A 72,089-nucleotide genomic window follows, 5' to 3' on the forward strand; every position below is an offset into this window, starting at 1 on the left:
ATCTTTGACACAAATATACAACGCACACTGCTTGGCGCTTCCCACCAGCCCCCGCACATCACCGCAGCTTTTCCCCTGCCTCCGGACCTCCCGAGCCCTGACTGCGCACTGCACTCCTGTGCTCTGTCACACTGCACAGTGAGCACCACTGTGACCACGTCCGGCAGACACCTGAGATACTGCCAGGGTTCGTTTGCATCGCACATTTGTAATGCAAGGTCTGTTTGCATGTGTGAAAGTTCACAACGCCAGTGCTCCTAAGTTAGAGACTTACTGGATGGAAATGTGCCAGCTTCACTTTCCTCTAGCAGCACAGACATCTCCACTTCACTCTACCCTGCCGGCACTGAGGGCACTGAGGCACTTTTTAGAGTGCCTTATAAGCAGTTAGGCAAAAGCCCTCCAGTTTTACAAATAATCTACATATTCACATTTACTCACACTCACACATTAGCCATTTGAACTTTTAATTTTTACTGGGACGTTTACATGGTTACATTCCTGTGGGGACTTGGTCCACATACACATCTTCATCCTTCTCATGTCCCTTTTCTCTCCCCTGCCCCATCTGTTGGTTCTCTTATAATCTCCAAAAGGTTGAGCTCCCAGTGTCCCATCATCTTTTATTTTGCTTTTTATTTATACTTTGAGTTTTCCATAAGACAGAAACCACATAATATTTTAAACTGTGTGTCTGATTTGTTTTATTTAACATTTATTTATTTTTCTTTGTACCAGGGATTGAACTCATGACCTTGTGCTTGCCAGGCAGGTGCCTATGCCACTGAATTAAACCCCCAGTCCATTTTGGGGAATTTTATAGTGAGGACCTTTTGTCCATATTTCCACTGGTACATTAAAATTTTCCTATCTGTAAGTTCTTTTTACAGTTATGTGTTACTTAACAATGGGGATATAACCTGAGAAAAAGATCATTAATCTATTTCATCATATAGAATTATCACAGAGGAGATTTAAATGAACCTAAATGGTATACCCTACTATACATATAGACTATCTTCTATATATATATATATATAATATCCTATACATAACATGTGTGTGCATATGTATATTATATATATAAATGGTCCCTACCTATATATGGTAGAGCCCATTGCTCCTAGGGCCATGATGAACAAAACACAAGCAATTAAATGAAGAACAAGAAATGATATAGTCACAGGAGTCAATAAATACGAGATGTAGAGGCAGCTGCCTACACACTATGGCATACTGTTTAGTAAACATTTTTAGTAAGTAGAAGAATAGTCTAATAATCTATAAGACTATTCTATAGTGACTCCATCAACCAGGGGCACACATTTACTGTCATTACCGAGCATGCACTCTGCATAATCGTGCATGTGCGTGACTGGAGTGCAGGTTCCTTTCAGCAGCAGCATCACAAATGCATGAGTAACGCATTACCTTATTAGCATGGCTACATCTCTAGGTGACAGAAAGTTTTCAGCTCCATTATATCTTATGGGATGAGTACCACATATGTGGCCCATCACTGATAAAAATGTCACTATGTGGTAGCCTTTGTGGATAACTCTGTCTCTGTGAAACATGTTTCAGTTAAGGTTGCCAACCCAATTATGCTCTGCAATTGTTAGTTTGGGTGTGGTGTAACTTTTCCATATTTGGCTCAGCAATTTCCTTCTGGGAAAATAAAAATCCAACTAATAAAGTATAAGACAAGTCCCACTAAATTCTGAGATTAAGATACTAAGTTTTCAAAAGCCTATTTATCCCAACTTATTGAACATCTTTATATTAGACAGTTGTTTTTGTTGTTGTTGGTGGTGGTGTTACCAGGGATTGAACTCACAGCCTCGCGCTCACCAGGCAGGCACTTGTGCCTCTGAGCTAAGCCCCCAGCCCTTCACTATTAGACAATTCTTAGAGCTTTTTTTCCAAAGGTGTTTTCAAAAGATAGCTTTAAAAATGAATTTACATAAGAGACTACTGACGTGTAGCTCAGCCACTAGACAGTTACCATGCCATTATTTAATAAAATCTTCTTTTATCAGTCAATGTCTACTTCTGTGGTAGAATTCCACGTCAGCTTTCGGACACTGTGATAAACATATGAGAAAATCAACTTAAAGGAAGAAGAACTCCTGTTAGCTTAGTGTTTCAGGTTCCAGTCCATAGCCTCTCAGCCCTACTGCCTTCTGGCCTGGGGTGAGGCATGCATCACGGAGGAGAATGCACTGTAAAGACTTCTCATATCACAGGAGCCAGGAAACAAGAGACAAAGGCAGGGGCCAGAGTCCCCATCCCCTCCAGGGCACACCCACAAGGATCTCCATCCTTCCTGTAGGCCTTACCTTGTAAAGGTTCACCACCTTTCCATAGCATCACAAGTCTTTCAGCCTTGGGAGACACTTAAAATCCAAATCATAACCAATACTGGCAACTTTTTCTGTTTTAACAAATTCCTTTATTATAAAACATAATTTAGAATATTTTTATTTTTTTGTATAATTTTAACATTATAGTAATTTTGCTGTGGAAAATAAAATTCTGCCTTGCAGGAAAGAGAAAATTCCTCAAGACCACGGACTGATGTCTTTATTTACATATTAGAGCGAGTGAGCCAGTGAAAATCCTATAGAAAGAAAAGACAATGTTCAGTCAGAAGAAACAACTATCTCACCCTATAATCTCTCTGTCTAGCTTATTCTAAAATTTAAAAGTCCTGTATGCTGAAGGTAAAATGAGGTTTGTCTTTGGTCTAGTGCTTTTCCTTAAAAAGGAGCTACAAAGGAAAGAATGTTGGCTTCCTTGTCCTAAAAATAGCCTAAAATGGTTTTCTGAATCCTCTTCCAGTGTAATCTGTGCACATGCAAATGCACACACACACATGCACACTAGTCTGAAAGAACCAGGGATAGTGTACACTGAATAGGAGAAGAGATAAGACAGGCCTGCAGAAGATTGAGCTCCTAGGTCTGAGAAGAGCATGTGTAAGAAGAACCATGCATTATCTGTGCCTTTTCTAGGACTAACAGCATCCTACACATGTGACCCACACACAGGCTCCTATAGAGAACTAGCATTACCTATATTAAAGCAAGAAGTAGCCAGACCACACTACAAATCAAATGCAAAAGGCTGAGAGAGAAGTGGGAGAGAACCAGGGAGGAAGCTAAGCCCCCATCTGTGAGCCAACTGGAGCAAGGAATAGGGAGAACCAGCAAGGGAGCTAAGCCCCGATCTGTGAGCCAACCAGCACACAGGCTGGAGAGAACACAGCGCCCCCACCTCCTTGCCCCAAAAGCAACCAGCTGATCCAAATGAATCATATTATTTGATTGACTTTGCAAAGTTAAAGCCTATAGTCTAAATGACTACTTAGAGGATAACAATATGCAATAAAGTAACTATTGCAGACTGCCTACTGTTTATCAATGTTTCAATTTGTTTTATTCTGTTTTATTCCCTTTAAAATTAAATTTTTTAAAAAAGCAGCAGACCAATAACCAATGAAAAGTTTGTTATCGGCCAACTGGGAATTGTATGTGGAATTCTACTGGAATGAAGATAAATGCTGAAGTAGTTAAATGCAAGAAATATAAGGATAATCCTCACAGAATTATAAAATAAGAGGGAAAGTCCTTATATTTCTCCACAAATACTCAAACAAAATTCATAGAGAAACTACAAACAAATTATTGGAAGCACATCATTAGAACAGAGAACTCATTAGCAGAGAGGGGGCAATTCATTGAGCTCTTCTGCAGCTAACACAGGTCTCAAGACATTTAATCACAGTATTTGTCAAGGCTCTGGCAGGGTGCTTAGCTTCCTTAGCAGTTTGATACCCTCATGCTAGGAAAAGGGTATCCTGAGCTATAAAACTAATATCCCACTTGCTGGAAAGTTTACACTCAATTGTAGATTAACACAGTGACGTGGGATTTACAAGTCTGTCCACCAGTCATTTGGCAAAAGTCACTTCAACAAGCAGAGCACATTCGTCACATGAGCAGGGTCAATCTTTGACCAAAGAATGAAAAGGCAATCAAAGGCCATGGGTATAAAGCAGCATCCCCAAACTGCTAACCCTACCTTAAATGAGTCTGCCTGTTCACCCCTTGCTAATGCCGCCTGCCGCGCCTTTCCAGCCTACTCCATCTGCCACCACCCTCATCACCACTTTACCTGCCGCTGGGGGGTAAATTCCAAAGTCTATGATGTCTACTTTTATACAAACAGAATTTCAGGAGAATTCTATAATTAGTTAACACTATACTGTATTGATTGCCCCGGTGTCTGTTCATCCCATAGCACATACATGTCTGAGAACCGAGACAGTATGAAAAGACCTCCTGCGCTGGAGCGGCTTAGGGGTGAGGCAGAAGCACGCAGAACAGGAATGTATAGAAGATGCGTGGCGGCAACCAGACAACAAAGTGAAGAGTGAAAAGGAACTTAAGCCAGGTGGGAGGAGGTCACACAGCGCACTCCATCACTCATCTCCCTACTGTGACCCCAGTACAGCTCTGCTTCAGAAAGCAGCGTGACTCACTCGGCTGTCACCACACCACCCGACCTATTACAATCTCATCTGCCACTGTACTCCCTCCACTGTTTTCCAGCCACTCCAGCCTCTTTCAGCTCCTTAGACTTGGCTGGCTCTCTCTCGCCACAGAGCCTTTGCACATCTTCTCTTTCCTCTTTGCCAAGCTGCTCCCATTTAGCCTTCAGGTATCAGTTTAAGCATCACTTCCCGAGAGGCCTTCCCTGCAACCCCAGTATAACTCAGATTCCTTTGTTGTATATTTGCTGATAAGTGGGCCTCGTTGCTCCCAAGAAGTTATCTTACACTGTTATGCAGCACTCAGTTGTGAGGTTACTGTACTGTACTATACTGAGGTTTCTGTACTGAACCCTAAGCAACGTGGAGGTGAGGACAGAGCGCAGTCTGGCTCAGCGGTCTTCTACTTCTAATGCAGCACACGTAACAGTACCTCAGCAAACATTACTGAACAAGAAAATGAAACTGCCAAACTCAGAAATGATTCCGAAGAACTGCTGGTCACAAGAGTTTTCCTTTCGGAGGGAGATGAGGAATGCTAAGGATCTGTACTTACCTGGGCCTTGCGTGTGCTCTGTGGCTCAATCAAGATATTGATCAGAGAAGGGTTAGCTGTGTCTTCCAATGCCTGCTTCAGGGATTTTTGGAGTTCTTCTGGTGTCTGTACAAAATATCCTTTGCCTCCAAATGCGGTCATGACCTGCTCATAATGTGAGTTTGGCAGGAGACACATTGGAGGGGCCCTGAAAAGAAAGTCCTAAGTCAATGAAATTTAAATTTCAAAGCTTTAGTAAAAGGTCATTCTCTGGAATAATTTGTAAAAAAAAAATATGATCCAAGACATAATTTTACCTCTAGCTGAGATGCCAGTACACTAAAGTTTCTGTTTTTGTTGATATAAAAATGTCTAAAAATTTTCCTGTGATGATGCAAATGTTTTATATCAGTACGACAGCCATTGGCCACCTGTTACTTATAAGCACCTAAAGTGTGACTAAACTGAGATTGAACTTTTAATTCAATTCAACTGAAACTAAATTTAATCAGCAATGGATGTCTAACAGCCAATATACACCAACTATTATGAATCTGAAAGCAAAAGGAAAGGTTACTGCAAAACAACAATGAAAAAACACTGAAGTGAGGGAGGCATTACACACACACACAGGTGCCCTAGTCCGCCCAAGGCTAGCTCACAGATCCACATGTCTTACAGCTCCCGGCCAACTATCACACAGGCTTAGTTTGGCTCTCCCGTGAGATAAGCAAGAGCTAGCTAACTGGTAAAATGAGGAGCTCTGGATCATAAAAGACACATAAACATCCATATTGCTTCCTACTGTACTAGGAATAGTAAGATTGGGGCCTTGTGCAAAAAGCCTTGTCATTAATAAGTCTGGACATCCTGTCCAGTGGCTCCCTGATTGTAAACTGTTTAGGAAACACCTAACCATGGACAGCTGTGCAAAGACCCCCAGAGACAGGATCTATACCCTTCAAAAGGACTGACTACAGAAGCAACACCCATGCTGAGCAGGCATATTTCAATACTGTAACTTTTAAAAAATATGATTAAAACATAAATACACATTGTTCTGGATTACTTACACTGTAGCAGCATCTTGAAATTCTACCATTTTTTTCCAAGTATCTGCATCCACACCTTGATAAATTCCATTATTGTTTACCACCAAGACTATGATTGGCAAGTTGTACCTAAAAGAGAAAAACATAAAGAAAATCATTCTTCATTATACAGCAATTTCTTTCTGTGGGCTGAAATTTTAACTGAAAAACAGACAAAATTTTCTGTATGCTTTTTTTGTAACTTTGTAATATTAAAGAAAAACCAAAAATCAAGCATTTATTTTTTAATTAAGAATATCAAATTAGTAACAGAGAAAACAGATTCAGTGGTGAGGTAGAAGCTGGCAGCAAATCAGTTTCTCTGGGACTTAGAACTGGAACACTCAAAAAACAACTTAGTGAAGAGAAAGACTAGAGAAATCTTCTGGAATCAAGAGTTAGTAAGAAAGCTAAAAGTCACAAAGAAACTTATGACAACATAGAGAAAGAATGAAACAGGCTAGAACACTGACTTTGCCTTCCAGGGGGACCTGCATCAGCAAACATAAGGTAGGCTTGGAGAGGACCAGCAGGCAGAGAGAAACAGCAGACCAGCACACCAGCCCCAACAAAAGCTGTAAGTGTAGTGTGTGGTTTTACTCCAGAAGTGACCATCCTGCACGGCAGACTAAAGGTGGAGAGGAGATCCACTGGAGCTCCCGCTATATTAGGCAGTGATATAATCAGCAACCATTTTAACAAGGTGCTTATTGTTTAACACCGAGTTACCTGGGAATCAGAAGTGACAAAAAATCCACACTTCAGGGCTGTGTGTCACCCTACCACACTGGCTGGGTGGGGACAGTCATAAGACTCAGTTGCAGAGAAGGGGGTAAACAGGCAAACACATTTCTCAGAAGTTGAAGCAATGGAGAGTGAGCTCGGGCTGTGGAGGCACAGTGGTCCTGCCCTCTGTGGTAAGGAGCCATGCCAGCTGCCTGGTTTTATGGAAGGGCTGGGTCTGGCTCCAGGGCACCAACTGGCTCCACTTGTTCCCTCCTTACTCACTGCTCTAATTGCTTTCCCCACCTGCCATGATGGGTGGCACTCAGGGATGTGTGCCACATCCTGGGTTAAATAAAGGGGGGTAAAGTTATATGCATGTACAAATCCACCAAAAAGAAACGCATTAATCTGTGTAACCAATATGCATTAAAAAGTGTGGTAGAAAGACAAAAGAAATAGTAAAACACCTAAGAATGAAGAAAGGGCAGAAACCAGCAAGGCTGCAGAAACCTCAGCAGAAAAACATTCCACTTTTGAGAGGGGAAGAATTGGTCTAGATTATCAAGACAGATTCAGATTTCTGTACCACAACTCAGTGATCAACTCTGGCTTACAAATCACATAAATATCATTGTGAAGACCCTATTTTGATTATAGGAATGTTGCCAGAGTAAGACAAATGACTGTGCAGATATCCAAGATAAGTCTATTACCAGCACAACCCCATTTTTGTGATATGTGTGTGTGTTGCATGGTGATGGAATAACAAATGATTTCTCTTAAAAAAATCAGTAACAGACACATCATGGAGTGGTAGAAAGAATACATTATTAGAAGATGGTAGATATAGGACCTTCTACTATTATTTAGCTTTGAACCTGGGCAAATTACTTGGTTTTCATAGATCCAAGTATAGTAAGAAAAAGACTTTCCTTACTTATTACACTCTGAAGCACTACTTCTAAATGGTTCTGAGGAGCATTGTTTGAAAGTATTTTTCTATTTATTGAGCTCCTCACAGATAACCAGCCTGTGCTGAATCTGTCAGAGCCACCTGAGTGAACAGTCCACTTGTCCATGCTCAAACCATGGCACCTGGCACAATCAGTAGAGAGAAAGGGTAGCCAGCAGTGTCCTAAACAGTACAGCAAAGCAACGACAATAAAATGGCTCACTAAACTTTATTCATGAGTAAAGAAGCACGTGGTTTTCATTTTTTAGTTATGATTTCCGACAACAGTCAGTAAAGACAAACTAATTTAATAACTAGGTTTTTTCTTTATTTTTAGAGTAAAGCAAAACAGAAAAAAGGGTAGAAATAAAATAGAATTTCAAAAAAACATTAACACTAACAAATCACTAGTTGATAAATTACACATTGTTATCTTGGAAATAGTTGTTCAAGTTACAAAATCAAAGCTTAAAAAGTAGACAATTAGGCCAGGGGTTTAGCTCAGCAGTATAAGTGTTTGCTTGGCAAACACGAGGTCATGAGTTCGATTCCTGTCACCAAAAAACAAACAAAAAAACCAAAACAAAACAAAAAGTGGACAATCAAACATTGATAGTGCAAACCATTCTGTTCAATGATACAATAAAAAGTAATATGGCCATCTATCTTACACACTTATACAAACAATATACCCTTTAGAGTACTTTTCTTCTAATAACTAGCTTTAACAAACTAATTTAATTATTTAACAACAGAATCTTGCTATTTGTTCTCTATGCTAAAAGAGAATCATTACTCTCTAGAAGGCTGGCTTACCCATAAATCATCTTTCTGGTATGTATCTCTCAGTTGTCAATGGACACATTCCAACATTCTCCTTGAATTTTTTTTTTCCTTTGGTGGGTACCAGGAGTTGAATTCATGATTCATGATCTTGTGCTTGCCAGAAAGGCACTGTGCTGTTGAGCTATATCCCCAGCCCTCCTGAAATTTTGACATAGCTTTAAAAGCCCCAAAACATGATTCACAAAAGCCCTAAAAAGAGCCCTGACCAAAAACACAATGTCTTTTACTATAGTTTAAATTTAGTTGGGAGCGAAATGTCACTATACTTCTACAGTAGGAGCCACAATTCATGAGCTTCCTCATAAACCCTCGTAACTACAAATAAAATATGAATGACGTCTTTCACTGCGTAACACCTCAAATTTTTCCTTGGTTTGTGTGTTCCTCACTACACCTTCTAAGGTAAGAATTGCTGTCCTTGTTGTTTACACTAAGGGTGCTCAGGCTTGCCTAAGCGACTTAAGTATAAGCTCTGGCCTCTAACACAGTTGAACCAGATGGAGGTCACTTGTCCTAGAAGTCTGTCTCCCTATAGAAGACGTGCTCTTCTCAGACCAAAACTTTCTTCCTATTGTCCTCAAAATTACTCCGCGTAGCTCTGCAGGTTTCTAGCATCCAGAGAGACTACAAATACAGTGTCTTAGAGGAGAAAAGCCACGGGTTATAAATGCTGGGCTCCTCAGGACACAGTACAGTTCTCTTCAGAGGACCCCTGACACATGGTATATACCTGGTAACTGTTAGGTGAGAGTTTCACATGTAGGTGAACAATATGCTGTGATTCAGGGTTCTGTTTTACCTGCATATGGTTTCCATTTCCATGCCAGAAAACCCGAATGCACTGTCTCCTTCCACACAGACGACCCGCTGCCCGGGGCTTCTATCTTTAGCCACCAGAGCAGCTGCAATAGCAAATCCCAAACCGACTCCCATTGTTCCAAAAGTACCAGCATCAAGCCTGTTGGGGAACAAGGCTAAAATAAAACTCTCTGGATCATGTCACAGAGGGTAGGGTTGACATAAATCTTCCAGCCATATTCATATTACCATGATTTGTAGAAAAATAAAGACATTCTCTAAATGTTTTAAGACTGTAAAAAACTAACTTGTTAAGGATTAGCGGCGTAAGGGGAAAAAGCCACTCATGATTATTCGGTGGGCTGTACACATATCTTTAGAACCCTGACTATATAACAATACCAAGGACATATCAAGCATAAAAACTACAGAATTTCACCTAAGAATATTTATGAAATATGTCCTTATACACTGAACATGTAGAGTTCTTATTTTCTTACTGCTTTATTATAGTTTCAAATTAAACACATAATGAGCTCTAAATTTTTTTCTTAGAAGTCTTACCTGTGACGAGGAAGGTAATTCTGAAGCACAGTGCGTCCAATGTCCATGGTGTTTGCTCCTTCACTTACCACAAAACAGTCTTTGGGCAATTGTTCTTGAACATGGTAGAATACTGTGTAATAATTCATAGGCAGAGACGTTTTGGAAGCTAATTCCTGCAACAGCAGGGGGAAACAGAAAATAACCAATGACAGTAAGCTACCATCAAGCTGATTTGCAAACAGCTAGGCAACAACTATGCGCTACAAGATTCCCAGGTGGCTGTCCAACAGCTCCCCTGGGATACGAACTGATGATGGACAAACCTGGGGGACATGCTAATAAAAACATGTCCCACTTTGGGACATTTTGAAATAAGCCTGAGGGTATCTCCCTTCCTGGAGACCCATGCCTCACATCAGCATATTAAAGACTGGGGGCTGGGGATTTAGCTCAGTTGCATTAGTGCCTGCCTGGCAAGTGCAAGGTCATGAGTTCAATCCCCGATGCAAAAAAAAAAAAAAAAAAAAAAAAGCCACTGGAAAGTTCTATAGTAAAAGGAAGCTGGGAAACACTGGGTTAAATAAAATGAAATAATCTTGAGTACTCTTAGAAAAATAATGCCTCAGAAAATACGGAATTTTTAATCCAGAACTTTTCATTTGAAATATGGCCTTAAGTTTAAAATTCAAATGTCAGGATTACAGAAGACAGCTTGGAAATCCGGTTCTTTCCCAGCACACTCAAGAGTAAAGAAGGTTTTGCTACACACATTACTCTGAAGAGCACCTGAATGGAGGGGAAATGGCAAGGCACATGCTTTTCTATAGCCATGTGCTGGGCTTAGCAGGTGCAAGTCTCGTGTAGCCCCAGCACCACCCCCTCTCCTGTGCTACTCTGCTCTACAGAGCTTGTTTCCAAGGTGGGTGAAGGACCCTCCTACACTCTTGTACCAAAGAAGACGAGTAAACTCCTTCCACCTTAAACTAAGGCGACTCCCAGGAAAAAGAAAAGGTTAGTCATGGTACTATTCAGAAAACAAAACCAAGGCCTAGAAAGATGGTGCACACCTATTTTTCCAGTTACTCAAGAGGCTGAGCAGGATCAAAAATTCAAGGCCAACCTGGGCAAAACTTAGTAAGACCCTGTCTCAAAATAAAAAATAAAAAGGATTGGGGGTGTAGCTCAGTGAAAAGCATGCATAGGTTCAAGTCCTTGTACCTCAGAGAAAGAACTGAAGCTAGCTCCTTTTTTCCTTTGCAGTACTGCAACTGAGCATAGTACCATGAGCAAGCTAGGCAAGCTCTGCACCACCGAGTTATCTTCTCACCCATACTTGCCTTTATTTTTCTGCAACACTGCAGACCGGGTCCAGGGCTTGTCCACTGAGCAACATTCCCAGTCCTTTTTCTTGTTTCTTTTGAGAGTTTGGCTAAATCACTAGATTGCCCAGGTTGAGCTTGAACTCAAAATCCTCCTGCTTCTCAGTGTGCTGGGATTTTAGGTCTGTACCACCAAAACTGGCTTACTCTAGTCCTTTTCAAAAACTTTTATTTTGAGACAGGGTCTAAGTAGCCCAGGATTGCTTCAAACTTGTGATCTTCTTTCCTTAGTTTTTCAAGTAGCTGGGGTTCAAGCCAGGTGTGGTGGCGCACATCTGTAATTGCAGCACTCAAGAGGCTGAGGCAAAAGGATCACTGTAGGTTCAAGACCAGCCTGGGCTACAAAGTGAGCTTAAGGCCAGCCCAAACTGCACAGTGAGACCCTGTCTCAATTAAAAAAAAAAAAAAAAAAAAAAAAAAAAGGCGAGTAGCTGGGTTATAAGCAAGTGTCACCATACATGGCTCCTCAAACTTACTCCTGATAGGAGAAACAGTCACTGATTAAAGTTCTAATGTAAAACATAATCAGGTATAATTAATTCTCCTATTATGCTTGATTTAAAAAGCAAATTTATTTCAAGCTTATTAATATATTAGGGAACAAAATGAGCATAATAAATTTCATTTTGCTAATGTACGATTCCATCAGCAAACACTAGGTTAACACAGAAAACTGCACACAGCTGACTCAAGGTACACAGGAATATACAAAATAAGAAAAACTCAACTTGTATCACAATCAAAGAGAAAGCAAGATCAATCTATCTATCCATCCTGACTTTAAACAAAATTCACCAAACCCTGCCGAAATGACTCGTTTTAGTGATAATAATGAATAGTTTGATGGTTTCAAAACCCATCAAATTTCCAAAACCTTATCAGGCAAAGCCACAGTTTAGCTGAGAGAATTACAAAATACTCTTCAGCAGTGACACCAAAATGAAAGAGAAGACCATCTAGTGGGTCAAATTTTCAATTTTGATGAAACTGAAGGATCTGTAAAGGCAAAAAAACCATGCTCCAACATGTCCCAGGATTTAAGTTCGAAAGATTAACTCTGATGTTCTCTGACACAAACTTGAGGACAATAAGCCAAACTCACCACACTGCAGTAACCCACAAGCTGTTAACTCCTCCGACACCCAATCAAAAATTTTCAAGGTAAAGTATTATATTTATTGTATTTATCTTTCCTAATCATTTGACATCATTAAACTTTTTTTTACCACTTTTATTAGGTTCCTATCTTACTTATTTTTTAATCAAGTTTTTGAGTTCTGTACTGAAGCTCTTTTACTAGCCCTGTAGTTTTTAATCACACAGTTCTGCACAGCACGGAGCATCACAGCAGGACTAAGTGAATCACGAACCTCAAGTGTTCTTGAATTTCAGTGGTTGCTACAGTACCTTGGATGCTGCTTCATTGTTCTTCATTTTTTCTCTCAAAATTTTCCACCACTTGCTTTCTGGAGGATACTGCCATGGTGTTTTATCAAATTGTTCTAAAAGCTAACATAATAATAATAATAATAATAATAAGCGTTTTATTTTCTTTTGAAAATAAACATATTACTATAAAAATCTCTTCCTAGTAAACTTGACATTACTCATACTCTTTGCTTTTCCTCTAGGAAGTAATAGCAGAGAGGTTAAGTGGGTAATCTGGGGAGCCTTTGTTTGGATCAGAATAGGTTTCTGCCAGATGTTGGGGTTCCTGTAACAGACTGAAGTGTCACTCCTCCACATTGTACAGGCAGGAGTGCTTAAGTCCCTCCACTAAGGAAGGAAAACAACACCCCCACCACAGAACCTTTACAGAAGCCTAACAAATTAGTTACAGTGTCTGTAATGCAGACTCAATGCTCCTAAGTGAGTTCATGTATGATTGGAAATTGCCTTTTAACTTTCTGTACTTATTTTTTTTTTAATTTTGTGTAGTTATAACAACAAAACTCAAGTGATATGACTATATTCTTATCTGTCATCGCAAATACATAAATTATGTATAAAGAATAAGAATAACTCACAAATTACAGTTTGAAGAGTAAAGAACTCTTTAAAAAAACTGGCCAGATCTTTCTAGTGTGTAAACCATTTCTTGCTATAAATTCAATGCCTCTGGAAGTTGTAATGTAATTTTTGATAGCTGGATTCTACCTAGTAAATCCATTATTTTCTTATTAAATAATTTTAAATTTTCAAGTGCCTTTCAAAAATGCTTGATTTGGGGCTAGGGATTTAGCTCAGCAGCATAAGCACTTGCCTGGCAAGTGCAAGGCCATGAGTTCAATCACCAGTGCTGCCCCTCCAAAAAAAGCCTAATTTACATAAGTATGAGCTATGTATAAGAACTTAAGATTTATCAAGTTTCAAAGTTACATTTAAGAGTTTTCCAAAATGATCAAGATGCAATATGTATCTGTACTAATACACCAAGAGGATTACAATTATTATCAGAAATATATACTAAAAATAAAGAGTAGTTTTCCATCATAAACTATGTTTAAAATCGATATTACCAGAAAAACCTTTTTTTTGGTACCAAGGATTAAACTCACAACCACGTGCTTGCCAGGCAGGCACTTAGGGTGCTTGAGCTACATCCCCAGCCCCAGACAAACATTTCCAAGAACTGTTTTTTAAGGATCAATCCATGTAAACTAAAAGGGCAAGTTGTTACCTGTTTAGTAACAGCATTTATGTCTCCTAGCAAAGTCACAGCAGGCTTTACATTATTTCCCAATTCTTCTGCACAAATATCAATCTAAAAAAAGAGAAAAGGCTGAAAAACAAGCCATGTTTTCTATTAAAAATCTTTTTAAGTAGTCAATTAGAGTTGAATAAATGAATGCATATATATAATATAGTAAAAACACTTCATAGTCAAGCAGTTCTTTACTAAAAGTAAAAATCTATAGAACTGTGAATACTAAGACTAGTGTAGAGAATCAGACCATCATCCCTATTATGGTTTGTTCATGCCCCCCCCGCACCCCCCCCCCCAGCTTCCAAGCCTCGTGCAATCACGGACACAGCTGAATCTAACATTTGTGATTGGCTCATTGTTTAGCACTAGCATTGGTGGTGTGAATGCTACACACACCCAAGGGTGGAGCCAACATACAGTATAAGGACAGGAAGGGACATGCTTTGCTCTCGTTTGCTCTGTTGCTCATGCAGCTTGCAGTGGCCATGAACGGCTACCCTGCCATGCCACCTTGCTGCTTGGAGCCAGCTGAGTATGGACTGAAACTCCCAAAACTGTAAGAAATAAACCTTCCCTTGCTTCATTTTTGAGTGTCAGGTATTTTGTCTCAATAACAAGAAAGAAGTAACTAAGACAGTCTCTTACTTAGAATTTACTCTACAGGATTTTGCTATTGTATCACTACACTCTCAGGAATGCATGTGATCTGATAAATCATAGTACTGAATCTAACCAATAATAAGGTCCTACTAAATTACATTTGTAATTCCTATGGAGGACAGAGGTTCTCAAATTTGAATGTGCATCAGAGCCACCAAGTGTACTTGTTAAATTCTCACAGTGGAGGTGTCTCACTCAGGAATAGCATTTCCAAAGGTTCTTAGGTGACATTGATAAAGGTAGCCCAGAGACCTTACTTTAAGGGCCACTCCAAGAGCATGGCATGGTTAACTCCCCAGGTACCCAGAAGCTTCGCACAAGGCTTCTGCAAGAAGGAATAATTTATCCACCCTAAGGGAGATACACTTTAGTCAGTAATCAAGAAGCACAATCAGAGATGATGGCATCTTCCAGGTACAACCCACAGTTTTACTCATGTTTTTTAGTTTTCAATGGCCCCATATGGGAAAGGAGCTGTTAAAAGTTGACTCCTTAGGAAACAAGTGGTAGACTGGGAGTAGACAGCAATGGAATGGCCAATCTGCATAGGGTACCAGGGTTGCAGTAGGTATGCACTTCCCTGCACAGCATGGAAAATAGAAAGGGACTCATAATGACACAAGAGTCATCAAAACAAGTCAGAATATTTTCCAGTTACTATGTTTTATGATGCAGGTCAAAGGAGACTTACAAGTTTAGAGATTTCCACCTAATTGTAAAGGAAGTTGTAGCATTAAAAGAAAAACCCATAACAATGCTGAACTATTTCACTTTAATCTATCTCCTAACTTAAACCTCTTTTCTGTACTTTTAAATATACATGAACTGTGAAAAGGAAACAAATTATGTTTTCAAATCTTGATTCTGAAAGGTTTTCTGGTTTGAAATAATGTGATACATTTTATTGTGCAGGCTTGAAAAGTCAATGTACTTTGTGGTTCCTAAAATTGTATTAGACAAGTTATAAAACCTCCTGTAAAGAAAGAGAAAAGGTTCTTTACAAAAGCCAAGAAGAAAACAGCGCTGATAACAGCTCAGAAGGAAAACAATAAGCCCGAGGCAGTTGTGATTTGAAATCTCTCCTGAGTACCTGGATAAACTTCACATCTGGCTGATATCTTGGAGGCAGTCCAAAATGTAAAATCCAATTTAGTCTGGCACCAAATAAGACAATTACATCTGCAAGCTGCAAAGCTCTATTAAAAAAGAAAACTGAGGTAAATTAAAAGTTATGTAAAATAGTCAAATATTTTACTATTTCAAATTGTCCTCAAATTGATTTTCCAAGTATTTAATCTAATTTGGAGCTTATCTTATAGTTACGAATTGGCTTCTGGGTAAATCTGATCTTTAAAAACTAAAATACTTTATAAAACCATTCTATTTAAATAATAAACTAAAAGATGAAGTAGAATAAATATTATCATAAATTGTATATATACTTTACTCATTTATTACTTTTTAACCATTAGAAAAATTTAATGTAAGTTTACTGTAGATAATTTTAAAAAGTATAAACGAAAAAGTTAAAACAACTTCAAAGACTATCAATTTGTTAACTAATATCTTGGCATAGTTCCACCTAGTCTTTTTCTCAAATATATTTACATTACTGAGCTTATTTATATAGTATAATACTACCTCATGTGATTTGGCTATCATAAACTATTTCTGTTATCATTTAAATTCTTAAAACCAATATTGAAAATTAAAATTTTGCTGACTATATATGCCAGAATTTATTTAATGTTTTTCAATTGCTAGATATTTTATTGGCTTATACTTCTTTATGCTTGAATGTTTTCTTTTTTCTTGCAGTAACTGCACATGAACCCAGGACCTTGTTCGTGCTAGGCAAGCACTCTACCACTGAGCCTCACCCATGCCCCCTGCCTGAATCTTAATGTACTCTTCACACTGATTCCTAGGTTTTTTTCTTTAGCATATTATTAATTCATATAACTGAACTGCTTTCTAAATTATTATACCAAGTTAATTCCAGCCCTCCCTCTTGCCTTTCTTTTGTAGTACTAGGGACTGAATTAGAGTACTGAGGTGCTCTACTACTGAGCTACACACCCACATTTTAAAAATTTCTTTTGAGATAGGATATCACTAAGTTGTGCAAGCTAGCCTTGGACTTGGGATCCTTCTGCCTTAGCCTTCAAGTAGCTGGAGTTACCACTGTGCCTGGCCCAAATGTATTTCTAATGGTTTTTAAAATATATATTAATACTTCCAATATAATTTTTAATCTTTTAATAATTTTTACTATGATACACACACTCTTGCTTTCTTTTTGCTTACCTCATGTATCTTTGCCCAGTCTTGTTTTTAAGTTACATGATTTTGTTTCAGATGTAACTGTTGTAACATGCAGTTATGAATTTTTGCTTTTTTCCAGGAGAGTTTTTAATTGCTGCATGGTTTGGGTTTTTACTTTTCACTGTTTTGCATCTTTGCATTCCTATTTTTTTTTTGGTACCAGGGATCAAACTCATGATTTCGCACTTGCCAGGCAGGCACTTATGCCTGCTGAGCTAAATCCCCAGCCCTGTTTTGCATTTTTGACCGACTCCCTTTTTTCCTATCTTTTGCCATAAAGGATTTGTTTTTATTACTTTTGTCTTCTTGAATGATAAATACAATTCTTCACAAAAACTTAGTCATGATTTCAAGTACATATACCAAAAAGTATCTCTAATATATACTGCATCAATCCTGGGGGACTCAATTTTACTAACAGATAAAAACTGCAAATGGAATGACTGATTAGCTTTTCTGATATTCTAAAGCCCTTTAAATTACTGATTAAATTATTTAGTGTGCTGCAATCTTTATTACCCGACTGATGTCATTAATATAACCTTCTTAAGTTTGGCTAGGATGAAGATAAATTAGAGCTCTAGCTGCAAAACTGCATGTGACAAAAACTCTTAAGACAAAACCTGTCTTCAGAAGATGAGGAAAAGAGCCTCTACTCAAGTTGGATAGTATAGAATAAGAAGTTGAGATATTGTTTCTTTTTCTCTAACTCCTAGCCCTGCTCTGAAGGTAGCCCTGCTTCAGAGCTGCATTGCAATGACTCCCAAGCAGCTAATATTAGAGGAAAAATGTCCTTTTTCAGGAAAAAAGAACTAGAAAAAGAGGCCTCAGTGGCCTAAAACATATGGAGGTATCTGCTTTTTCCTCTTCAGCTTGCCTGGCGGTGGCAGCCTCAGTTGTAGGATACTATACAGCAATAAGAGCCAGGAAAAGGGGCTCCCAGAATCAAAGAGTGAAGCTGGAGAGCCATAGAGGCCCTAAAAAGGAAAGACAAGACATCTGCATTCCAGATATGAACCAGCACGGGTCTGGGCCTATGCAAACAGACCCAAAGCAGCAAAACAATGTCTCTGAAACTGATCAGACCCTAGAATGACCACCTGTGATGATAGACAACTTGTGGTCTGAACTCAACCAAACCAAACCTAACTAAATGCTTATAAAACAAATAAATGACACTGAATCTTACAACATAATAGTAAAATATTCAGGATGTAATCCAAAATTACACCGGGTGCAATAATAGTGGCATATGCCTATAATCCCACTACTCAAGAAACTGAGACAGGAGGATCACAACTTCAAGGCCAGTCTGGATAACTTAGCAAAATCCTATCTTAAAGAATAAATGGGATTAGGTAGCTCAGTGGTAAAGCAGCCCTAGGTACTAGGGAGGAAAAAATTCTGTACAATTACTTAGTACAGAAAAATTTGACTAAATCTCAAAGAAAAAAAAAATAGGTGCTAATCTGAGATGTTCCCAGTGTTAAGACTGTCAAAATGAAGACTTTAAAGCAGCTATCATAACTATGCTTCATAAGGGAAAGAAAAATATTCTTGAAATAAAAGTAAAGCTAGAAGTTCTCAACAAACAGAAAATGTAAGAGACAAAAGGATTAAAAAGAAATGAACAGATATTCAGGGACCTATGGACAATGTCAAAATATATAATATTTTTATCATTAAGAATTCCAGGAGAAGGAGAAAGAGATTGACATAGAAAAAATTTTTGAAGAAACAATGGTAAAACCTTTCCAAATTTAGAGAAAGAAATTTACAGACTCAAAAAACTCTGAGAATCCCAAAAGAATAAACCAAAAGAAAGCTACATCCAAATACATCATAATTAACTGCTAAAAGCCAAAGATAAAGAAAAATATTAATATTAAAAGTAATCAGGAAAAAAACAACATATTAAATATAAGAGAGCAATGATTCAAATGATTGCTTTTTTTTTTTTTTTTTTTGTCTTTTTCATTTTTATCGGTACCAGGGATCAAACTCACAACCGCCTGCTTGCAAGGCAGGTATTTATGCCGCTGAGCTAAATCCCCAGCCCCCAAATTATTGCTCTCTTTATGGTTTTTTATTTAAACCATGGTTTTTAAAATCTAAAACCATGAAGGCCAAAAGGAAGTTTGTAACATCTCTAAATTGCTAAGAAGAAAAATACTCTAAACAGATGTGCTTAGAATTACACCATTCTTTTGGATTTTCTCTCTGGATGCAGTCAGTAATCACAATATAAATGTAGCCTAAAATCTTCCAGGCAAGTACATTTAAAACCCTGAATGCTACATACCTGGATCTGGCTGCACCTACACAGTTTAGATGGTTGTCAGGGACAACGCCCTTGCCCATAGGAGTGGGCAAAAATGGCAATTTACACTGCTCCACCAATTTCCTGATACTTCCCTCTGCATGGGCATAAGCAGCACCTACAAGAAATGCAAATGTATTGAATAAGTCAGTTGAACTCAGTGCCAGGCCCTAAAAATAAGTTCATGTGAAACTGCTTTTTAATCTCACATACTCTCCTTTTGCTTATATATGGGCTTAAACACAAAACAAATTGTGACCATGCATTTTATCGTTGATATTTAATGTGCTTAAGAAAGCAATAATTCTAATTTGCTCTCAATAATATTCTCATTATTGTGAACAAAATCTAGCCCTAAACCACATTTACACTTTGCATCTCTGTCGTCTCTTACCTAGTGCACTATGTCCTTGCTGAGGTACTACCCACAATCCCCTGAATGCACTGTCTTTTCTGGGAGGCCTAACTAGGAACTTTACCTTAAGAGAGAAAGTTTCTCTCTGCCTTCATACTTTGCTATCCATCACCAGCAAGCCTGATCTGATGGAGTTCATTAGTCTAGGGAACATACACTTCTAACCCTCTGTACAGGTTCTACAGCTCTGTGAGATGCCCATGTATATCTTCCACCAGCGTTTTCTGTAATCGCTGTCTCATCGTAAGCCTCATCAAATGTTCGCTGAAGAACGAAAACTACCATCCACCAAGTGATTTCCACAGTTTGCTATTTAACACACCCTCCTGAAGCAGTTAATATTCTTGGCATTCCAATGAGATCCTGAGACTCAAAGCAGTTGTTTGCCACAGTCATAAAGTTAATGCACCATACATGCAGTCAAATCAGCTCTGACCTAAATTTTTTCTGTTGTTGACCATTTTTTAAAAAACCATTCTTCACAGCATGTAGTTAGTTCCTAAGCAATTGATAATGTGATTAGTATGGTCCGGGGTGATCCCAACAGCCTCAGTTCTAAAACACAAAATGGGTACAATCATACACTGCTGACAGGATATAAACTGATTAGTACACCAACTCCGGAGAAAGGAATCTGAAGTTATATCTTAACTTAGTTAATACAATTTCTGGGGTTCTATTTTAAATCCTAAATACAGTTAAAGGTTGGGACACAAATATGTTTGTCATAGATACTATAATAAGCAAAAAAAGTAGTAAATATTTGCTAGTAAAGTGTTAATGTATACCTAAATAGACATTAAAATTCCATGTAAGAAGCAATTTTAAAATGATGAAAAAATAATATTAAATGACTAAGGTAGAATATTAAACTCTACAAAGTATGATCACAATAGAAAATATGCACGAGGAAAGAATAGAAAAATCTTAAATGTTAAAATATTTTCCTGATATGAAGAGATTTCTTCTTTCTACTTTTCCACTTTTCTAATTTAGGGTGGTACTGGAGAGGAGGCCCAGAGCCTTAGCACAGAGACGGATTTCCAGCCCTTTCTTCTTTATCTTTCAGACAGAGTCTTGCTAAGTCACTAAGTTGCCCCAGCTGGGCTTTAACTTGTGATTTTCCTGCCTCATCCTTCAAAATTTAAATCTCAAAAGTAGGAGATATTTCCTTAAAAGAATAAGAACGCTGGGCCTCTGAGAATTCCTTTCTTTCTTTTTTCTTTCTTTTTTTTTTTTTTTCCGGTACCAAGGATTGAACTCATGATCTTATGCTTGCACTGATCTAAATCCCTGGTTCTTAGGATAATTCTATAATCCGAAAACAAAATAAAAGGGATGAAGAATACTCTTGCTCCAATTTCGAACATCAGAGCACATAATAATGAAAACAATTTCTAAAAAGTATCAACATTCTTTCAAAAGTCAATAAAGACCTAAGAGCTGTGCTCAATCCTACCTTTCCCAATGACAAGAAGAGGCTGTTTGGCACTCCTAATGACAGACACTGCCAGACAAACAGCAGAGGATTCCGCCATGCTAACAGGAGGCGGCAGGCAGCACTCTTTGTAGCTAGAAACAAAGATCTCTGTTAATTAAAAAGGATCAACTCTAAAAATTTTTACTGTGAAAATTTCAAATATATAAGCAGGTAGGAAAAAATAGCACAATAAACTCCATCATGTAGATTCAACAACTAGTACCAGTTTACATGTGTTTTACACACACATACTTTTCTCTTACATCACATTTTGGTAACCAGGGGGTAACCAGGGATCGAACTCAGGACCTCATGCTTGTGAGACAGGCACTGTGCCACTGACCTAAATTCCTGGCCCTCCTAGGTCATTTTAAGTCAATTAGAGACATCAAGCATTTCATCCTTATAAACTCCCTGGCACAGAACTTCTCCTATATAACACTCACACATACACTTACCACACGCAGTAAATTAACAGCTCTCACCTAATACTATCTAATAGTCGGTCAAATGTGTCATTCATGAAGAGGAAATTTTTTTTTTTAAATTGGTACCAGAGATTGCACTCACAACCGCCTGCTTGCAAGGCAGGTGCTTATGCCGCTGAGCTAAATCCCCAACCCCATGAAGAGGAAATTTGAGTGAATCATTTTCTTTAAAGTAGTAGTGTACTTGCTGTAACAGTAAAAAACCATACTAAAGGCTAACAGTTAATATCCTGTGCCACTTATTTAACCTTGAAAACAATGAGGTTAGGTATTAATACTCCCTTAATTTCAGCACTGAGAAAAAAGACTCAGAAGAAATGAACTTGCCGAAGGTCCCCCGACGGCATGTGGCAGAGACTGTGCTGAACAGTCATTTCGTCTCCGAAGCATGCCCGTGCCTACCTCATTACTTCACTCACTAGTCATTATGTCAGCTTTCTGTGTGACTTAATACTGTAGGATCGCAATATGCATTGTAAAGGAACTAATAAAACTTACAGTTAAGTATTTCTGGACAGTAATTCCTCACTGTGGTACTTTATTATTTTAATAAATAAATTTGCAAAGTTTGGACATACACTATTATCCAAATAGTGAACATATGATAAGACATTCGATCTTTGCAAAAAACATAAAGGAGATCTTATAAAATTAACCTACTCACCTCACTCTTCAGTACCATCTGGATTATATATGTTCAGGTATTAAAAAGAACAAATGTCCTTTTTGTCTGACTCTCCCAAACAGAAATCACCCCCTGTATTCATTATAGAACCAGTTCCCGGAAAACAAAACCCACAAAATTACGTTTAGGAAATAATTTTAAAACAATGAAAAATGCTATGACAATGTTAAATGAATAAAGTATGAGAAAACAGTGAGCACATACAGAAAACGTGTGAAAAACAGAGACAGTGTTTAAGAAATAAAGGAACATGAAAAATCACGTGTTAGAACACTTTTAAGGACATAACCAGACCAATATTTTATGCTGAGTCCTAGCAATTTTTCAACAATTACTTCATCTTTGCTTGTACTATCACTGTCAATGACCCACAGCTGCATTCATGGGATGTGTATTTGCAGTTACTGGAGGAATAATTTCAAGTGAGGAATTCACTAAGTTCTAACCATTTGATAGAGTCCAAAGTAGTTACTACACAATACCATTTTAATTAACAGAATTAAGTCCTTTGGTTAGGATTCAGTAATTACTGAATGATCAAGTTAAGACAAGTGAAGATTAATTTATAAACTGCTAGGTAAGTTCTTTTTCGCCAGTGGTGACAACACACTCCTGTAACCCTAGCACTCTGCAGGGCTGAGGCAAGTGGAGCAAAGGTCTGAGCCCAACCTGTGCACTGTAACGGCTCAGCCAGCCCTGTCTTACGCATGACTTCATTGAAAAGGCTCTGAGTTCAACCCCTAGTACTGTGGAAAAAAATAATGCAGGCACTATGATGACACCATTAAGATTGAAAATATCTCTTACTTTATAGAATTCCCATTCACCTGGAAGGTCACAAATTCTGCAGGTACATCAACATAACAAGCACCTGGACGACCGTAGATACTGATTCTCACAGCCTGTTTATTACAGATAGAAACTATTTTTAAAATCTCAATCCTTAGTATCATATTCCATTTAAAGATACGATTCATTACATGTAATGAACACTTTTTAATTTTTCTAGACATCCTTAGCTGGAGAAAAAACAGTGTTAAATAACATTGAAATGTCCTCCAGTAAATCTATATATTTTAAAAGGTACAGTGCTGTAAGTTTGTTTTAAGTGGGAGAGATAAGAAGGTATTCACTTAGAACATTAAAATTCCTGTTCTAAACTGGGCAGGTGGTGCACGCCTGTAATCCCAGCATTGTGGGGGTCTGAGGCAGAGAGAGTAAGTGCATGTCTCGGCCCAGAGATGTGATGTTATGTGTCCAATCATTTTACTGCAGCTTTGAAACAGCTCAAATATAATTTCACATACAGATGCTAGAAGCTAAAATTAATTTGCATTGTACTGTTTAGATAAAAAATGGCCCTATATGCATTAATCTCCACTTTCAAAATGAATTTTTTTACACAAGCATATGAGAAAGAGTACCCAGGAATTTATAACTGCATTTTAACTGAAAGATAATTTTAAAAACTTCAGCACAAGACATACTTCTTTCCAAAAATAACTATTTTTCCTTTGTGTTTATATAACTAAATGTAGCAGGTCTGAGTATTAAAATAGCTCTATAACAATGTTATTTTAACAGTCTGGTTAAATTCCTAGTTGTCACTTATTCTAGTAAAAACAGCAATAACAGTGTCAGATGTACAGCTCATTTAGAGAGTATGTGGTTACCTTTGTAAGGATCTGAGTTCAATCCCCAGGACAGCTTGTTAAATACCATACCTTTTCAATGACAGAGGGAATAGCTTCTATGCTGCTTGGTCGGGCAGAGAACTTGCTATATAATCTACAGGCTTCAACCTATATAGAAAATGAAAATCATCTAAAACTCAGCTCAGTCATTTTTCTCCTCTGAAGTAAGACAAAATGCTAAGTCATCACTTTCTAATACATTTAGAGGCAAGGTGGGGAAATTATTTTGAATGTCTCCTGAAAGCCAGCTGAAAGCCTGGCATGATGGCAAATGCCTGTAAGTCCAGCACTCAGGAGGCTGAGGCAGTAGGACTTCCGTGAATTCCAAGCCAGCTTGAGCTAAACTGTTGGGTCAGTACTGCTTGAACTACAGAGTGAGACCCTGTCTACTGCGAAAACAAACTTCTACATCAGTATGATTCAGGAAGCAAATCAAACAGGTACCATTTTCAGTTCTCAGATTAACAAAGATGGGAAGGAGTTGTTTCCCGCCACACAGGAAAACAGGCCTCTCACAAACTACTAGCGAGAGTTTAAATGGACAGAGGAACTGGCAAAAATATCTCCAAGAAATCTTGAGAAGAAAGAATACTACTGAGCCTGACAACTCCACAGCTTCAGTGATTTTCACTTCAATTTTTACTTTAATCCTATAAACTGCTGTTATTTTCCTTTTCAGGAAAAAAAACCTTGTAATTTCATTTTCATTAATACAGTTTTTATAGCAATTATAAATTTCCTTTAGTTAATTTACCTGGTCCACTTCTTTTTCAGTGGCGTTAGTATTTTTTAAATAACTATTGTTACTATCTACTGTCAACTAGGTAAAACTTCAGTTCCCTTTCAAGAGCATAAAACTGTAGCACCTGCATTAACTTATACTAGAGTCTGCTACTGTAGTTTATCACAGGTAAAACTCGAGCTGTGGTTGCAGCTCACCGTGGTGTACATGCCTAGCCTGCATAAGACTCTGGGCATGAAACACATGAAGAAAATCTGTTATATTTTTGAAGTTCTCATAGTAATTTCTGATTTAACAGATTTTGTCAATAGTTTTAACTCTTTTCTTAACTTTGTCCTGCAAACACTGAAAGAAACTGGGTGCGGTCATGCATGCCTGTGCTCCCAGATCACAGCCTCCAGAACTCAGGAGGCTGAGTCAGGGAGATCACAAGTTTACCACCAGCCTCAGCTACACAGTGAGTTCAAGACCAGCCTGCACTATGTGGCAAGACTCTGCCTCAAAAAACCAAAAACAAAACAAAATGCTCAAGTATATTTACTTTGTATAATTTATTCTCACTTTCTAGAGCTATTCTTAAAACTATTTTTTTTTATTTTTGTGTATCTTTTATGTACTGGGGATTGAACCCAGAGCCCTCACAACAAACTACATTCCCAGCCTTTTGGTTTTCCATTTTTTATTTTGAGACAGGGTCCCGCTAAGTTGCTAAATTATTCAGTCTGCACCTCTCAAACCTCCTGCCTCAGTCTTCCAGTTTAGGAAGCATAGGCATATGCCACATGCCCAGCAAAGCTGTAATATTTCCCTGACACATTTTGTCAAGTTTCTTTTACTTCTGAAACACTTTCCTTCTCCCTTCTTCTATAATAAAAATAAACTCACCCAGAATCTACTGATAATCATTTAGAGTAGGATTCTTCTTCTCGGCTTTTTATTTCCATCACATCTGGAAGGCATGGCCCAAAGTCATCTTCCTACTCACCTAACCCTCACATGTCGCTATTTTGGCAGTGTGCCTGATGTGTACCTTCTGTCTGCTGTCTTTTGAAACATGGCCTTGCTGTGTAATCCAGCCTGGTCTTGAATTTACTGTGCAGCCCAGGCTGGCCTCAAACTTGTGATCTTCCTGCCTCGGCCTCCCATGCTGGGATTCCACACATGCACTGACTTTTAACCTCATTCTTATTAGAATGACACTTTCTTGGCTCTGAGAAGTACTTATTTCAGAGTTTAAAATTCTATCAAGTTGGTGCATTTCTTGAAAACTTGCTCTAAGTAGGGCCTAGGCAGCCCCTTCTTACTATCCATCCTGAGATTGTCTTGTTCAGAAAAAATACCGATAAAGTACTTTAGGCACTTCTAATTTATTTTTATTTTTCAGACAATAATTTTAAAATCCTGCCCACAACTCTAAAGCACTAGATACCTGAGGAAACTCCTGAAAGGCTCCCATTGTTTCTTGATTTCTTTCAGATGAACCACCAATCACAATCAGGGGCCTGAAATAATTTTTAAGAAAAAAATGACAAACAGTATCATGTAAAATTTTCCGATGCAAAAGAAACAACTTACTAAATGTGAAAGAGAGACAGAAACAAATAGACACATAAAGAGACCATATTACATCCTCTCTTAAGAACTGCAGATTGAAAATCAACCAGGACACAACCTGAGGTGAGTGAACCGTCACACAATTTTTAAAGATGCAGAATGTATTGCATACGTTTACCCTTATCTGCCTCTCACTTCTGAGTGCTGATGCTAGATGTCTACGTGTAGGGATACAAAATGCATTTCTATGCCCGACTTACTATTCTTGGGCTATTAGGATGAGACATTTTATACTTTCTTAAATCTCTTTGGAGGTGGCAAAATAAATGATGTTCCTGAGCAATAAACTTTTTATCCCTCAAGGTGAAGGAAAAAAAATACAGCAAACCTAAAAGTCCTCAAAAATATCTCACCTTAAAGTAGGTAAGAGAAAAACTAGAAGGGAAGAATTAAAAACAAACAAAACTGTAGGAAACACAGGGCAAGAAAGAAGACAGTGTCATTCCCCTCAAAAAAGATGAAATGTTTTTACTGATGAGACCCTTATCCCTTTTAATCCTTTCAGCCTTATCTTACATGCAGAAGGAATTAAAATGTTGTGTTTATCTCAAAAGGAATTAGCAGTGTTCCTATTTTTCACCTAATATTTACGTTACACATGGTATATAACATAAAAATTGGATAGTGAAGTTATTGTTACAGGTAAGCGAATTAACACACCATCTCACATAGTTACTTTGGGTGTATGTGTGGTAAATGTATCTAGAATTTGTTTTTTAAGCAAATTTCTAACACATGATGCTACATTTTTCCTCATGTACACTATTTTAGACTTACCTATCCTCATAACTAAAATTGTGTAACTTTTAATGGCCACTCCCACCCTAATCTCCACCTGCTGGCCTTTCTCCTTTGTTTCTAAGCATTAGAAGGTTGTCTCCCAGTTCTTTCCACCCAAGATCAGTTCTATTCAGTAAGGTTATGCAGGGACATTTTAAGAAAATGTTGTTAGTAATAATAATAATTTGATTACCAACAGTTTATGTTTGCATTGGCCATGCCACCCAAGGCATGGATGAGACCTGGACCAGAAACAACAAGGCATACTCCTGGCCTAGAAGTAAAACAGAATTTATTTTACTGAAAGCAGATCAAATTTAACAACTTAACAAGAGGAAAAATCACAAGCAATTTCATTTTTGAACCAAGCATTTTTGGTTCATATCAAAAACTCCTATCACTTTAGGGGGAAGTCTGACAATCCTTCAAAGGAAGGACATACATGTCTGCACTATAACTGATAGAAACAACTATTACAGGGCCAGGGATTTAGCTTAGCAGCAAAGTGCCTGCCTGGCAAGTGTAAGGTCCTGAGTTCAATTCCTGGTACCCAATTATTAGAATATTCTTTAATAAAAAACAAGAGAAGATTGTATCAGTCTTCTTATAAGAATAAGAAGAATCCTCTTCACACTGTATTTTACTACCCTCGTCCCTGTTATTACATTTGGCCTAAAACAACCTGTCTACCTAAAGAAGTAAACTTTTGACAACTGAGTATTTTTTGTATGGAAAACTTTTTCATTTAACAAATAAATATATGATAAACTGGCCTTTGATAAGAAAATAATTCCAAATGTAATGTTCTTCCCCAAACCTTTTTTAATTGACCTTGACTACTTTCTCCTGTTCGACTTTTGAAAGCTTGAAGCACTCAACAAAGTAGTGTTATATAATTCAGTTTGGCCCTTACCATTTATAATTTCTTGTTTGTTTGTTTTTGTCTTTTTCGTTTTTATCGGTACCAGGGATCGAACTCACAACTGCCTGCTTGCAAGGCAGGCGCTTATGCCACTGAGCTAAATCCCCAGACCCTATAATTTCTTAAGAATATTTATTTAAGACAAACTTTGAAACAAATTACCACAAAAAATTAAACTTTACATAGTACTCAGGCAGAACTTTCTGCAGACAGTAGAAACATTCTCTTTCTGCAGTCTGAAAGAGAGCTGGAAACATGACAACTAAAGCGAGGAACTACTCACTGAGCACCTGAAATGTGACAGCTAGAATGAATTAAAGTTTAAATGTTAGTTTTAATTAATTTCAATACACATAGTTCATATGGTTAGTAGCTACTATCACAGCAAGTTCTAGAAGTTCATTCAAATAACAAAAACTTTTTCAGGTACACATTTTTGATATCTCCCTAATCATTATTCTAACACTTTTTCAATTAAGTTTCAAGGAACCCATAATTTAAATGTTTACTAGGCTAAACAAAAATATTAAAATATTGTTCATATGTAAATAAAGTGAAGGAAATGGAAAAGATAGCTTTTTGGATGGTTTATTTTCCTCATGATCAAATTGAGTTGATTCCTATCAAAGCAGAAAGACTAGGACCGGGGATTTGGCTCGGGAGTGTAAGTGCCTGCCTGACAAATGAGAGGCTGTGAGTTCAAGCCTTGGTACCAAAAAAGACCCCCAAAAAACAAAAAACAAATCAGAAGGACTACTATGGCAAAACCTGGACTTTAAGACTATATTTGTATACATTTCTTAACAATTTAATTATTAATTTCATTTTTGGAAACAAAAAAATTATTTAAATAACACTAAGTGAAAAATGTATAACACAAATTATAATGAGTCCAAATTCCGCTTCAAAAATACATGGGTTTGTTTTGGTTTTGGTACCAGGGATTGCAGGACCTCACCTTTGCCAGGCAGGCGCTTATGTCGCTGAGCTAAATCCCCAGCCCTAAAAAATACATGTTTAAATAGAAAAAACTTGACAAAAATATGACAAATCCTTAATAGCTCTAGTATTATAGGTGATTTTAATCTTCTTCCCTATATTTTTCTATACTTTCAAAAATGGGTATTTAAAAAAGTATTAATTACTATTATTTGAGCTGGGATATTGTCTCCTATTATATAGCTCAGCCTGGCCTCGAACTTGCTATGTAGTCCATGCTGACCTTGAACTCTCAGTCCTCCTGTTCTTGGCCTCCTAAGTACTGAACTTACAGGTATGCAGCACCATTCCCAGGTTAAAATAAATAAATACATATGTACATATATATTACTTTTTAGTCAGAAAAGAGGAATGAGTAGCTAGGTAACATAGATATAAACTAAAAATCTGTACAAGTAGAACCAAGTCCCATCAAATGTCATTTTTAAATCAACCATTTTTGTATTAGGTGGGCTGAGGCATTCAGGACATCTGAGACAAGGAATGACTCCCCATCTCACTGTATGATCACCAGTGATTCATTCGGCAAAATGTTAATATATTCTCCCTAACACACTTTTCTGGTATTGTCATCTTCTTGATCTGACCTTCAAAGAGTTCCAAGTTTATTTTTCTTTACTATTACCATCGATAATGTTTCAAATCAACTAACTTTCTGCTGAAAGATATACTGGCTCTATCCAAAAATACTCTACAGCTGGAATAAAGTAGACTTCAGTTTACCTGCCAGTCAGATATCCAACAGCAGAGGCAGCATAGGAAGCCTACAAAGAAAGAAAACTTCAGAATTACAGACATTGGGCTCACAGCACAACTATGAGAAAATTTAGCATTTAGAAATCAGAATATAAATGATAAAAAGTCTGAATGCTTTACACTGTAAAAGAAGTCATATAAATTTTAAATAACAGATTAGGCATCTAATTTCTAAATTTTAAAGGAATTTGTCTTTATCATCTACGTTATTCATGCTTCTCTGTTACAATTGTTTAAATATTTTCAGGATCAACAGGAATGCCCCCTTTTTTTTTTTTTTTTTACTTATATTGGTTATTTATGTTTCCTTCCTTTTTTTCATCAGTCATCTGAGGGGTTTATCCATCTTACTAATCTTTAGTAGTCCACAACCTTTTTGGCAGTAGGGACTGGTTTTGTGGAAGACAATTTTTTCATGAATGGGGGAGGGCATGTAGCTGTGGGTGATTCAAATGCATTTAATTTATTGTGTACTTTACTTCTGTTATTATTACACTCTAGTATTCAAAATTATACAACTCACCACAACACAGAATCAGGTAAATAAAATAATGGGCAAACCATATGCAGACTAAAACATCAGATTCCGGCTTAAAGCCTACCATTGGAGGCAGCCTTATAACTGAAATACAACTTACTAGCCATTAGAAAGTCTGCCACCAGATGCAGCTTAACTGACACTTGCCACTCACTAATAGGGTTCTGCCAGTTTCCTTATTATGGCTTATGACTGACTTTTTACGGCTCCTCTGCAGTCAAAGCTCCCTACCAGTGCTAACCTGTACTTGCAGCCACTCCCCAGCACAACATTAATGCTATCGCTCTACCTCAGAGACGCAGGCATTAGATTCTCATGGGGAGCACACAGCCTGGATCTGCTGCATGTACAGCGCAGTCTGCAGTTCATGCTCCTAGAATCGGACACCGCGGCTGCTCTGACAGGAGCCCGGGTCCAGGCAGTACTCCAGAGCGGGGCCGGGCTCTAAACACAAACGAAGCCTCGCTGGCTCACCAGCTGCCCACATCCCATGGCCAGCACTAGCCCTATGCTAGTGCTGTGGGGCAGGGGTTGGGAACCCGTTTTATAGAACCAATTTTTTACTTTGTGGGGCTTTTTTAATTGCTCTTTGTTTTCTATTTTCTCCACATCTACTCTTGTACTTATTATTTCACTCCTTTTACTTAGATTTTGATACGTTTTTTTCTAGTATCTTGAAATACAACCTTAGAGCACTTTTTAATATTCTTTGCTGATAGTCATTTAAAATTACTAAAAACTGCTTCAATTACATACTGTAGGTTTGATATTTCATCTTTTCATCATCACTTAATAAAAACATTTTCTATTTTTCCACTGTGCTTTCGTCAACTCATTTTGGTTATTTAAAGTTTTACTGATGTCACCCTTTTTATCCCTGATATGGGTTATCTATGCTTTCTTTCATTTTTAATAAGTAGAGCTCAGTTTATGGATTTTACTAATGTTTTCAAATATTTAGAAAACCAATGAACGCATTGCTTAGATTTAAATTTCTGCGATTATCTAGTGATCTTGTTACTAAGTTGTAGTTTATTTCACATTTTCAGATTATGTACTTACTATATGTTTTCAATCCTTCATGATTTGTTGAATTTTTTCCTTTTGTACATAAGGCAACCACTGTACCAATGAGTTACATCCTCAGCCTTCTGTATTTCTTATTTTTGAGATAGGTCTCATAAATTTGACCAGGCTAGCCTTGAACTTGCAATCCTCTTTGATGGACTAAAGAATTTGTAGTTGTTTTGTCTTGTTTACATCACTGGAAATTGAATCCAAGGAACACTAAACTATATCCCTAACCCTTTTTGAGACATAGTCTCAATAAGTTGCCCAGGGTGGCTTCCAACTCTCAGTACTCCTGCCTCAGCCATCTAAAAGCTGAAAACATAGGTGTACCACCTTTCCTAGCTTTTTACTTTTTAACTGTACTGTATCTCATAATTGGAAAGTGTAATGACTTATAGCTACATGCGCTTAGAGGTAGGACTTTTGAGAATTGATTAAGTCACTAGCTACATGTGATATTAGGAGGTAAAGCCCAGAAGGCAATGCTGAGTCACCGGAGGTGTGACCTGGAAGGGTCTCGCTCCCTTCCTCTTCCTTTGATAGTACTGTCTTTCCCATTGGCATGCTGTCAGGTGTTTCTCGTCTGCTATGCCCTCTGCCATGCTGCCCTGCTTTGAAGCCAGCTGACATTAGAAGGAAAGCTCTGAAAACAGCCAAACACTTGTAAGAGTCATGTATTGTGTCCCAGCAATGAGAAAGTAACTAAGACAGGAAGAGAGAGAAAACACTAAATACAAGAGGCTCTGGAAAAGTGTTGGGTTCACTTTCGAATTCTTCTTAGTCAAGGAAAGCTACAAGGAGCAGACAAAACAAGCCTAAGGAGGGGGCTGGGGATTTAGCTCAGCGGCATAAGCGCCTGCCTTGCAAGCAGGCAGTCGTGAGTTCGATCCCCGGTACTGGTAAAAAGGAAAAAGACAAAAAAAAAAAAAAAAAAAAAAAAAGATAAAACAAGCCTAAGGGAAAAGCCATGGGATCTGTAACCACCATAAGTGCCATCACGGGGGAACCACACAAGCCCTTTGGAGCTTACAATTTGCCACAGATTGCTGCAGACACTGGACCGGCAACTCCAGGACTTAACATTTGCCCTATTGGATTTTGGACTTGTTTGTTTCCTCGTTAGTAACTTTTGGAATGGGAGTGTTTATCCTGTGCCATTGCAGGTTAGAAGTGTTTAACTGTTTTCATTTGTACAGGGCTTGCAGCTGTGGTTTGCCTTACATCTCAGAAGAGACTTGGGACCCAAACTTTCAGCAATGCTGAAACTGTTAGGACTCTGGCAACTCTTGCAGATGGACTAAATGCCTCTTGCATAACGGATGTGCAAGAGTCTTTCTGGAGCAAAGGAAAAAATGTTAAGCTTCTAATGTAATATAATGTTGACAGTTAATGCTGATTCTTAAGGATTGTTAAACCTGTGTTGCGAAATGCTAATAACCATGGTTTTGTATCCCCAGGCTGGTTTAAAGAAATATGTGTGGTTGCCAAATTGACAAGGGTGAATTGTTATGGTTGAATACATGGTGTCAGTTTGAGAAGTTTAGCAGTTTAACTAACAGATTTAGCAGGGAGCCAGTATCCTTAGTTTGTAAATATCTTCATCCTATGCAAGAGGAGGCCACAGAGATTTTGTGTGTGCTACACTCACCCTGGAAGGGGGTGGCTTGTGTACAACATAAGGGGAAAAGGGAACTTCTCTGGGGTTCCACAGTACCTTGGCAATATCTATCACATTATTTACCACATTACAATAAAATATCTATTTGTATCTGTCTGTACAGATACAAATGGAGAAGTCTTCCAATGACAAGAACTAGTATTTATCTCCTTATCTACTGCCCAAAGAATAAGATCCACAATGAAGTTTGGACATAGTGAAATAAAATTTCAAGTTCTAGTCTGTCTTCTGGCTCCTACCCTGCTGGTCCATGAATATCATTCTCCTAAAGTAAAATTGTTAATTATGCCTCCCACCTGGTTAGAAAACTTACATTTTCCTCCAATGCCTACTTTTTAAAAAATGTCTATAAACTTGTTCCCCAGCTAGACAAGATTCTCTACAACCTTCCCTTGTCTAACATATGCTGCCTCACAACTCAGCATAACTTCAGACTATCATGATATAACATAAACAAAGATTACCTCGAAGAGCAATCTTCCTTATCCTACCGAAGAGAACCAGTCACCCATTCTGTCTTACCACTGTTCCTAACATACATTTATTGTGAGTTATTACTCTAGGTATTTTTTCTGTGTATCTTGTTCTCACCCCCTCCCAGCCTGATCAACATGAAGGTCAAGACTAAATTTCATCCCATCCTTAAACCCCTCTCTCTCACAGTTATGTAGCACAGTAACTCATATATACTACATACTTAGTGTTTGTCATAGGAAATCAGTGGCAGATGCCACCTCCAGAAAAATAGTAAAATATAGATCCCACTAATAGGTCAATGGCTTCATCTCACACAGACAAAAGAAGCCCTGGGTTTGATTCCCCAGCGCAGAAAAGAGGAAAAAAAAAAATTCAAGAACTGCTAGTTTTAATACAAGGAACCCTATAAATCTCAAAATTTATAGATGATAAACATCACTGAATTGAAAAATAATGTACTAAGTGCAGATGTCACACAAAAGCTTCACTCAAGCCAGGCAACGTGGAGGATACGACAGCAAATGAACCATTTCTTTCTAGGAGCACATCTGATGGAAGAAGTGCATCATTTGAGGAGACGAAGGAAACTTGGTAATAAGTGGAAAAGAGTCTAAATAGAGGGCCACAGTGGAAATAGAAAGGAGAAATATTTAGCTTCCACTGTACAGACAGTATGCAAAATCACAAAAGTGATTCTTGATCTTTAAGACAACAGGGCTGATAGAAGTGTGAGGCTGAGTTAATAAGAAATCACTGAAAGTGGGTTGGTAAAAAGCCACATGTGAGCCAGGCATGCTGGCACACGCCTGTGATCCAAGCACTGGACTTGGGTGGCTGAGGCAGTATCACCGGGAGTTCAAGACCAGCCTCAGCTACATAGTGAAATCTTGCCTCAAGAAACCTAAAAATAAAAAATAATTTTTAAAAGTCACATCTTTCTTTCCATGCTTCCAAATAAACCTCTAAGAAAGATGGGAATAAACTGTAGTGAAAAGAGAACTAGACTGTCTCTTCTATGCGATGGCACACACCTGCAATCCCAGCACGCAGGAGGCTGAGGCAGGAGGATCCAGATAATTCAAGGCCATTCTGGGCTACAAAGTGAGTTCAAGGCCAGCCTGAACTACATTGTGAGTGCCTGGCCCAACATAACCAAACCAAAACGTGCCTTTCAATTCTGACACTTAGCACTTGGTAAGGACAATATAATGCAGTAGTAAGGACTCAATCCAGAATACCAGAGTTCAATATCTGACTCACCATCGAGACACGGGGCAAATTTTTCTTTTAACTTCTCTATCCCTCACTTTTCTCATCTGTCAACTAGGACAGACAACAGATAAAATATCAATTCATAAACTATGATGCACAGATGCAAAGCATTAGATAGTAGTAAACGCTGAGTGTCTGTCACGCGTGGCTGGCACCATTATGCATCATTCCCAGTAGTGCCTGCACTCACCGCTTGCTCGTTCCTCATCCCGATGTATCTGATGCCCAGCTCCTGGGCAGCAAGGGCGATTTCAGTCACCGGGATGCCCACGACGCCAAACATGTACTGCACATTCTAGGGGCCAAAGAGAAAGAGAATAAACGCGCGAACGCTCACCGCACCGCCGCATCCTTCCCTCGGTCCCGGCCTCCAGAGGAAAGGGAACTTCCCAGCTCCGCGCACCCGGCCCGCGCCCGCCCGGGTCCGCGCACCTGCGCCGCCAGCGCCCGGGCCAGGACTTTAGCGCCCGACACCCGCTCCTCGCTTCCGCTCAAGACGTCGTTTTCCGCCATCTTCACCTAAAGGTCAAGGCCTCTTGACGGGAAGGCCAGCTGACCGAGTCACCGGAGACAACAAGCCTAAAAGGAGCCTCGCGACCGCTCCCGGGATGGACTGACCGAGAGACAGCTCTAAGTAACCCGGAGAATGGGGCGGGCCTAAACCGGCGGCCTCGCCCTGAGGTGAGTCCATAAACACGCCAACCCCAGCTCCTCTCTCTGCAGACACAGTGGGGCGGGACTAGAAGCCAACAGTGAGAGCAGCCCCGGACACCTCTCGCCCTTTCTAACCCTTTAACCCGAACTTCCGCGTCGCGGGGACGCAGTAGCGCAGGAGTGGACGGAGGGGCGGGGCTGAGCCCGGAGGAAGGGGGCGTGGCGCTGGCGTAGGTTCTGCTCCGCCCCCCAGCTGAGCAGGCCAGACTCCTGGGTGGGTTGGAGGGTGTCTAAGTGCAGCCCAGTGGTCTGTGTCGTAATAGTATTATAGTCTCTGGTTTCATAACATTATAGTTTTGTACTCCATGATCCACAGTAATGCACATTACTTAAATGCATTTCAAGACATACTCTTGACTCTAGTTTTATAGAGGGCCTCTTAGCTTCCAAGCAAGAGGTAACTTGAACAGAGTTGGACCTGGACCCAGCTGCAAACTCTGATCCTGCCCCTACCCATCCTTGGGCCCTTGCTGGGCCACTACTGAGCCAACCCTTCCTATTAACTCTCATTAGTCTCCAGCACTTTTTTTTTCCAAAGCCAGAAATTGGCAGCTTTTTTCCTATCTTATACAGTCCCTGCAACCAGCCCCTGCACCTGACAGAGTTTTAAAATAATTCCTTGAGTGACAAAGACGTTTGCAAGGTGCAATTTATGGCTCTCTGCTTCCTTCATTAGATGACCTTCTCAGTAACAATAACCATAAACATTAATAGCCAATCTGCTTAAAAAGTTTAAGCCACCTAAAAAACAAGGCAAGACTCCAATCATGTGAAAGATTCAACTTTTGAGTTGTTGTGGTTTGAAGTGCTGTTAACCATTAAGACCCGTAGTAGAAGACAGAGAGGAGTGGGGAGCAGCTCATGGGTGGTGAAATAAATGAGAAGCATCAGAGGAAGCAGAAGAATTTCTAAACTCAGGGATTTCAAATCATAGTCCTGAGCCGTTCAAAGAGACCTTCCCCACCTCAAGCAAAAGAGGGCAAAATAGTTACCTCCCTGGACATGAAGTCCATCTTCGAGGAGGATTTCAGTGAACACAGCTAAAAGTGCTGGTTCATACCTATAATCCCAGCTATGACAGCAGCTAGAGCAAGAAGATCATGAAGTCAACCTGCACTATGTCATGAGACCTTATTTCAAAATAAAAAGGGCTCAATAATAGAGTGGCCTTAGGTTTAATTCCTAGTATTAAAGAAGAAAAGTAAATACGGATTTTGCATTCTACTCCAGAATGTGTACAAATTTTATACAGTGTTTTATGAAGGTATAATAAACACAATTAAATGCACAGATCTCAAACTTACAACTCATTACTTGCTATAGCAAAGTTAAAGTTTGGCCTCTTACCTGGTTGGCAGAAGTCCCAGCTCACTGCTAGTTCCACCCCCTGAACTCTAAACCTGGGAAAAGAGTCACTGGGAAGAGACGTCTTCTGGCAGAAGACAGGCTTCAATAAACCCAACCAGGTGCACCGATTTTAATTGTCAGAATGAATTTTGACAGTTACATACACCTACATAGCTACTACCCAAAATACAAGTGATTACATGACAAGTAAAACTGACATTCCAGAAAGATGCAAAACATATTGTTGATTTATATCAGTATTGCACAATAATTTCTATTCGTAGCACATTGGAATCACTTAGAAAGCTTTTTCAAATACTGTATACTCACATGGGCTGGGTCCAGGCTTATGAGTCAGCATCTTAGGACACATTAGGCACTTGTGTTTTTTTAAAACTGCCACCTTATTTTAATTCACTGCTCCAAAGGGAGAACCACTACTCTGTAACTCATGTTACAGGCATGAGTTAATCATTAAATGTATGATTGTCTCATTGTTATCAAAATAATACTCGTGATTCATGTGGCCTTGCAGGTCAAGACCAAACCTGTTTGAGAGTAGCAGCAAAGCTAAATAGTGAATTCAAGGGACCTTGTGTCTACTTCCATGTCAAAAGCATCATTGACAGAACTACTTAGTATGAATTCAGTAGAAACTGCACTCTGAATTCAAACAAACTCATGGAAATCAGATTAAATGGCTTTGCAAAAAATCTTATTCTGCAAGAATCTGCTATCTTGGGGACTAGGGATTTAGCTCAGCGGCATAAGCGCCTACCTTGCAAGCAGGCAGTTGTGAGTTCGATCCCTGGTACCGATAAAAACGAAAAAGACAAAAAAAAAAAAATCTGCTCTCTTGCAAAGAAAAAATTGCTGAGATTGTTGTTCTTTTACTTTTTAGTTCAGGGTGCAGGTTCCCCTCTTTGCTGGCCTCTGATGATTCAGCAGGAGTGATGTGAGTCTTGTCCCTAGGATTATTAAGACAGTGGAGCAAATTCTTTTCATTTCAGAAACAATCAAAAGACTGTAGGATTGGCTGGACCTGGGGACACATGTCTGTGATCCCAGTTACAGGGGAAACTGAAGCAGGAGGAGCCCAAGTTTGAGGCCAGTCTAGATAACTAGAAAGACTCTGTCTCAAAATTTGTAAAAATTAAAGAAAACAATAACAATAATAACAAAAAAGGAGGCTAGAGATATAGTTCAGTGCTTCCTGGGTATTTTTCTGTAAAAAACAAAAAACAAAAAACTAGCATCACTAACTTATTCTTTTGGGTGGACTTTTTACTGACTGCACTGTTTGTTACTTTTATTAGAAGTAGTCAGAGTTTTTTTGTTTGTTGGGTATTTTATAGGGGTTGTTTCTTTATTGGCTTTGTTTTTAAATTTACTTATTCCTCAAAAGAGCAAAGTAATCTCACCTTTAAAACAAAAGGAAAGAAAGAAAGAAAGGTCTAAAGTATTAATAACATGCCCTTAGACAGCAGAGCCAGCCATCAAAGACCAGACACTGCCATATTTGAGGGGTTTATATTTGAGGTGGTGAGAAGGAGCTGTTTGACAACTTGTCTTCCAATTTGGATGAAGAGAATACCCAAGCAACCAAGTAACTTACACAGTTTCAAATGTAGCGCCTGGAGAAAGTACACATTCTCTCAGAAGACTGCATCTTCTATAGGCCATAACTCTTTAGACTCCAACATAGTAATAGTACATTTTAATTTCAGTAAATTCCAAGGACACTGAGTATCATTGTGATTATTTTAAAACATAACACTATCTGAACACATGAGAAGGATTCTCACAAACATGTTTGTGAGGATTCTCACATGAGAAGGATTCTCACAAAAATGTGAAATGTTTGATTATCAAATGAATAAATGAATTAGGTGAAAGGTTCTTGCCCCCATATAAATGACTGGACAATCATGGCGGTGGTCTAACATGGCAGAAGACCAAAGCAGGAATGCTTACCACTTCTTCCTCCTTCTTCTGCCCTAACTGCAACTCCCTTTCCTGTTTGCTCACAAAGAAAATTCCAATCAGTTCCTCCACACATTATCAACGTCTGCCCCATGCAGCACTTCCAGTCAGAGGTCATATAACCCTCTGGCTCTCTGAATCTGGTCAAAGGAGACAGCCCAGCCGCCATGGATTGTGTGCTTCTTTCCATGTCCTCAATAATCCTGTTCTTTTCTTTTTTTACTTTTTGTTCTCTATCGTGCCAGAAAACTCTAACATTAGGGTTATTTGTGACACAGTATAAAATGTCTGAAAACAAAAATTACCTGAGTTGAGAGAACTTTGAAACTGAATATCTTAAAAACAAACAAAAAGCCAGCAACAAGAACAAAAGAGAAATATAGATAGAACATTTTTTAAAAGCCAACAGTTAAAAACTGTACAACAGGAAATGTGCTGTAGAAAATATGTCAACATAGACAAGTAGGACATAAAATAATGTAATAAAGTGGTATTTGAATAAAATGTGTTAAACTGATTTTGTTTGCTTCTCATTAAATTTATGGACTATACAATACCAAGTCTGAGACAGACTTGAAGCAAAGCCAATACAACCAAGCACTTGCAAGGCAGGCACTTATACCACTGAGCTAAATCCCTGACCTGAAAAGCAATGTCTTATGGAGTCATTAGGGTGAACTGGGCGGTACCTCTCTCTCAGGGCCCTCCCAGGACCCTCCCACCTAGAAGAAGGTTGGATTCCCGCCCATGTCTCGCCCTGGTAACCCTTTAATATTCACTCTGCATATCAGTGCCGGTGAGACCTGGAGCTAGAGTAAGGAGCTTGATGAGAAGAAAATACAGAAATAGTTTCCCGTTTTTTTTTTTTTTTATTGTTGTTTTTTAGTTCAGGGTAGCCTTGAATTCACATTATATAGCTCAATCTGGCCTCAAACTTACAGTGATCCTCCTGCCTCAGTCTCCTAAGTGCTGGGATTACAGGCATGCTCCACCATGCCTGGTAGTACAATTTCTAGACTTTTATCATTTCCCTCTTTTTAATACATGCATGTAACATATGTTGGTATTATCACCCAATACACTTGCCTACTGCCCTCTGCTCTGCCCCCTTATTCCCTTCTTGTGAATCATACTATCTCTTCTTCTTTCATGTCATCAATTTTGTTGTTGTTAGATTCCACATGCATTTTAGCAAAAATGTGGAATACGTGTCTGAGTCTGGCTTATTTCACTTAACGTGATGATTTTCATTTGTATCCATTATCTTGCAAATAATGTGATCTCATTCTTTATAATTGGCTAATGCTCCATTTTGTGAGTACTCTTTGCTCATTTGTTGATGGGAATTTAGGCTGGTTCCATATCTTGGCTATTATGAATTATGCCACAATAAACCTGGGTATGCAGGTACCCATATACAGAAGTGTGCTGCCTTTAATTTCTTTGCATCCATAAAGGAGTGATGTAACTGGATAAAATGGTAGTTGTATTTTCAGTTTTTGTTGGTTTACACGGCGGCTAATTTACATTCCTACCCACAGTGTGAAGTGCTCCCAGCTCCCCTCCCCTGGTTCACATTCATTGTTTTGTAGTCTTGCTGATAGCCATCCTGACTGGAATGAAATGGAATCTTGGTGTCCTTCGGTTTGCATTTTCCTAATGACTAAAGATGTAGAACATTTTTTCCACATACTTGTTGACCATTTGTATTTCTTTCAAGAAGAAATTTGTTCATTTGTCCATTTATTGATTGGGCCTTTTTTGGTGTTAACTCTCTCTCTCTTTTTTTTTTTTTTTTTTGCATTCTTTATATATATTAGATTTTACTCCTCTGTTGAAAGAGCAGCTGGCAAGATTTTCACCTGTTCTTCAGAGTATCTCTTCACTCTTGATTGTGCAGGTTTTTGATGTAGTACTGTTTATTGTCTTCTGTGCTGCTGGAATCCTATTCAGAAAGTTCTTACTTGTACCTATGACTTCCATGTTTCAAAGCCTGTGTTTTTTCCTTTCAGTTTTGAAGTTTTGGGATGCATACATAGGTCTTTGACCCATTTTTGAATTGATTATTTTATTCAAGGTGAGAGACCTAGTTTCAGTCTTCCACATGTGGATATCAAGTTCTCACAGTGCCATTTGCGACAAAACAATTTAAATGGAGGTCTTTGAGAAAGCCAGTGGAACTAGCAGGTATCTCTCTACTTTCTGTATAATGTGGTAGCTGAAGTTGTAGCAGTCATCAAAGATGCCCCTGAAGATGGAAGAACAGTACTGAGGAATGTGAGGCAAAAAGAGAAAAGGATTGTGGAGTTTCCAACGTTGTCAGATTTTTTTAAATCAGAATTTTATCACTTGATAAGAAAATGTATTCTTTTATTAGGTTTCAGGGTACATTGAGTAGCATTGGGATTATTTGCTTATTATAGCTAGATAATTTATCTAGAAAGTAGTTGGGTCTGTCTGGAAGGTAGAAGGTGATAGAATAGTTATTTGGTAATGATTTCTTCTGTGGTTGTTGGCTTGGTTCGGTTTTTTCTTTTGTCTTCTGTTTGGTAAAAAATATTTTTTCCAGGAAATTCATGAATGGAAATAAAGGACATGAACACAAAAGTCCAAGCAGGTTTTTACTAAGCTTGAGGGGAGCCTCTATCTTTCTAAGATGGCGAGTGGGCTTATTCAGAATGGCGGTCTTCCTGTCTGGGCTCTATCAGTTGGTATATAGAATTGAATGAGCAGATTGCTGATTATTCTTTTAATTTCCTCTTTATAGATGTTTCTTCATTATTACTTTTTTACTTGCTTTTCTATTTTCCCTTTAAATAGGTTAAGCAATAATTTAGCTATATCTTTTTTTTCAAGAGTAATTGGTTGGACTTACATATTAGCTCTAAAATTTTTTATTGTTTTCTAACTTAACTACAACTGTTATCTTATTTTCTATTTGATTGTCTCATTATTCTACTCTTTCCTTCACTCTTGCTACCTTTTGTCAATTTTATAAATTTTGCATTGCCAGAGTCCATAACATTTGCATTGGGTTCTATAAGTATAATCTTTGTATTTCCTTTGCAGTGTTGGCGTTTGCACTAGTTTTTCTGTTTACCTCTTGCATACTTTTTCCACTCACCTCCTGCTTGGTAGAAGTTTACCTTCAGTGCATTTTTTTCAAGGTAGACTGATTTAAAATGATATTCCAAATTCCCTAGGCAGAACCTATATGGTAAAGATGGCCACACTCCCAGAACTTTTATACAGATTTAATGCAACCTCATTCAAAATACCAATAGCTTGCCTCACAGAACTAGAGAAAACACTTTTAAAATTCATTTGGATCCACAAGAGACCTAGAATAGCAAAAGCAATTCTGGGCAACAAAGGCAAGGCAGAAGGTATCACAATCCCTGACTTATAATTATCCTACAAAGCTACCATGATAAAAACAACATTGTACTACAAAAAACACAAAACACACACATACACAAATTCAAAAAACTCAAACTCAATGAGCAATGAAAAAAATTTTTTTAAGAATATGTAGAAACAACTCCATATGTAGTCAGTAACATTATCTTTGACAAAGGGTCAAACATCTTCACTGAAAGAAACACAGCCTCTTTAATAAACAATGCTGGGAAAACTGGCTTTCCACATACATGCCAAAGATTAAACCTAGACCCGTATCTCTCACCATATACTAAGCTAAAATTGAAATGGAGCAAAGATCTAAATATTAAAACAGAAACAACATGCTAGAAGATAAAGATAATGTTGTAACCCCCCAAAAAAGACAAGGCCCTGTGATGAAAAATGGGGCAAGACCCCCAAAATGAAAAACAGGGCAAGATGATGTCATTTTAAAAAGAAGCACTTTTATTTTAGCTGGCCCAGTGATACAGTGCAGATGAAATTTGCAAAGCTGTGCAACTGACTTAGAATTTTGACTGATTTTTATAGTTCATTTATGATTAGCTCATTGATCATTAAGTACATAGCAATGAGAAACAAGCAGGGTGAGCCTTTGTTCCCCTTTGCTTGAGGTCAGAGGCATTTCACAGTGGGTGGTTAGCCAATTCATAGCCCTTAGTCTGCCAATTCCAGGAACATTTGTCTCTCATAAAGGGAACAATGGTTGACACAGCATCATTTGTCTCTTAAAGGGGAACAAAAGTTGACCCAGCAAACAGGTTTCTAGGGTGGGGAGGGGAACGGATGCATACAGAACAGCATGATGATGAGGTCAGTTAATCTATAACTGGTTACCAGGGTGATAAGCATAAAGCATAACATTCCTCACTGATTTTTGTCCATGTTCCAAATCGTTGGCTCATGGAGTTTTCAAGCAGAGGTATCTGTTTATAAACTTGTGTCATTGAAACCATGAGTTTTATAGTTTGAACCTGATCTTTGACATAATTTACCAATTTGTTTACAATGCAATGTCCAATTGTTACACAAGTAAGTAAGATTAACAGGTCTGGAGGCTGCTGTGATTAACATTGTCAACCAGGGAGATAGAGAAAACCATCACTCAAACTAATTCTGTTTAGCTTGTCTGGCTTGTTTTCATTCCTGTAGCCACCCTTTAAGGCTGGCCATACTTTGTTGGATAACCCCAGAATGATTGGCATACAAGCAACAATTTTTTCCTAATGCCAGTCAGAGGCCTCTTTTCTTTAGGAACAGGAGATCTAGACCCTGCCAGTTTTGTAAAACCATCTCAGCCAGTGAACTTAAAGAATCATCTAATTTGGAGACAGAGTCACTAAGGGCTGCTAGATCATGGTCAATGAGTGCACTTAAGTGTCTATAACTTTGGTCTCCAATTATTAGGCTGGACACTCGTAAACCTATTGACTCTGCCATCCCAATTCCCAGTAATACAGGTAAGAATACAGGATTTCTCTTCACTCAGACACGACTATTAAAGTCAAAACTAGGGAATAAGTGACTCTTACCATTATCTCTAGAATACCAATACACTTGGGGAAAGATACGGACTAATATGCAAAACTCAGGGTGCTGGGTAACAGGTGATGTGTGGAACAAGGAATTATACCAGAAGTACAGGCAAACCAGACTCCATTGGGAGCAATAAAGTGCTGATTAGGAGGATTAGAAAAAATTATGAATCAAAGCTGAAGAGGTAAGATTATAGAGCACAGCATAAGGGGAAGTGCACAAAGAGTAGGAGGCAGAGTAAACACAGGTTCCTGGGGTACCCTGTACATTGTCCAGTGTGAGCAGAGGCCTGATATCCCACCAACAAGTGGTGTCATCTGCAGAGGAATTCAAAAGTTGATTTGCCATAATGTCCAGAGGCAAGAAGGGGTCTAGAGATGGCGCAGAAATGGCAGAGGGCAAAAAGGTCTCAGGAACAGGAAGTCTAGTGGAGGAAAACAGAAGATGGGGGTTTCCCAAGTGAGGAAAAGGTAATGATCCCCTTTTATTTCCCTGTCAAGGAGATATAGATTCACAACCCCAATGTCTACAAAAATATTTTGTCTCTATGGACTGTGAACACCTGTGATCAGAGGCTGGCTGTTGCTTTTGGGGGCAAAGATACCAGCCAATGGACTGTAATTCCTTTTTTTTGTTTTTATCAGTACCAGGGATCAAACTCATGACTGCTTGCTTGCAAGGCAGGTGCTTATGCCGCTGAGCTAAATCCCCAGCCCCTGTAATTCCTTTTGACTACGTAAGTCCCTGCAAGGCTCCATTAGCAATCAGGCAGCATGGCATGCAGACCCAATAACATTCTCTTCTGTCTAATTTTTGCTGAGATGTTATATAATAGGGCACATAAATCTATCTTAATTATCCCATGGACAGTAGCATTGACTACCAATAATTTACCAGTGAAATAGTAATTTTCCAAGTTCCAAACAGTGGGTTATGAGGTATCTCCTTGGGGTCTCCACAAGAAACAACACATAAGAGCAAGATTATCAGATACATTTGGCAATTTTAAGCTTTAAAGAATCCTTGGAAGGTACAACAGTCCACTTATCTGTAGGTTAACCGCTATCGGAGGCCAGAACTGGCTTGAAGTGGCAATGATGAGTCCAGACAGGCTTTTCAGTGACTTTGACAGCAATCATAGTGCTGAGGACCATGGTGTAGGGGCCTTCCCACTATGGTTTGAGAGACTCACGGTGATGTCTCTTGATGAGGACTAGTGTCCTAGGTTTCACTGTAGGACGTTCGTCCTCGCGATGGGCTGCAAGCAGAGGTTGTTGTTGTCGGAATAACTAGTGGATGGAAGTCAGAGCTAGCTGAAGGGCCTGGATGGACTTAACAAGATCTTGATTAGCCAGATCAGCTAATTTTTCCTCAGAAATCTTAGGAATAAGAGGAAGAGGTCTCCCATATAGAGATTAAAAAGGGGAGACACCTGCAATGTAGGGGGTACATTGCACCTGCAAGAGGGCGAAAGGAAGGAGACTCACCCAGTTCTCACCAGTTTCCAAGGCCATTTTAGTTATTACCATTTTTAAAGTCTGGTTTATCCTTTTTACTTGTCCTGAACTTTGAAGCTGGTAAGCACAACGGAGTTTCCAATCAATCTGCAAAGCTTGGGTTAGTTTTTGAGTTATCTGGGCTATAAAAGCCGGGCCATTATCAGACCCCATGGATAAAGGGAGGCCAAACTGGGGAAACTGCTATCAGGGCTGACTCAAGACTTAGTAGGAAAAGCTTTGACCCATCCAGTGAAAGTATCTACCATTACTAATAAGTACTTATTCCCTTGAAGTCCAGGCTTTCCCATTTCTGTGAAATCTATTTCCCAATGTTTTCCTGGCATAGTCCCACAATAATGAGTGGGTTCCATTTGTTGCTGTCACTTTGGGTTTACCAACTGGCACTGAGGGCATCTAAGGCTCACAGACTGAGTAAGCTTTGACAAATGAGGGATAAAGGAATGATCTCAAAAAGAGCAGTGAGTTTTGATCCTCCCACGTGAGTGAACTGATGAGCTTGTTGGATGAGTTCTCGTTCCAAGGCCTCAGGGAGGAGGACTCACTTATCAGGCAGTTGGTACCAGCCCCTGGGGATATCAGGGTTTGCTCGGAGTTGAGCTGCCAAATGCAAGTCTTTTTGAGTGCAAAAGGTCTCTGACAGAGTAGGTGGAATCAGTAGCAATGCCGGGGCTGTCTCAATCCCCACTGATTTTGTGGCTGCTTTTTGAGCAACAGTGTCTGCTAGATTATTTAATAGCCACCTTCCTTGGCATCCAAATGGCAGCTAACAAATCCAAAATTTGGGGAGCATTTTTGATCTTTTGGTTCCCTTAAGTCAATAAACCTCATTCCTGATAAATGGCCCCATGAACATGGGCAGTAGCAAATGCATATCTGCTATCAGTATGACAACTTGAGGGCCTCAGTGAGGGCAATAAGTTCAGCTCATTGGGCCAATGTTTCTGGCTCCAAGCTTTGTTCCCATAGAATCTGAGAGTCCGTGATGGCGGCTCCCACAACCCGCTTACCTTGATAGATGTGACTGCTTCCATCAGAGAAATACGATGGAACTCCAGACAGTGGCTCATCTATCAAGTCTGGTCAAAGTCCCATGAGATGATCAGAGGGCCAAGGAGGAGTCATCATCAGGCAGCAGGGTAACTGGGTTCAAAGCCACTGTCCCCTTGAAACTGATGGTAGTTGGATCCAAAAGTAATGCTTGATAGTGCATGACTTGGGAGTTAGGTAGCCATCGGTCCTGTGGAGCTTTGATGAGAGTCTCCAGTGAATGAGAGGAGATAATTAAAAGTTTTTGTCCAAATGTCAACTTTTGGGCCTCTTTCACCAGGAGGGCCACCAAGGCAATCATCTGCAGGCAAGGCAGCCATCTGGCTGCCACATTATCAAGTCTCTTGGAAAGTTAGGCAACAGGCCTTTGCCATGGTCCTAAACTCTTGGGTCAGTAGTCCTTTTGCTATCCCTTACTTTTCATCAACATAGAGGGAAGAAGGTTTTTGCAAATTTGACAGAGCCAGAACTGGAGCTTCTGTTAAGGCTGATTTTAGTTGCTTAAAAGCCTAGTCTCATAAGTCTGTAATCTAAAGCAGGCAATATTCTATGGCTCCTAGAAATTCTCACACTTGCTTTCTAGTCACAGGAACTGGAATCTGTTGAATGGCTTGCACCAGCTGGGAGGAAAGAGTCAGTTCTAAGCAAACTCTAATAACTAACTGAGGAGCATTTCCTCAAATCTCTCAAGCCTTTGCAATTTTTGCTTAATATCAAGGGCCAACATTTACAAAGGCATTATTAATGGCCCTTGCTTTTTAGGTGCTACCGGATCTATGGGTGTACAAATGTAATAGGCCTCTAGCAATCTTTCCAGAAACCCCGAGGGGGACTCATCATCTAATTGTCTCACCTCTGATACCTTGGACAAATTGGTGGATTTTCTGGTAGCCCTTAAAGACTTCCAAGAACAACTAGTGATACCGAACGAGGGCCTTCTTACCTCTGGTTGTCCGGGACAAAGGGAAAACATGGTTCTGACATTCCGAATCAGAGGACAGGTTTTCATCTGGAATGCACACTGCTTTTTATCTCACAGCACAAATGTTTTTTCTCCCTTCTGCTGTAAACAGAACCTGCAAAATCTGCTGACAGTCATCCCAAGTGGGGTGATGAATGGAGAAGACAAATTCCAAAAGAGAAATAAGGCCCTGACGGTCCTTAGAAAAAGCAGGGTAAGGAAGAGGAGTCCAGCAATTCTGAACACTGATGGCTCCTAGTCTGGATGGAACTGAGAATTACAGTCCTTTTAAATTTTTATTTTCATAGGCAAATATATTTTATATAGTCAACACTGACTTTTCATCATTATATAAAGTTGGGATTACAAAGGGCTCCAGTTTGTCCTCCACTTTTGGGACTATAATCTCATTTTAATGGAAGCATTTTGCAGTAAAGATTACTGATCCAATTCTGTCAAATTCTGAACACATTTGTTTTTCTCTGTTTTTTACTTATTGCCAGTCAATTACTTTTTCTCTAGCTTTTTAGGCAACATTAAAATTTGTAACAAAATCTTTGAAGTGATTTTCTTAGTAGTCTAAAATATATTAAATCATTTTACCTCTTTTTACCACCTTAAAATGTTACACTATAAAACTGTAACTTTTCAAACTGGCTCAATAACAGTATGACCTGGCTTTACTTGGTAAAGTCAATATGATTTTTAAAACCATAAACATATATATATATATATATATATATATATATATATATATATGTGTGTGTGTGTGTAAATATATATGCATATATATATACATTTTAACCAGAAAGAAAAATACTTTTTAAAGGTATGCCAAAGTTGTACATAATCAGTTGAGGACTAAAACGTTAAACAAGGCACCACAAAAGACAAGACCAACATTAAAGACACAAACAAAGGTTTTTCTGTCTGTGATTCGACGACCTAAAGGGAAATAAATTTTTATTATGACCCTTAAGTCAAATAAGCCACATGGAATCTGCAATAGTAGTTTAAGAGAAATAAAAGAAATCTGAATGTTAGTGCTGAGATAACAGATTCAAATGAGCAAATAGCTCCACAATAAAAATATATCAAGCAAAAACCAAATGGATAAAAAATCCCAAATCACAAATGGGCTAGAAGCCCTTTCCCAGAGGGTGTCCAGCTTTGGTGCAGAAGGAGCCAGGCTCATCTGCAACTTCAAATGTGCACACTCAGATTACAAAGAACAAAAGATCCAAATACTTACAGATGGTTCAAGCTGATCAATCATTGAAAAAAATGTGGGGAGAGGGTCCCTGTGTAATCCCAGATGAGCCCCCAAATGTTGTTAGCCCCCTCCAAAAAAAGACCCCCAAGATGAAAATCAGGGCAAGATGATGTCATTTTTAAAAAAAGCTGGCCCCAATGGTCTAAACAGGTTGTATCTCATTGGATTTTATTATGTACGATAGTATAAGCAAAAACCTTTTAAAGACAAGGAGATTATACAGAAACCATTGTTCATTTTCTGTTAGTCGATTCTAAATATTCTGTAATGCTGTCATTCTCTTAAATGGTTTTACATTGTTTTGATATACTTAATGCTACAGTATACGAAGTTGTACTCAAGGACTTCAAGGAAAGAGTCAATATGGTAACTACTTTTGGGTCAGAATAATCTGGTGGTGAAACACTATTCTGCTTAAATGGTTATGTTTTGATCTGCGCTGTTTCGCTGTTATGCCCTCTTTTTTTCTCAATCTCCACTCCATTATTTACTTTTTTATTTTTATCCATTTAATTAAAGGGAAAAAATAGCAGGATATAATATAGTAACCCACTTTGAATTTCTATTATCTCGATTTGAAGCCCTGTATTACTCTCACCATCTTGTTTTTGACTGATGTTCCCCTATTCTGTTTTGCTGGATAGTAGCAGGTTCGAAAGTTTAGGCATCAGCTGTGAAGATAATGAGATTCATTATAACACCCATTCTCGTTGACTTTTATCTACTTTTGAAGACCTACAATGTCTCCAATGTTTTGGTTTTGTCAGTTTTGTTCTTTACTGTTTTGTTCAATTGTATTATAACTAATGATATAGGCAATTCTATTAGAGATAGCGGGAGGCATTATGGTAACCATTGTTGATCACCTTGTATTATGTTTTTACATTATCTATTATGTCCACCCTTTTGACTTGACCAATTCTGTTCTGTTATGTCACATTTGGTTTTACTCTCTTCCAAAAAAGCAATAAGAACCGTGGGAGCAATGAAACCCAAAATGTGTAATAGTCATTGTACAAAAGAGAGGAAAAGAAAGTGCTCTAAACTATATAACTGCATGTATATTTAAGTGTATAAGATAGAAAATGATATCACAGAGTTTTATTGGATCATTGAACAGAACTGTTTGCAGTATTATTGTTGGAATGTCCACTCTACAAGCTTTAATTTTGTGACTTGAACAATTATTTCTAAGATGGCAATATGTAATCCATTAACTAGTGATTTCCTACTGTTCATTTTTTTCTTCTGTAAATCTGTATAACTTGTACCCTTTCACTGTTTTTTTTTTCTTTTCTCCTTAAATAAAAAAAAAAAAAAAAAAAAAAAGCTGGCCCAGCGACACAGTGCAGATGAAATTTGCAAAGCTGTGCAACTGACAGAATTTTGACTGATTTTTATAGTTCATTTATGATTAGCTTATTGATCATTAAGTACATAGAAATGAGAAACAGAAACAGGCCTTTGTTCCCCTTTGCTTGAGGTCAGAGGCATTTCACAGTGGGTGGTTAGCCAATTCATAGCCCTTGGTCTGCCAATTCCAGGAACATTTGTCTCTCATAAAGGGAACAATGGTTGACACAGCATCATTTGTCTCTTACAAGGGGAGCAAAGGTTGACACAGCAAACAGGTTTCTGGGGTGGGGAGGGGAATGGATGCATACAGAACTGACGTGGTCAGTTAATCTATAATTGTGTGGTTGGTGCTTGGTTACTAGGGCAATAAGCATAGAGCATAACAGATAAAGCTCTTGAAGACATAGGCTTAGGCAAAGACTTTAAGAACAAAACCCTGATCACACAGAAAATATTACAAAGAATTAACAACTGGAATCACATCATATTACAAAGCTTTTGCACAGCAAAAGAAATCACCAAAAATGTAAAGAGACAGCCTACAATATGGGAAAAATATTTTACCAGCTGTTCCTCAGACAATGGACTAATATCTAGGATATATAAACTATTTAAAAAATACTTTCCCCTGAATTTAAAAACCCAATCAAAAAATAGGCCTCTGAAATGAATACCCACTTCTCAGATGAACAAGTACAAACAGCAGTTAAATATATGAAAAAAATGTTCATCACTGGTCATATATGAAATATATGAAAAAATGACATCACTGGTCATTTGAGAAAGGCAAATTAAAACAAGGCTGAGATTCCTTCTTACTCCAGAAAGAATGGCTATCATCAAGAAATCGATCAATTACAAATGCTGGTGAGGCCACAGGGGAAAGGAGCCCTTCCACTGTTGGTGGGAGTGTAGGTTGAAACCACCAATATGGAAGTCAGTATGGAGATTCCTCAAAAAACTAAAACAAGAGTTTCCATTTGACTCAGCTATTCCCTATTTTTGTATCTTCCTGAAAGAGTTAAAAGCATCATATCACAGTGATATATGCACACTCATGTTTACAGTAGCACAATTTGTAATAGCTAAATCTTAGAATGCTCCCAGGTGCCCATCGAATAAAGAAAATGTGGTTTTAACATGTGATGGAGTACCACTCTGTCATAATGAAGGATAGACTTGAAACATTTTTAGGTAAATGGTTGTACCTTGAGATCCTACTTTCAAGTGAAATCAGTCAAACACATAGGATTAGATAGCACATTGCTTCTCCTGTATGGGAAACTGAAAGTGTAAATAAGGACTAAAATGGATGACAGATATTGGGAAATAGAAAAAATTATTCAAACGGGATGGGGATCAAGGGGGAGGAGGAGAAGGAGTTACTCATAATATTCCTTCATTATCCTTTTAATGTCTGTGGGGTCTGTTACTATGTGCTTTTATATTTGAACTGGGTTTCTTGTGGACAACATACAATCAGTGGGTTGGTTTTTTGTTTGTTTTTACCTATTCTGTCATCCCTTTTCATTGGTGTTTTTAGGGTATTGCTACTTAAGACGATTATGGATGTGAATTCATTACAATATTTATTACTGTTTTCTATTTGTCGCTCTTGTTTTTTGTCCTTATGTTTTATCTCTCACTGTTTCTCACCTTTTTAGTTTTAATTGAGAACTTTATGTGAAAGTGTCTTTATTTCTTTCTTGTTTCTGATGTTCAGTTTTATAGGATGCAGAATTCTAGGTTGGTGCATTTTTTTCCTAAACAGTTTGAACATTTTACTCTATTCCCCTATTGCTTGGATGACTTCTGAGCAGTCAGATGTGACACTTATCTTTGCTGTTCTGTGCATAAGTATTTTTCCTTCTATACATTCTTCTTCTTTTTTCTTTACTTTGATTTCCTGTGATTTGAGTATGATGTGCTTGCATGTCAGGTTTTTGTCACTTGTTTGTTTTGGTATTCTCTGCCTGTAGTTTTCTGTCTGACAATACTCTGGAGAAGTTCTCAGTCCTATTTACTTCTGCTCATTCTGCTCCCTCTTCTTTTGATATTCCTAGTGTCCCCAGTTGGCTGAGGATTATTCTGCTTCATTTGCAGAAAGATCATGAATTGGCACAGTGTAGCACCCTTGGTATTGGTGGCTGTGGTCTTTGCATGCCAGTGGCTCCCAGCCCTCAGTGTCACAGCTCTGAGAGTTACAGCTGTGGAGGCTTGAGCCACCCCATCGGCTCTTCTGCAGCCTTCATGCTCTGCTGCCTCACTGGGGCTCTCCACATGTCATCACGGATCTGTGTTGGTCTCTGCTGATCTCTACCAGTCACTGCTGCTCTCTATCACCTGTCACTGCCAATTGTCAGTGTCCACAGATCTCTGCTGCCATCTCCAGAACTCCTCAGGGCTGGTAGCTCCTTGTGTTACAAGCTCTTGTTGGTACAATTCACTCATCCCGCTCTGCCGGGATAAGAATCACAAATAGGCAAATAGGCAATTGGCGTGAGGCTTCCTGGGATGCACGCTGCAGGTTGGTTCCCTGGAGGGCGCCTTCCTCAACTGTCCTGAGGAGTGTGAGGGAGCACTGTTCATACAGGGCAGGGGAGCGTGTGCATGTGCGGGTTTGTGCATTTTATGACTTATTTGAGGACTTTTGGAGTAAAACCAGAGAAGAGTCATCAGGAGGTCACAAGGCAGAGTCATCTTGGATAGGTCGGTGTGTCAAACTTTTGCTGGGTAAGGCAAGTATCTCTGGAGTGGTGGTGGGGCACCTAGGACACCACAGCTGTCATGGCAGCGGCTTCCCAAACTTTGGAAGAGGCTGTTTGACTGACATATTACTTGTTTCTACAAAAAAATCTGGGCTGAATTCACTACTACTGCTGCTTTTAAGGATCTTCTAGGAGTTTCACGGCCCCCTGGGATTTGGAGACTTGGGAGATATCACATAACCCCAATCTCTCCCCAGTCTATGGGTGGAGGTGGCCCATTCAGACAGGCGCCGTAGCTCCTGGACCAGCATTCATTCCCCAGTGAGCAGTGGCAGGAAGTTCATCCTGAGATCATAAAGGTAGGACATTTGGACCCACACTGAAGGAGGAGGGTGGAGAATCATTTGCACCCTTGAGTTTGAGGCTATCCTGAGAAATAGATAGAGACCCTGCCTCAAAATTTAAAAATAGCTGGCTAGGTGGTACATCCCTGTAATCCCACCTCTCTGGGAAGCTGAGGGCAGGAGCATCGCAAATTCAATCCCAGGCTAGAAAAATTAATCATTTATCAAGACACTGTCTCAAAATAAGAAAAATAAAAAAGCACTGGGGCTGTCACTCAGATGTATATGTCCTGAGTTCAGTCTCCATTACCAAAATGAGTTAATGAGTGAATAAACAAAAATTTAAAAATAAACATAAAACATTTCCAAGTTCTAATTTAATCATCCCAGTATTACTTACTCAATCAACTTTTCCCGCAGTGTTTTGAGTGTGGTGGCATGAAAAGGTCATGGGATTTTGCACAGAAGTACGTAAAATCCTGGCTCTGGATATCAGTCTCCAACCACACACTGTAATCCCAGATGCTCTGGAATTGAGGCAGGAGAATCATAAGTTCAAAACCAACCTGGGCAACTTAGTGAGATTCTACCTCAAAATAAATAAAACAGGGGTGGGCAACACAGCTCAGTTGTAGTGTTATCAGGTGGTGTAGAGACCAAGCTCTTACTGCTCTGTTCAGTGAATTGGTCGGGACAATTGGCAAATGTGAAAGATTAACATTCAAGAGATGCAAATTAAAACAGCACTGAGATCCCATCTCAGCCCAGAAAAAATGGCTGCTATCAAAAAATCAACCAATAACCAATACTGGCAGGGATATGGGAAAAAAAGAAGCCCTTCTCCACCATGGTGAGAGTATAGACTGACGTAACCACTGTGGAAATCAGTGTGGCGATTCCTCAAAAACTAGGACTAGAGGCTCCATATGATCCAGCTATTCCCCTTCTTGGTATCTTTCCGAAAGAATTAAAAGCATCATACCACAGCAATATATGTGCACCATGTTTATAGCAGCACAGTCTGTGATTGCTAAATCCTAGAGACAGCCCAGATGCATTAATAGATTGCTAATAAATTGCTAAATCCTAGAAACAGCCCAAGCAATAAATAGATTTTTAAAATAGTGTGTTTTAAAATATAGAATGGAGTACTACTCTGCCATAAAGATGGATAAACTTGAGACATTTACAGCTAAATGAATGCACCTCAAGACCATATTCTTAAGTGAAATAAATCAAACATATAAATACCACATTGTCTCTCTGGGGTGAGAAACTGAAAGTATAGATGAACTAAAATGTATAATAGATACTTGTGAAATAGGTAGAAATTTTTCAAAAGAAAAGGAAAACTAGGGAGAAGGGAGGGGGAAAAGAAGGAAGGAAAAAAATGAGAAAAAGAAGGATAAAAATGGAAACAAAGCTGGGAAAGGAGGTGGAAAAGAAGGGAGGGGAATGGGAAAAAGGGAATCAAGATATACAAATTCCCTGTGATGAATGTGATTGATATGAATGCCTAAATGGTACCCATAAACTTTAACACTACTAATAACAAAGAAAAAGACAGAAGCACAAAAGAAGTGCTCAGGGAGAAAAGGAGGGAGAGAAGAGCGGAGCAGAAGCCTGCAGGTACGAGCATGCAGCAGCAGCCAGACCTGAGGCCACTGTCTTCTGTGTCCTCTTTGATTAGACAGTTGACCCAGCAGGTGCCACTGGGTCTCCTGCTAGAAGATGGCATCAGGTGCTGGGCTCAGTTTGCTCTCCGGTTAGAGGAGCGGGGCCAGCTGCCAGGGTCTGCATGCTCTCCTGTCAGAAGGTGTCCGGCTGGGTGTCTGGCAGCAGCACCCCTGGGTCCCATCTCCATCACACGCACACACGCACACATGCACACACACTCCAAGAAGAGGAAGGATGCGGAGGAGCAAGAGGGAAAAAAACCCCCATTGTGTTGATGGTCTGTTTTAGAATATTTCCAGCAGATTCGAGGGTGTTGGCGTGCTTTTTATGCAGGGTTCAGCCAGACCCTAGTGCCTACTCCTTACTTTTCTAGCCGTGCACCTACATTTTAAGCCACAGCAATCATTCTCATTATCTGACGAGCTTCTGTGATTTATTTCATCCTCCACTTCCTGCCTTCTCTCCATGCAAACGTGTTACAGGCCAGCCACCTGTACTGGGTGAATACAGCTCAGATTACTTAGCCGTCAAAACCTGCAGGATTAACATTCTCCTGAATTTATTTAATTATCAGTGAATGCAATGCTTAACTCTCTTTTTACCGAGCACAACATTCTTCATTTTGGGGCTAAGAAACTGCTGTCTTTTTTTTTTTTTTTTTTAAGACAAGATGTTGCTCTCCAGTTCAGGCTGGCCTCAAACTCATAGTGATCCTCCTGCCTCAGCCTCCAGAGTGCTGGGATTATAGGCATTTGCCACCATACTGGGTCTGACTTCTACTTAAATGGAAATGTCTAGTCTCTGTAACAGAGGCAAAAAGTAATCTGATCAAAGCACTGTTTTCCTCCTTGAACCTGAGAATTGCCATTGTACATCGTTGCTTTCCTAACTTTTGTCTCTGTGGCTCCATTTCTCGTGCTCAATCGCTTCCATGCTCAGAAATCCTTTTTGTAGTAATAAAATGGAATTTTCTAGAAAATAAATGCAATTTTCTGTGAACTCTACTTTGCAATCAAATTCAAATTCTGCCTCAGCCTCCGGAGTAGCTGCAGTTACAGGCACCTGCCACCTCACCAGATTTTTGAGGTTATTCTCAAACTATAAGGGGACTGAGATCCTGAGGTAGAATTTCACCCCCTTCAAGGTCAGTCTGTGCAGCTTAATAGTAGGATCTTGTCTCAAAAGAAGAAATTAAAAGGGCTGGGGACATAGCCCAGTGGCAGAGTTTTTGCTTATCATATGTGAGCAGTTGGGTTCAATCCCCTTACTAAGAAAAAAACAAAAAAAGAAAACACTTCTGTTTGGGGGGAAAGTCACAGAGAAGGGTCATTTATTTCTTGTATCTTACATCAGGAAGTAAAAGTGGAATTAAAGATTTTATTTCCAGACAAATGTGCAGTTGAGCATCATCTCTGCTGCTGAGGCAGGAGCTACACCCAAGTTGCTTGAGGACTTGGAGTGGGCACTGCCGCCAGTGGTTTGGTTCTGGGGGCCATGTGCACCTCTAGGGCACTCTGGGCTCCAGGTGCCATGCTATGCTCGGGTCAGGTACTAAGATCCCTCCCAGACTGACTGATAGAGCATTCAGAATGCACAGGTTCACAGAGGAAGAAACCGAGGCCCAGAGCAGTAAACTGACTCAGCCCAGAACCACGCTGGCCAGCAGTGTCGAGGACTATAGACAGCCTGTCCAGCTCCCCAGCACAACTCAGCCCTCAAGTTTCTCTGGCCCCTTTCACCCGGCACCTGCTCTGGTCCCCCTGGCACTTCTTGCAGTGCGTCCCAATGACTGAGCTCTCACAATCTAGAAGGTGTTGCTGGCTGACTTGGGTTGGGGTCCTGCTCACACAATTGGCTCTAGTACAGGCAAGGTGGTTGTGAGGCTGGTGGGTGCAGCAGTGGGACCTTCTTTCCAGGGCTGGATCAGAAGCTGGAGCCCGAGCATCCCAGCTGTCACCGGATGACGAACCGGACATAGACGCCGGCTTCAACCCCAGGCTCTCTGGAGCTGCTCGGGGACCGGACTGTCTTAGTGCCTGCTCAGCCTCACTCTCGACCTGGCTCCTCAGACTCGATGCTGTCCCTGTTGCAAGGGGACTGCAGCAGCTTGATGTGGGCCATCACCTTGAATTCCTGGACCAAGGGGAGACAGATGGTGATCAGCCTGGGTGGGTGCTGGGGAGCCAGGGAAGGTCTCTGTGTCTTTACTCCCTGGTCCCTCTTCCCATTATTCCTACCCACACTGTACCCACACTGTTGGCACAGCTAGGTGCAAACATTCTCCAGAAGTGGTCCTGGACTCAGTAGCCTCTTTGTACCAGATCTCCCCATAAATCAACATAAGGAAGTGAAGTCGAGTTCTCTCACCACACAGGTCCCTCACCCTGTGAGGGCAGCAGATGCCGCTTCTTCTCAGAGTTGGATCGGCCCCTCTTGGAAGGCGTCACAACAGCTAATGTCTAGTAGAAAGCACACCTTCACCACTGAGGCCTCCTGCCTGATGCTGCACCATCAGATGTGCCCACCAGGGGGCAGGCCTCACCTACACCTGCACTAGTTTGGGCCCTGGAGGCCATGACTGGTGGTGTGGAGACAGAGATTCAGGATCCTTTTTGCCCCATCCTCTCTGAGAATAATGGAGAAGTCAAGGCTTTGGGTGAGAAGATTCTGCTTGGCCACAACCTGCCCCTGACAGTAGAGGTCCCAGTTTCCCTCTCCTGCCCATAGCTTCAGCCACAGGTCCCTGTTGTGATCGGTTTAGTCAAACTCTCTTGCCTCTCTGTGGTCAGGTAACAAGTGTGTCACCATGTGGGAGAAGCATGGTACCTGGCATGCATCTGACTATGTGGTTTCCACAAGTGCTGAGAACTCAGAGTAAGCAAGGGATTCTCTCCTGCCAGACCTCAGGCTTTAGCACCCCAAGCGCATTGCCAAACACTGCCCTTGGTCTGGCCTCACTTGCATCCAGTAGCCATTCAGGTCTGCCCAGCATCACTAGGTCCATGAACAACGTGCCCAGGAAGGGAACAGTGACCTGCTGACACCTTGTGGCCTTGGTTAATGGGTGATAACCAAGGCCCAGGGCCCCTGCCCTCAAGTCTTCTCAACCTGCCCCAGACTCACTTGGTTCTCCCACTTAGAAAAACCTAGCGTCTTTTAGCTACCTCTCAAGTCCCCTGTCTGGACACCATGGCCCCCGAACAGCCACTGATTACCTGACATTTGGCAGATCCCCCCCAAAATTTTAAAACACTTGCCCATAATCTTGCCCAAGGGTGATGCTAGGCCCTGGTCATGGTGACTGCACCTCATCCTGCTTGGCACCAGATGGCCAGGGCTCAGCCCAGCTAGGGCCGAGAGAAGGCTGTGTCAAATGGACATTTCACACACAAGGGTAATAGGAGCCCAGGACTGGGGGTCCCTGTCACCGAGCTGGGCCTGAGGAGGTCCCCAATGCTGAAATCCAAACTTTTGTAGTATAAGTTTGCAGATTTGCTAACTCCCATCGCAGAAAAAGAACCTTCAGTATGCATCAGTAAGGGGAAGGTTTATTAGGCAAGAGTGCAGTGTGGGCACCCGGGGAAATGGGGTGCATTATTTCCTGAAGCTGGAAACATTTATGCCTCTCTTGAAGAGGTGGAGACCCCAAGAGAGCAGCCTACACCCAAGAAGACTGTGAGTCCATTTCATAGATATGGATACAGGTTTTTGTTTTTGGTAATTCAAACATTTTTTGGATTCTTTCACCCGACTCTTTTATCTTATGATCAGGTTCCTGTTCTTTATTTTCTTAAGTCAATTTATGGACTTTTAATATATCTAAAAAAAAATAGAGTGCTATGAGTCTTGTAGGGAAGGAGCCTAAATTTAACCAAAGGTAGCCTCATACGGATGATGCTGAAATAACTCTGCCGAGTCCTGACAGGTATGGTCTTCTTAAAAGAACAAACATTTGTTATGATGTCCTTGTCTCCTTTCTACCTATCTCTCAGTCTTTTCCTATCCTGCCACACTCCTTCCTCTCCTGCTGTGGGCACCCCTGCCGACCCCTGGACAGAGGACGATCATTCAGTCTCCACTGGCCTCCAGTGGTCTCTGGGCCAGGGAATGGCAGTTCTGGGTAGCAAATGCCTCATGGAAGCCCAGCCCTACACTGCCTGCCCAGAGACTTACCATAACCATCAGCATGAACTGCTCTGCTCCTGGATCAGGAGGCAGCACCAAAAGGTGACACTTCTATGGATCCTCCAGGGCTGTGGCCCTGGGCATAGGCCAGGAAGGCTGTACTGACGGGCCTGATGCTGCGGCTGGTTCCAGCTCTGCGGCTGGTGACAGTGGACACAAGCTCGGGAACAGGCCCTGGGGCTGGCTTGAGCTCCAGGGCTGGCAATACAGCTGCCTCTTGGTCCAGGATGGGCTCCAGAGCTGACTACTCAGAGGCTGCAGCCAGGCCTCACTGTCCCTCTAGAGGTGGTTTTTAGGACCTGGCACTGGAGCTGTGGACAGAGCCACAGCAAGGAAAGATCCCAGCGTGACTGCCTTTCCTCTAGGACTGCATTTTCCTTCCCTGGCTGGCAGAGAGGCCCTGGCCCAGGCCCCCAGCAGGACATCTTCTCAGGCTGTGCTCTGCCACCCAGGGTCCCGGCCCAGCTGCAGTCTTGGGACCATAGCTTCATCCATGCCTGCCACACCAAGTCTCCAGAAAAGTACAGTCATTCCAGGAGAACATGGCGGACAGATGACAGCAACTACTGGAGGCTCTCTGAAAGGCTCGGCTCAGAAGTCAGGAATGGTGCGGACTAAGGAGACATGAGCCGGTAGAGATATGCTCTGCTGACTCAGGAACGAACTGGGCTGAGAGAAACCAACTTGGAATGCAGTCCTGGTGCTAAAATAGGAACAGAAAAGACTCAGTGTGGAGGCTGGACCCCGCGCCATTGGAAGCCGCGATTTGGGTTTCCCGCCGCTTGGCGGCTGGCTACCTCTACATCGGTTCGGCAAGGAGAGAGACATTCAGAAGCTCTGTGAACGGGAGTCTGCGAACGGAGTCGAAAACAGGACGGGCAGGGAGGCGTGCACTGACTTGTGGTGAGGTGAGTGAGAGAAACTGACACTCTACCACAGTTTGACTCCAGCAGAGGACTTTCTGGGCTCGGGCAGTCCTGCGGGAGCAGGGCACGGTGGCGACTGTAGCCACAACATTCCCCTCTCGGACGGGATTGGTGAAAAGTGCCTGGCCTGCATGACGCTGCTGGCGGACCCGGTAGGCTGGCCTAACCCAGATCCCAGAGCCTGACGGTGGCCCAGAGGGGCGACTCCTGCGTAGGCTGCCTCGTCCATAACTCCCTGGAGCCCAGCGGTGGGCGGGAACACCTAGCCAGCGCAATTTGATCAGGCTGTGGCTGACAGGCAGGGAAGCTGGGCCTCCTATGTAAACTTGCATATATATAAGGAACAGAGAATATGGGAAAAGGCAGCAACAAGAAAGGCTCCTCGGCCCCCAATTCTGAGAAACAGGCAATAGCGGACACTGCACCAATAGACATTAAGCGCCATATAGAGAGCCTCATAGACCAATTCAGGAATGAAGTTATCAATGACCTGAAGCTAGAAGTATGCAGAATAGTTAGAGAAATGTTAAGCACCACCCAGGAAAAAACAGATGGTGGAATGGAAGAACAGAAAAAGAGGGGAGAATTGTTTGATGGAGAAAACAGAGAAAGCATAGAGTACGTGAAGCAGGTTCAAAGGGACTATCAAGAAATTAAGAAGTCTATCCAAGACTGGCATAACAGCTTGAAAGAAACTAAGGACAGACTATCTGAACTGGAGGCCAGACTTGTAATATGGGAGAATGAAATGAAAAACTTCTTAAAAATAACAAAGAAACAAACAGCAATAATACAAAGACAAAGATGATAAGAGGAGCCATAACTTAAGGATTAAGAACATAAAAGAAGAAGTAGGGACACAAACAAGTGAACTACAAAAGCTACTCACAGAAATAATCAGGAGAATTTTCCTAATTTAGCAAAAGGTAAAGATACTCAGATGTATGAGGCATACAGGACCCCAGCTACCTACAACCCAAACAGAGCAACACCCAGGCATATAATAATAAAAATTCCAGAAATTCAATACAAGAACAGAATATTAAAAGCTGTAAGAGACAAGAAACAGACCACTTACAAGGGAACACCCATCAGAATTACAGCAGATTTCTCTGCACAAACCATCAAATCACAAAGAGCGTGGGGGGAAATAATTCAAGCTTTGAAAGATAATAATCTCCAGCCAAGATTGAGATATCCTGCACAACTGTCCCTGGAAATTGACGGAAAAACAAGGTGCTTCCAGGATAAAGAGGAACTGGGGGAATTTGCAACCACCAATTCAACTCTACAGAAAGTATTGCAGGATATTCTAAAAAAAGAAAAATACAAAGAACCCAGAAATAGTGGCAGGGAGGCCACAACGAATGGAGCAGAGAACAAAATGAAGAAGACAAACTGACAGCTACTGACAGAAAAAGAGCTCAACAGAAATGAGACAGAGAAGATTGGATGATAGGAACAGCTATTTTGGAGAAAATGACATCTTAATAGGTAATATTGATTTAGTATCATCTTGTTTTGAAGTCTCATCTAGCTTTTGTTCTTCTGTCTCCAATGGCCTAAACAGGTTGTATCTTATTGGATTTTATTATGTACGATAGTATAAGCAAAAACCTTTTAAAGACAAGGAGATTATACAGAAACCATTGTTCATTTTCTGTTAGTCGATTCTAAATACTCTGTAATGCTGTCATTCTCTTAAATGGTTTTACATTGTTTTGATATACTTAATGCTACAGTATATGAAGTTGTACTCAAGGACTTCAAGGAAAGAGTCCATATGGTAACTACTTTTGGGTCGGGATTATCTGGTGGTGAAACACTATTCTGCTTAAAGGTTATGTTTTGATCTGCGCTGTTTTGCTGTTATGCCCTCTTTTTTCTCAATCTCCACTCCATTATTTACTTTTTTATTTTTATTCGTTTAATTAAAGGGAAAAAAATAGCAGGATATAATATAGTAACCCACTTTGACTTTCTATTATCTCGATTTGAAGCCCTGTATTACTCTCACCATCTTGTTTTTGACTGATGTTCCCCTATTCTGTTTTGCTGGATAGTAGCAGGTTCGAAAGTTTAGGCATCAGCTGTGAAGATAATGAGATTCATTATAACACCCATTCTCGTTAACTTTTATCTACTTTTGAAGACCTACAATGTCTCCAATGTTTTGGTTTTGTCGGTTTTGTTCTTTACTGTTTTGTTCAATTGTATTATAACTAATGATATAGGCAATTCTATTAGAGATAGCGGGAGGCATTATGGTAACCATTGTTGATCACCTTGTATTATGTTTTTATATTATCTATTATGTCCACCCTTTTGACTTGACCGATTCTGTTCTGTTATGTCTCATTTGGTTTTACTCTCTTCCAAAAAAGCAATAAGAACCGTGGGAGCAATGAAACCCAAAATGTGTAATAGTCATTGTACAAAAGAGAGGAAAAGAAAGTGCTCTAAACTATATAACTGCATGTATATTTAAGTGTATAAGATAGAAAATGATATCACAGAGTTTTATTGGATCATTGAACAGAACCGTTTGCAGTATCATTGTTGGAATGTCCACTCTACAAGGTTTAATCTTGTGACTTGAACAATTATTTCTAAGATGGAATATGTAATCCATTAACTAGTGATTTCCTACTGTTCATTTTTCTTCTGTAAATCTGTATAACTTGTACCCTTTCACTGTTGTTTTTTTCTCTTTTCTCCTTAAATAAAATTAAAAAAAAAGTACAGTCGTGCTGGGTTTTCTTGTTTTCATACAGGAGTCTCTTATATCACAGAGAAGGCAGAACTATCCTGACTTCATACATAGTCATGTATTTAGCTTTATTAGTTATTTCTTCAGACAGGTCTGAGTCCCTGCCTAATATCTCTTCATTTCAACCTGAAGGATCCCTTTACCCAGGGCAGCCTAGTAAGAGGGAAATAAACCCTTACTGCCTACAGCTAAGGATGTCTGAATTTCTCACTCACTTTTAGAGGACAGTTTTTCTGGATATAGAATTCATAGTTGAGAGGATTTTTGTTTGCTCTACTTTGCTGTTTCAGTCAACCTAGAATATCTCAACCCATTTGCTTTTTTTTTTTTTTTTTTTTTTTTTTTTTGGCTTTTTCGTTTTTATCAGTACCGGGGATCGAACTCACGACTGCCTGCTTGCAAGGCAGGCGCTTATGCCACTGAGCTAAATCCCTAGCCCCCAACCCTTTTGCTTTTGATCTCCAAGGGTTTTGAGGATAAATCTAATGATTACCTTTTGGGGGAGATTATAATGGTATTTTCCTGTCAGCCTTGTAGGCAGTGCTATGCCTCAGTGTTTTATGAAAAACATTGCGTTACCCGACTATCAGTGAAGTCGTAACATCACTTTGAGACCAATAGAAGTTTAAAGGAGAAGTAATTGGATATGTTGAGTGTAGACATAATGAGATCTCTAAAAACAAAAATTATTACAGATTCTCAAACCAGAGATTAAAAAAAAAAGACTTTTGTGAGGCCTGGGGTTCAGCTCAGTCGTACGAGCACTTTGGTGCCTGGCAAGTGCAAGGTCCTGAGTTCAATTCTTAGTACCAAAAAAAAAGGGACTTTTTGCAGTATCCTGAAGCTTTAATTTCTGAAGAGCTAAGTATCAATCTCTATAACACATATTTTTAAGAAACTTTGGCCTCTTTTTTTTCTTTTTTATTAAAGACAACAGGTCCTGGAGGCCAAGAAGTAAGGTGTCCACTGTGGGTCTGACCAGCTGTGCCTGGGCCAGTCCATCTTCCAGCCCCATAGGAACCAGTGAGGTTATGTTTGAGGTTAGCTCTACGGTCATAGGCCATGCCCGAAGTGAAGATTTTTGCCCTGAAGACTGCTTGTTTGTGACCCGAGATTTATACACAATGTGTTTTGGGGGGATCAGTTCAGTGTTTTGGAGGTTTGCCAGACTGTGGTCCGCAGTCTGGATGGTGACTGTAGCAGAGTAAAATCATGCTGAGGCCTCAAGGACAGCGACAGAACACTCAGGGTGGCTGCTGAGCACAGTGAAGCCAAGGCTGGGACCCACAGCCCACTCCATGGAAAGAGCCTGACTGATGCCTGTCAGGTGCTGGGCACCTCTGGCCACAGTGGCTGTGCTGAGGTCCTGCTGACAGAACATCTTGGCCCTGGGACATCGGTGTCAGGAACATCTTGGCCCTGGGACATCGGTGTCAGTTAAGGTGCTTCAAATGGAGAAACTGAAACCCACCTTCATTGTGGGTGAAGGAGAGCTCTTAGAGGACCCACAGAACCCCAGGAACCCAACTGCTGAAGGTCATTGAAACACAAGACAAGCTCTACCTTGCACAAGAAGATGAGAGAGGGAAGATCTCAGGCAACACATGTGGAGAGCCGCCTAAGCCCTCACAGAGGAGGAGCCCGAAATTGTTCTTCCCAATCACAGATGCTGGTGCAGTGCTGGGCTGGCCAGGATTCTATGCATGGAGACCTCAAACCTGAGCATATATTATTGGACTCCCAAGAAAATACTAACATCACTGACTTCGGGAAGGAGAGGTTAGGGGATGGGCAGATCTACATGGCAAGATGTTCTATCCTGAATGATTCTCCAAATACCATAGCAAGGTCTGCGGCCCAATGTTTGGATCATCCACAATAAACTGTATGAGTTGGCTGTGGGTTACATAATGTCTACTGGAGAGGTCAGCATCAGGCCACAGCACCTCTTGACCTCACACACTCTCCTCTAACATGCAAATCTAAAAGCAAGCTCCTCAGCCAGAAACCCATGAAGCAGTCAACTCTAAAACAGATCCTATACTACCTGTGGCTCCTCAGGGGTGCATCTTCCCCTAATCCTCCTCCTGAGCCCATTTCCAAGCACAGAAAGACCACAGTCCTAAGCATCATGACCAGGACTGGCCCACTAACCATCACTGCAAAGCCCTGAGGCTCGGGAAGTGTGATCATCTGATGGCCACAGCTTTGCTCCTGAAGCACTAGGCCCACAAGCCAGTACCAGCTCCAATGCCAGCCAAGCCTGCAGATGAGGTGCTGCTGTCTTCTCCCCAGGTCTTATGCCCTCAGCTCTCCTCCCAAGGAGAATGGCCATCAAGTCTGCCAGTCACACCGACCCCTTCTCCCAGTGGGGAAGCCCTAGAGCACCAGGGCAGGAAGAGGCTCCCAGCTCCCACTCAAGTGTGCGGGTTCATCCTCCCAGCACAGCCTGCCTGCCCAGCCCTGCTCATGGCCTGCTGGTCCAGATCCTGCACCACCTCATCCCTGAGTCCTCCATGGGCCTGAACTTTGTGGTAACAAGGAATTGTGTGGGTATGGTTAGCAGGCTTGATAAAGGAGCCAGACAGCACACCTCAGCTTCAGTGTGCCTGGCTGCCTGTTCCAGCAGCCTCTGTCCCACACACAGGACAAGAGTCTGAAATGTCACAGGATTCTCTGACACCTTAAGCCACCTGGAGTCCTGAAGGGCCTGGGACACTTCCCTCTGCCCCATCCTGGGTCCCTGTCTGCCCCAGAGAAGGAGGCTGCAGTGAATCTACTGGCAGGCCTGGCCTAGTGGAGCTGGAGGAGAAAGGAGAGGGGAAGGTCACCTCTGCATCCTGAGGGAGGGCAGGGAGTGTGCAGCCCCTGCAGGGCTGTGCAGGCATCAGGAGCTGAGATCCAGGGAGAAGAGGGAGGAGGGGGACGAGGAAAGGAGGAGGAGGGGAAGGAGGAGGACAAAGAAGAAGAAAAGGAAGAGGAGCAAGAGGGAGACGAGGAGGAGGAGGAGGAGGGAGAAGGGGCTTGCCTGGCTTGTGTTCTGCTGTCCCAGCTGCATGCTCTGGCCAGGCTCTCATAAGCCCCAGCTCGGGGAGCTCTGACTACAGAGCAGTCATCTCTCAGCCCATTTGTACAGGTGAGGCCAGGCCCCAGCTGCTTGCTGACCATGGCTGGAGACTTCAGCTCTTCCCCTCAGGGGTCTCCCCACAGGCTCTGGTGTTTCCTGACACAACAGCTCCCTTCTGCCAGTGGGAGGGACCCAGGAGAGACACCATGAGCATGAGCATGACAACTGAGCTGTGGTCTTTCACGGCCCAGACTAGGAAGTGCTGTACCCTGGCTTCTGTCTCCCGGGACTAACCCTGTCGTAATATGGCAGGGACTCCACGGGGTGTGGTCAGCAGTAGGTGAGGACTCCACATGGGGGCTGATGCAGGTTGCTCCCACAGTCAAGGTCTGCAAAAGCACTCACTGGTTCGACTCCTCCCACCTACCCACCCAGTGCTGGCTGACTCCTGGAGCCTACCTTCCTAGGGCCCTGCTCAGCCTTGCGGGTGCCAGCACACTCTGTGCCAGCCTGCTATGTGGGGGAACTTAAGGAAGCTGCTGGATTCCCATAGAGTAAGTCTGCAGGACAGGTGTCACTGCCCATGTCACTTATACGTGGAGAAAAGGAGAAGCGGAGAGACTCACTGGGTCACCATCTGCTCTGTCACAGGACCAGGCATCTATTCCTAAGGCTGTCATTCATTCTTCACGACAGAGCATACCCTGCCACAATCCCTGCTCCTTGTGAACTGGCCCCTGTGAGGTTTCAGGGCTCCATATAATACAAGAAAGTAAAACGTGTCCTTAGTACATTTTTCTGTGTGATGCTGAGGTGTTCTTACCAGGTTTTGGGGTGCTCAGTTCATCTCAGAGAATGTACCCAACAAGCAAGAATGGTGACAGAGTTTGTTTGAGAAAGTAACAGTGGAAGACAGGGAGAAACTGGCTCTGCAGAGGGCACTTGGGGCTGGGAAGAGAGAAGGAAAGAGAAGCCCTCACCATGGGGAACACAGGGCGGGCTGCTGTGGGGAAAGCCGTGGGAGGGAGCACCCCCTGGCACCTGGGACCCTTTATCTCCTCCACACATGATAGGAAGCCAAGGGAACGTCCACATGTGGGGTTTTGGGACCTGATCACACCTCTCTCTCTGGCCAGTCTCAGCCACACCTTCTCCCTAATTCAGTTTGGACCCAGGGCTCTGTAAATGCCAGACAAATGCTCTCCCACTGAGCCACATCAGGGCCCCGTTCATAATTTTTATGTTGATTACATTCTGAAAATACTTTGGACATACTAGGTTAAAGAGAATATATTGTTAGACTTAATTGTACAAGTTGCTTCTGGTTGTTGTTATGTGTTTGTTTTTTTGTTTGAGGCTGGGTCTTGCTCTGTGGTTCAGGCTGGCTTTGACCTTACTATATTGCCCAGAGTGACCTCAGACTCCCAGCAATTCTATTGCCTCAGCCTCCCCACTGCTGGGATTAGAGGCACACGCCACCATGCACATGTTTTTGTTTTTAAGAAGTGTTATGCACAGCTGACAAGGACCTGTGTGGTGCCTGCTGTAACTGCATAGCTTGTCTGTGTGTTACATGCCGAGGGAGACAATCTATTGGAAGATGGGGCTTCAGGCTTGTCTCCTAGTCCCTTTACAAAGGAAGGGCACTTTCCCTTAGAGTCTATGCTCTGTGGTTCTATTGGAGGTCACTTCCAAAGGGAGCAGCTAGCATCCTTCCAGGTCACCAAATCTCCAGGAGTCTGGGTAATCTGCAATTACTGAATGGTGCTTTATTTTCTTGCTTTTTGTTTGTTTGTTTGTTTACATTTTTTTCCTAGTAAGGCTTCTCAATGCTCATTTTTAAACAATTTTAGTGTATCTGTATATGTATTTATTTATTTGATCTGAGATCTCACTGTCTAGTTCAGGCTGGCCTTGAACTCACTGTGTAGCTCAGGGTGGTCTCTGGCTTGCTGCAATCCTCCTACCTCGGCCTTCCTAATGCTGGAACTACATGTGTGTGCCATTACACCAGCTTTTATAATTTTTACACTAGGGATTGAACCATGGCCTAACACTGAGCTAGATCCCAAGCTCTTTGTATTTTAAGCCAGAATCTGGCTAAATTGGTCGGGCTGCACATGAACTCTGGTCCTCTTGCCCCAGTCTCCTGAGTAACTGGGATTACAGGCATGAACCACCATTCCTGGCCTTATTGTGTAATATAAAATGCACTATTTGAGCCTGGTGTGGTAATGCACACTTGTAATCCCAGCACCCTGGGAGGCAGAGGCAGGACAGAGGGTTGAATGTGTAATCCTAAACGGGTTCTATTGGGTCAGTAAGACCCTGCCTCAAAAAAAGAAAAAGGCACAAAGGAGTGGAGATAGAGCTCAGTGCAAAGGCTCCAGGTTCCATATCCAGTTACATGGGAAAGAATGAAGGAAGGATGGCAGGAAGCAAGGAAGGAAGACACAATGAAAGAGAGAAAGAAACCATGGTTTGATGAGTCTTAATCACTTTATACGCATCATAACTTCCTGTTACGTTTTATAAAAATGATATTGTAATTCAGAAACTATACACACTAATGGGTTCTACTGTGATGTTCTGTTCGTTTGAGGAAAAGTTCAGCATTCTGAAACACTTCAGCAAATCAGTTTTCCTCACTGGTGAACAGATACCAGAGTAATGAATAGCTTCTGACCACTGCCCCTCCTCCCACTGTAAAGCGCCCCATAATAACACGGGGACTTTATAGAGTGTCTGGTTGGAATTTATGAAAAACATAGCCTTAAAAATGAAGTGACACAGCTTCTGCCCAGGGAACCCCCTGCGGGAATCACAGACTGTGACAAGTTGGCCTGGGCTGGGGAGGAAGGAAAGGCGCATGGCCCGGGCTGGGTCAGACCTCACGCAGTCATAGGTTGATCAAAGTAAAAGCTAAACTGTGTAAATCAGTAAATGCATCACATAAAGGGAAGCAAGAGTAGAAAAATCGCATGCTCATGTCAGCAGATGCACAAAATATCTTTGACAAAATCAAACATCAGTTCACGGTAGAAACCCTAAAGAAAATGGGTAGAGAAGTTTGCTAACCTCAATGTGATAAAAGCCATTTATGGCCAGCTCCCTGCTAGTACCATAGTAAGGGAGGAGAAGCTAAAAGTCTGCCCTCTAAGGTCAAGAACAAGACAAGGATGCTCACATCACCATTCATGTTCAGCAGAGTCCTTAAAACATTATCCAAAGCATTCGGGCAAGAGAAAGAAAGAAAAGAGAAATAAAGAAAACAGGAAAGGACAAAGTCAAAATAACATTATTTCCAGATTTACATGATCCTTGACTTTAGGACCCCCTCTCAAAAATGAACTCTACCAAAGACTGCTAGAATTCATAACCAAATTTAGCAGTGTAGCAAGATACAAAACGAACACATAAAAATCAGTAGCATTCCTACACACTAATAATGAACTCTTTGAAAAATTTAGGAAAACAATACCATTCACAATAGCATCAAAAAAAAGCAAATACTTAGGTGTCAGCTAAGCTAGTGAAAGGCCCCAGCAGTGAAATTATACAACTGACAAACAACATTGAGGAGGACATCAGACAATGGGAAAAGAGCCCCTGTTCCTGATTAGGCAGAACTGACATAATCAGAATGGCTACATTTCCAAAATGGAGATACAGATTTAATATGATCCCAATCAAAATACCAATAGCATTTCTCACAGCTTGAGAAAACCATCCTTAAAACAATATGGAAACATGAGATCTTGACTAGGAAAAGCAAGCCCAGGTAACAAACACAAAGCGGGTGGCATCACAATCCCAGAAATCAAAGTTACACTATAAAGCTACAGTGACTGAAACAGCACAGCACTGGCACAAAAACAGATCTGTGGAGTAATGGGACAGAAGAGGAGAAGAGGAAACAAGCCTAGAGCCTAAACACATAGAACGATTTTATTTATTTGTTTATTTTTGCAAACAGGGATTATTTGATCTTTGACAATGGAGCAACAAACATACATGGAGAACGAGAGGCTCTTTAATAAAATGGAGTCAGAAAATTAAACATCCACATGCAGAAGAGCAGTCCAGACCCGCGTCTCTCACCATACACTAAACCAAAATCAAAATGGATCAAAGATCTAAATATTAAAACAGAAGCAATCTGCTGGAAGATAACATGTATACAACTCCTAAAGCCATAGACATTGCCAAGCCCTTCCTGAACAGAGGTCCAGTGGCACAAGAAATAATACTGAGAATCAGAACATGGGATCCTAGCAAATTAAAGAGCTTCTGCAAAGCAAAAAGCCAGCAGAACAAAGAGGCGATATACAGACTGGGAAAGGAGATTTCTAATAACCATTCTGTGGTCAGGAGATTAACTTGAAAACTCTATAAAGAATATCAAAATCTATCCCCCAAAACAAAACATTTTGATTTAAAATGAGCAACCCTGGTGAATCCATCGTCCTCGGAATAAGAAGTGCAAATGGCCAATAAATATATGGAGAAATGCTCATCATCACTGGCTAATGAAAAAGACCCAAAAAACAAAACAAAACAAAAAAAACCTATACCGAGATACCATCTTTTCCCGGAAAGAATGGCCTTCATCAAAAAACCCTCAATAATGAAGAAATGCAAATGGCAAATAAATACATGAAAAAATGCTCATCATCATTGGTCATTAGAGAAATGCAAATTAAAACCACACTGAGATACCATCTCACTCCTGAAAGAATGGCCAGGATCAAGAAAACCGACAACAAATGCTGGAGAGGCTGTGGGGAAAAAGGAACTCTCCTGCACTGCTGGTGGGAGTGTAGACTGGTACAGCCTTTGTGGAGATCTGTCTGGAGATTTCTCAAAAAGTTGGGACTGGAAATCCCATTTATTCCAGCTATTCCACTTCTAGGCATATTCCCAGAAGAACTGAAAGCATCATACCACAGTGATATATGTGCACCTATGTTTATAGCAGCACAATTTGTAATCGCCAGATCTTGGAAACAACCCAAGTGCCCATCAACTGAGGAATGGATAAAAAAGTTGTGGTATTTCTATACAATGGAGTATTATTCAGCTATAAAGAAGGATCACATTGAGATATTTATCAATAAATGGGCGCAGCTTGAGACCATACTCATTAGTGAAATAAATCAATCTCGCATGTGTGAATACCGAATAGTTTCCCTAATGTAAATAATGATTCAAATATATAAAAATATGTGGTAATCATGATTCCCCATTAGGTGGCCTTGAAGCCTTATAAAGTTTTCACTCATTAATTAGAAAGGCTTTATTCTGGGCTTCTTGATATGAAAATATTTGAAGCTAGAGTATATGAAGTTTTACCCAAATATTTCAAGGAAAAAGACACTATGGTAACTACTATTAAGTCAGGTTATAAGGTGGTGAAGTACTAGGTTGTTGAAACAGTCATGCTGTGACCTCTATTGTTATATTGTTATGTCCTGTTTTATCTCAATCTCCCCCTTATTGTTTCAAAAAAAAATTATTTAGTCATTTCTTATGTTTGTCTTAATTAAAGAAAAAATTCAAAAAAATTAGGATATATAAATAGTAACTCTTTTCGATTTCCTATTAACTTGCTTTGAAGTCCTGTAGTACTCCCACGATCTTGTTTTGACTGATTAGACTCTGTTCCATTCTATATGATAGTATCAAGTTTGAAGAAATAGGCAACTACTTTGAAGACAATAAGATTCACTAAGACACCCATTCTGGTTTGACTATTGTCTTCTTTGGAAGTCCTGTAATGTTTACAATGCCTAAGTTTTATTGGTCTTGTTCTCTACTGTTTTGTTCAACTTTATAATATCTAATAAGATAGACAATTCTTTTTAAGGAAACAAGGGACAACGTTGATAACCATTGTTGATAAACTTGTACTCTGTTCTACACCATGTGCTATGTCTATCCTTGGTATTGACTGACAGTTTTGTTTTGCCATATTTGACTGTATTCTCCCCCCCCCAAAGAAAGTAATAAGCACTAAGGAGTAACAAAATCCAAGATGTGTAAATTTTGTTGTAAAAAAGAGAGGGAAAAAAAAAAAGAAAAAGAGCTCTAACGGATATAACAGCAAGTGTGTTTGGGGGTGCTAAATAGCTGACTTTATCAATGTTTTTGGAACATTGAACACAGCTGTTTGCAGTCTCCCTGTTTGAATGTCCACCTTGTGTTCTT

The 72,089-nt window shown here is 40.4% G+C and overlaps 1 protein-coding gene across 2 annotated transcripts; it reads right to left on the reverse strand.

Moving 5' to 3' along the window:
- Window positions 1–2,429: 2,429 nt before the first annotated feature.
- On the reverse strand, window positions 2,430–35,895 carry Hacl1 (2-hydroxyacyl-CoA lyase 1). 2 transcript variants are annotated; one of them, XM_003480117.5, is made up of 17 exons: window positions 35,481–35,893; window positions 35,239–35,343; window positions 29,980–30,020; window positions 27,529–27,609; window positions 26,371–26,443; window positions 24,230–24,307; window positions 23,313–23,407; window positions 21,312–21,424; window positions 19,420–19,555; window positions 15,883–15,988; window positions 14,106–14,189; window positions 12,833–12,934; window positions 10,065–10,219; window positions 9,502–9,660; window positions 6,161–6,268; window positions 5,109–5,295; window positions 2,430–2,620 (listed from the first exon to the last, which is right to left on the reverse strand). In XM_003480117.5, the coding sequence occupies exons 1-17, from the start codon at window positions 35,559–35,561 to the stop codon at window positions 2,588–2,590; spliced, it is 1,737 nt and encodes a 578-aa protein (XP_003480165.1). In that variant the 5' UTR covers window positions 35,562–35,893; the 3' UTR covers window positions 2,430–2,587. The 2 variants fall into 2 exon arrangements, with proteins under 2 accessions (XP_003480165.1, XP_063113273.1); XM_063257203.1 differs by lacking the exon at window positions 12,833–12,934 and having other exon boundaries at window positions 35,481–35,895.
- Between the last annotated feature and the right edge of the window lie 36,194 nt (window positions 35,896–72,089).

This window comes from Cavia porcellus, unplaced genomic scaffold (assembly GCF_034190915.1).
Source record: "Cavia porcellus strain 051 isolate PalLab524CR breed Dunkin Hartley unplaced genomic scaffold, mCavPor4.1 scaffold_10, whole genome shotgun sequence".
NCBI classification, from domain to species: domain Eukaryota; kingdom Metazoa; phylum Chordata; class Mammalia; order Rodentia; family Caviidae; genus Cavia; species Cavia porcellus.

What these genes read in the sequence shown, in the direction of transcription:
- Hacl1 (XM_003480117.5), bottom strand. Translation starts at nt 35,561, where the DNA reads ATGGCGGAAAACGACGTCTTGAGCGGAAGCGAGGAGCGGGTGTCGGGC. An exon ending in GTTGGATATCTGACTGGCAG is followed by an intron (nt 27,610 to 29,979) that starts GTAAACTGAAGT and finishes TTTTACTTCTAG; the next exon opens with GCCAGGAGTATGCCTTGTTG. An exon ending in CCTTTCAGGAGTTTCCTCAG is followed by an intron (nt 24,308 to 26,370) that starts GTATCTAGTGCT and finishes TTTTCTATATAG; the next exon opens with GTTGAAGCCTGTAGATTATA.